The following is a 72,089-nucleotide window of genomic DNA, read 5'->3' as shown; positions in this document are numbered from 1 at the left end:
CTTGAGATTTTTGCGATCCACGCTTGCGCGTACATTGCGCGTGCGCGTGGATGAATATATCCAAATCTCTGGCTTTTTCATGTGTTCTCCATTTTGCATACTTTCCTCTTCACTCCTTTGATCCATTCCTAGCCTTTTCTACCTGAAATCACTTAACAAACAAATCAAGGCATCTAGTGGAATTAAAGATGAATAAAAATCATCAAATTAAAGGTCTAAAATCATGTTTTCACATTTAAGCACAATTCAAGGGAGAATCACAAAACCATGCTATTTCATTGAATAAATATGAGAAAAGATTGATAAAATACTCTAAATTCAACACAAGATAAATCCTAAAAATGGGGTTTATCAACCTCCCCACACTTAAACCAAGCATGTCCTCATGCTTAAACCAAGAATGAAGTAAAGGGTATGTCATTTATTCAATGCACTAAACTATGTGCAACCTAAACTATATGTAACTATCTAAATGAATCTAATTGCTTGGTCAAAATAAGTCAATTCCCAAGAAGCATACATGCACAAGGGCTAAGGACTAGCAAGTCTAATCCACAATTGAATTGAGTTATTAAATATTTTTACAAACTTGCAGGAAAAATGAAGATTGTAGGTGGGAACATGTAATTGAGCAATCGCCTCATCAGTAGTGTTTGCACTCTATTCGCTCAAGTGTTTAGGGTCGATTCACTAAATTCTCCCCTAATCATGCTTTCCAAGATTTGTTTTTCTTCTAACAATCAACATTTATTCCGTGCATGCATACAAGTATCATGAGGTCTTTTCATAGGTTGTAATGGGGCTAGGGTCAAGGTAGGATGCATATTTGGTCAAGTGAGCTTGAGATTTGAATCTTTGATAAGCTTAAACTTCCCACCTAACCTATGACATCCTATACAACTCAAAGCTAACCTAACTACCCATTCTTCTCACTTTTTCTTCACATGCTCATTGATGCCAGGGCATTTCGGCCAGTTTCACTGACCTTTTCTTTACTGTTTTAGGGTAGTTTCATGCATTTTCTTAGGAAATAAGCAAGTTTTGGGTAGAATTTCACTTACATCTTGATTCAAGCAAACATTGTGAATTTTATATGATTTTATGAGAATTATGCATGAATTTAATGACAAATTGGATGATGCATGACTCATAACTTGGATTAGAGCTTTGATGCACTTTATTTACTTGATTTCAGGACAAAAGAAGCAAGGAAAAGCCATGTTAGTAGCCATGTTAGTCTAACTAACGTGACCACTAACGTGGAATGGGAGCTAGCTTGCAACGTTAATGACAAACGTGATCGCCAATAACGTCTTCAAAGCCATCATAGCCCATGTTAATTACCACGTTAACTACATTAATGTGGTAGTTAACATGGAGGAAAAGGAAGCTCCAAGCGTTAGTGGTAAAAGTGAGTGCCACTAACGCTCCAAAAGGGCAATTGGCCACGTTAAGAGTCACGTTAACTCAGTTAATGTGAACTCTAACGTGGAAGAGGAAGATAATGCCAATGTTAGTGACACTCACCTTTGTCACTAACGTTGGACTAAGCCCATATTGGCTACGTTAAGAGCCACGTTAACTTAGTTAACGTGAACTCTAACATGGAAGGAGCAAGGAATCGCCAACGTTAGTGATACTCACCTTTGTCACTAACGTTGGACTAAGCCACTATGAGCCACGTTAGTTACCACGTTAATTACATTAACGTGGAAGCTAACGTGGAGGAAAGGGATGATGAGCCAACGTTAGTGACACTCACCTTTGTCACTAACGTTGGAGATGGCAATCAACACCACGTTAGTGGTCACGTTAATGTAATTAACGTGAGGCACTAACGTGGGAAAGGGGCGTTTTGGAGCGTTAGTGAAAAAGGTAGGTGTCACTAACACTCTCGAAGATTTGGCAAGCCTAAGTTAAAGGGCACATTAACTATACTAACGTGAACTCTAACGTAGGGAGAAAGGGGTACTCTCAACGTTATTGGGAAAGGTAAACCCCAGTAACGTTTGGGGATTGAGAGGACTGCTCTCTGTATAATTTTACTTTCTCTACAACTTCTAGTTTTACTTTTCAGAATGCATTCTCCATCTTTGTTTTCCATTCCCAGAGCCATGAACAACTAAACCCCTTTCATTGGGTTAGGGAGCTCTGTTGTAATTTGATGGATCAATAATAGTTTTCATTATTCTTCTTCTTTCTTTTCTCTTAATTTTACTAGAAAGCTTTCAATCTTCATCCAATTGGGTAGTTGTCTTGGAAAAGAAGCTATTCATACTTGGATCTCTTCAGAACCTTGGAAGAGGAATGAAGAGATCATGCTAGAAATGCTTTCTCATGTTGGACCAAATTGGGGTCTGGATGGATATAGTGACATATAATCCTACCAACACTTTGATTTGGAAATACATGTGGTATAATCAGTGACCATACTTCATCTCTTCTCATGAGCAATTGGACCAAGGAATTAGCTATTGATCAAGATTTGAGAGATTGAATTACCAAGAAATTGGAGTTCAATCACTTAAGATTGCCAAGGAGATCAATGAATGCATTGATTGAGGAAGAGATGAAAATGAACTTGATCCGGAGAATGCAACATCTCCTAAGCCCAATGAATCTCCCATTTCTGATCTTACCCGTTCTCTTTAATTTCTGCAATTTACTTTCATGCTAAATTCCCCATTCCCCATTTAAGATTCTGCAATTTACTTTCCGTCATTTATATTCAGCTCTTTATTCCCAGCATTTACATTTTCTGCTATTTACTTTCCACTATTTAATTTCCTACAACTCTCACATCAAATTCTGCTGAGCTCAACTAGAACATTCCTCTAATTAAAGTTGATTGACCAATCAATCCCTGTGGGATTCGACCTCACTCTATTGTGAGTTTTTACTTGACGACAATCCGGTATACTTGCCGAGGGAAATTTGTTGAGAGACAAGTTTTCGTGCATCACTCATGCATTTCCTTTTTCTTGATTACAACTCATATGCATTGATTTTTATTAAGCTTCGCTTTGGGACATTTTGTCCCCTTTTTATTTCTTTTCTTTTCTTTTTTTCTTTCTTTTTCTATTTTTTTCTTTTCTTTTCCATATTATATTTTTTCCTTTTCCTTTTCTTTTTCTTTTGTTTTTTCTCATTTTTCTTTCTTTGAAACTATTATACAAGAACATCAATGCATAAGGTCTGTATATTTGATTAATACATGAGTGTGCACCCAATTCACAATATTTACAATAAAAATACAAAATTACCCTTTTATTCACCCATTGTCCCAAGTTTTCCCACACTTGAATGACACACACTCACTAGCCTAAGCTAATCAAAGATCCAAATAAAGTACATTTATTATTTTTCGCTTCAAGGCCTGTAATGTGCTAAAATTAAGAACAAGTGGGTTAATCGTAGGCTCAAATTGGCTAACAATGGAAGATAAAAGGTAAGGCTAGTCGGGTAAGTGAGCTATTTGAAATGATGGCGTCAATCATATAAATGCATGAATACACAAAATAATGGACATAAAGAATTAAACAAATCAAGGATCATAATCATAGAAAGAGAATAATGCACACAAGAAGGAAAATAAGTGGTTATAAGATGTAACCACACCATTAGGCTCAAAACTCACTAGGTTGTGTGTTCTTAGCTCAAAACATGTTCCACAAAATATATATAATTCAAGCAAGCTCTATGAAAAGTTTTCACTCAAATCAATTGAGGTGCCCTATAGATAAATTTCTTGAAAAATTTCATTATTTTGACTAAGCTTATTATATATATATATATATATATATATATATATATATATATATATATATATATATATATTATATGCAAAAATAAGAAAATGCAACAAAAATTCTAAAAAACCTAAAAAATGAAATGCAAAAGTGTTGGGTTAGAAATTTGTCACCCAAAATCGCCGAACGGTCGGACGACCTCCCCACACTTAAAAGTTTGCACCGCCCTCGGTGCATTCAAAGATGAGCAAGGGGGTACGGCGACTATCCAGATTGCTACCTTCAGCTGGTAGGTCTATCGATTGCTGCGTGTTCTTTCTTCCGCTTCCATTTTTGCTTGTGGTACATTGTTCATGAAAAACAGAAAATAACACCGTAAGATGAGAAAATACAAAATCAAAGAAGCATGAATTGTTGGAGTAAGGTACTAATCACTAGAATAGAGTGAGTGAATTAGTGTGACGTTAACGAAAGATAGGTGTGTGAATTCTAAATTAGGCGCCTTTTAGAACACATACTAGCATAAAAAGCTGAGTCACAATAGAAGCATGCACGTCACACATCCTAATGTGCTCGAAATACCTTAAGTAAGCTTGTAAGTTGAAACAAACTAAAAAGAAGCACAAAAGTATCCAAGCCAAACATATATGGATGCCTATGATCAAGAAGCACAATACATTGAGGTAAATGCTCAACATCAACCATCAAGAACTTGCCTAATCGAGGGAAAGCATTCAAATCACATGGTGGCTAGCTACAACATGCAATTCACGAAGAGTTACAAGCTCGAAGGCAATTCTCATTACTTGGTATTCTCAAGATTAAGTGTGAAAAAGTCAAAACCAAGTAGCAAATTATAACCTCAATCAAGGAATCCAACAATGAATATCTAAAAAACATTCATGCTAAAATATCATGCAATTAGTAATAAGCAGCAATATATGGTAAACAAAATCCATAATCCAACACTTATAATGAAAAAGAGAAAAGAAGATGAAAATTAAACTAAAACTAACTAATCAACTAACTAGCTAACTAATTAACTAATTAACTAACTAATTAACTAACTAAAACAAATGGTTATCAATGGTGTTTGGAAGTGTTGGATGAGAGGTAGGAGAAGGGAAGAAGAAAGGAGAAGGAAAGAAATGGGAAGAGGAGGAAGAAAAAAAGTGTAGTGAAGGAAGGGTATCCACGCGTACGTGTGCAGCACGTGTGCGCATGGGTGGTGGTGCAGTGGACGCGACGCGTACACGCAAGTCACACGTACGCGTGCGTGGGAAACCAGAGAAGGGACGCGTACGCATCAGGTACGCGTACACGCGGGTTGATCTGTGCCTCAGGCACAACGTTGGCGCAGCGTGGGCACAACTCTCTGGAAAATGGCTGGGAGGTGGGATTTTGGGATTCACGCGTACGCATGCATGACGCGTGCACGTGAATTGGCGAAAATGCTTGATGCACGCGTACGCGTGAGGCACACGTACGCGTGGATAGTGCTCTGTTTTTCAAATTTTTTCTATGTTTTTGCACCAAACCAAGAATTCCAAGCCTCCAAACAGCTACCAAAATACCATAAAACCTTATTTAATATACCAAACTACCAAATAAACTCAACAAACTAATCAAATCATGAATTTAAACTAATTCTATCAATATGTACAAAAGAAAAAATAATGAAAAGATTTTACCATGGTGGGGTGTCTCCCACCTAGCACTTTTATTTTAAGTCCTTAAGTTGGACATTTGATGGGGTCCTTGCTATGGTGGCTTATGCTTGAATTCATCCTTGAATCCCCACCATTGTTTGCATCTCCAATGACCACCGGGATCCCAAATTAGGTGTATAAAGCCTTCAAGTAAACTCGAGCAAATAACAAGACCCCAAGAGTGTTGATTTTAGAATTGAATACCGGGGTCCCAAACCTTGTTCTTGCACCCATCTCGTTGTTGATTACCATCGTTAGATTCGGGTGACAAGGTTTGTGAATTCTCATTTAGGCATCCAAACATTCTCCTAGACCCATGCAATTCGGTTCCAAACCAACCATTTCTCTTGAACTTTTAGCATGCAACATTCATGAGCTTAGAATGATGTTTTCAACCACTGCACAACTCTTTCCTACTCTTAACTCCACAAAGAGCTCTAAGTTGACCATTGATGAGCGGATAATTTATACGCTTTTTGGTATTGTTTTTACATAGTTTTCAGTATGATTTAGTTAGTTTTTAGTATATTTTTATTAGTTTTTAATTAAAAATCACATTTCTAGACTTTACTATGAGTTTGCGTGTTTTTCTGTGATTTCAGGTATTTTCTGGCTGAAATTGAGGGACCTGAGCAAAAATCAGATTCAGAGGTTGAAGAAGGACTGCAGATGCTGTTGGATTCTGACCTCCCTGCACTCAAAGTAGATTTTCTGGGGCTACAAAACTCCAAATGGCACTCTCTGAAGTGTGTTAAAAAGTAGACATCCAGGGCTTTCCAGCAATATATAATAGTCCATACTTTGAATAAAGATTGACGACATAAACTGGCGTTCAACGCCAGTTCCATGCTGCATTCTGGAGTCAAACGCCAGAAATAGGTTGCAAAGTGGAGTTCAACGCCAGAAATAGGCTACAAACTGGCGTTCAACTCCAAAAAAAGTCTCTACACGTGTAAAGCTCAATGCTCAGCCCATGCACACACCAAGTGGGCCCCGGAAGTGGATTTCTGCATCATTTACTTATTTCTGTAAACCCTAGTAACTAGTTTAGTATAAATAGGACTTTTTACTACTGTATTTACATCTTTTGGACGTTTAGTTCTTAGATCATGGGGGCTAGCCATTCGGCCATGCCTGAACCTTTCACTTATGTATTTTTCAATGGTAGAGTTTCTACACACCATAGATTAAGGTGTGGAGCTCTGCTGTTCCTCAAAGATTAATGCAAAGTACTACTCTTTTTTCTATTCAATTCAACTTATTCCACTTCTAAGATATTCATTCGCACTTCAACATGAATGTGATGATCGTGACAAAGTCATCATCATTCCCCTATGAACGCGTGCCTGACAACCACTTCCGTTCTACCTTCGATTGAATGGATATCTCTTGGATATCTAATACAGGGGACCGAGTCCGAGTTATTAGCGTCTTCGTGGTATAAGTTAGAACCCATGGATGGCCATTCCTGAGATCCGGAAAGTCTAAACCTTGTCTGTGGTATTCCGAGTAGGATCTGGGAAGGGATGGCTGTGACAAACTTCAAACTCGCGAGTACTGGGCGTAGTGACAGACGCAAAAGGAGGGTGAATCCTATTCCAGTATGATCGAGAACCTCCAGATGATTAGCCATGCAGTGACAGCGCATCGGACCATTTTCACAAAGAGGATGGGAAGTAGCCATTGACAACGGTGATGCCCTATACAAAGCTTGCCATGGAAAGGAGTAGGATTGATTGGATGAAGACAGCAGGAAAGCAGAGATCAAAGGAACGAAAGCATCTCTATACGCTTATCTGAAATTCTCACCAATGAATTACATATGTACCACTATCCTATTTTATATTTTATTTATTTTCATCCACTATAATTTCTTAATACAATTTAATCCGCCTGACTGAGATTTACAAGGTGACCATAGCTTGCTTCAAGCCGACAATCTCCGTGGGATCGACCCTTACTCACGTAAGGTTTATTACTTGGACGACTCAGTGCACTTGCTGGTTAGTTGTACGAAGTTGTGAAACAGATATAAGATCATGAATGTGCGTATTGAGTTTTTAGCGCCGTTACCAAGGAATGGAATGATCACGATTTCACACACCAAGTTTTTGGTGCCGTTGCCGAGGATTGTTCGAGTTTGGACAACTGACGGTTCATCTTGTTGCTCAGATTAGGTAACTTTATTTTAATTTTAACCTTTTTGATTTTATTATTCTTATTTTCGAAAAAAATCAAAAAATATATTTTCTTCTTTTTTGTTTTTCCCAATTAATTCTCGAAAAATACAAAAAAAACTTTACAAAATCATAAAATCAAAAATATTTTTGATGTTTCTTGTTTGAGTCTAGAGTCAAGATTTAAGTTTGGTGTCAATTGCATGTTTTTAATTTTCTAAAAATTATTTTCGAAAATTTCATGCATTGCATTCTTCATGATCTTCAAGTTGTTCTTGGCCAGTCTTCTTGTTTGATCTTCATATTTTCTTGTTTTGTGTCTTTCCTTGTTTTTCATATGCATTCTTGAATTATTAATGTCTAAAGAATAAAAATTTTTAAGTTTGGTGTCTTGCATGTTTTTCTTTTCTTAAAAATTTTCAAAAATAAGTCTTGATGTTCATCTTGATCTTCAAAGTGTTCTTGGTGTTCATCTTGACATTCAAAGTGTTCTTGCATGCATCACATGTTTTGATCCAAAATTTTCATGCATTGAGTCAATTTTGTGTTTTTCTCTTTCATCATAAAAAATTCAAAAATCAAAAAAAAAATCTTTCCCTTTTTCTTCTCATCAAATTCGAAAATTTGAGTTGACTTTTTCAAAAAAATTTTAAAATCAAGTTGTTTCTTATGAGTCAAATCAAATTTTCAATTTAAAAATCTTATCTTTTTCAAATCTTTTTCAAAAATCAAATCTTTTTTATTTTTCTTTCATAATTTTTGAAAATTCCAAAATGATTTTCAAAAATCTTTTTCTTATTTTATTTCTTAATTTTCGAAAATTTTATTAGCATTTAATGTTTTGATTCAAAATTTTTCAAAGTTGTTACTTGCCTATTAAGAAAGGTTCAATCTTTAAACTCTAGAATAATATCTTTTTAGTTTCTTGTTAGTCAAGTAATCAACTTTAATTTTCAAAATCAAATCTTTTCAAATTTGATTTTCAAATGTTTTTCAAAATAAGTTTCAATCAATCATATCTTTTTGTTTCAATCATATCCCTTTTTTATTTCAATCATATCTTTTTCAAATTCAATTTCAAAATCTTTTCTAACTTCTTTCCTAACCTCTTATCTTTTTTAAAATTGATTTTCAAATCTTTTTCAATCAATCTTATCTTTTTGTTTCAATCATATCTTTTTCAAAACCACCTAACTAATTCAATCTCTCTTAAAATTTTCAAAAATACCTCCCTCTTTTTCAAAATTTCATTTTGATTAACTAATTGTTTCAATTTTAATTTAATTTCAACTTTAATTTTCGAAATCTAACTTTCAATTTTAAATTTTTATTTTTAATTAAATTTCAAAATTCTCTCTCCCATCTCCTTCTATTTATTTATTTATCTACTAACACTTCTCTTCCATCCAAAAATAATTCGAACACCACCTCCCTCTCTGTGTTCGAGTTTTTCCTCTTCTCTTCTTTACATTACATTCTTTTCTTCTTCTACTCACACAAAGAAATCTCTATACTGTGACATAGAGGATTCCATAGTTTCTTTGTTATTCCCTTCTTTGTCATATGAGCAGGAGCAAGGACAAGAACATTCTTGTTGAAGCAGATCCTGAACATGAAAGGACTCTAAAAAGGAAACTAAGAGAAGCTAAACTACAACAATCCAGAGACAACCTTACAGGAATTTTCGAACAGGAAGAGGAGATGGTAGCCGAAAATAATAATAATGCAAGGAGGATGCTTGGTGACTTCACTGCACCTAATTCCAATTTACATGGAAGAAGCATCTCAATTCCTGCCATTGGAGCAAACAACTTTGAGCTGAAACCTCAATTAGTTTCTCTGATGCAGTAGAACTGCAAGTTTCATAGACTTCCATCTGAAGATCCTTTTCAGTTCTTAACTGAATTCTTGCAGATCTGTGATACTGTTAAGACCAATGGGGTTGATCCCGAGGTCTACAGCCTTATGCTTTTCCCGTTTGCTGTAAGAGACAGAGCTAGAGTATGGTTGGACTCTCAACCCAAAGATAGCTTGAACTCTTGGGATAAGCTGGTCACAGCTTTCTTAGCCAAGTTCTTTCCTCCTCAAAAGCTGAGTAAGCATAGAGTGGATGTCCAAACCTTCAAACAGAAAGAAGGTGAATCCCTCTATGAATCTTGGGAGAGATATAAGCAACTGACCAAAAAGTGCCCTTCTGACATGCTTTCAGAATGGACCATCCTGGATATATTCTATGATGGTCTGTCTGAATTAGCTAAGATGTCATTGGATACTTCTGCAGGTGGATCCATTCACCTAAAGAAAACGCCTGCAGAAGCTCAAGAATTCATTAACATGGTTGCTAATAACCAGTTCATGTACACTTCTGAGAGGAATCCTGTGAGTAATGGGACGCCTCAGAAGAAGGGAGTTCTTGAAATTGATACTCTGAATGCCATATTGGCTCAGAATAAAATATTAACTCAGAAAGTCAATATGATTTCTCAGAGTCTGAAGGGAATGCAAGCTGTATCCAACAGTGCTCAAGAGGCATCTTCTGAGGAAGAAGCTTATGATCCTGAGAACCCTGCAATAGCAGAGGTGAATTACATGGGTGAACCCTATGGAAACACCTATAATCCCTCATGGAGAAATCACCTAAATCTCTCATGGAAGGATCAACAAAAGCCTCAACAAGGCTTTAATAATGGTGGAAGAAACAGGTTTAGCAATAGCAAGCCTTTTCCATCATCCACTCAGCAAAAGACAGAGAATTCTGAGCAGAATCTATCTAGCATGGCAAATATAGTCTCTAATCTATCTAAAGCCACTCTAAGTTTAATGAATGAAACAAGGTCCTCCATTAGAAATTTGGAAGCACAAGTGGGCCAGCTAAGTAAAAGGATCACTGAAATTCCTCCTAGTACACTCCCAAGCAATACAGAAGAAAATCCAAAAGGAGAGTGCAAGGCCATTGAAATGACCATCATGGCCGAAACCATAAAAGAGGAGGAGGACGTGAATCCCAGTGAGGAAGACCTCCTGGGACGTCCAGAGATCAAGAAGGAGTTCCTTATTGAGGACCCAAAGGAATCTAAGGCTCATATAGAGACCATAGAGATTCCATTAAACCTTCTTCTGCCATTCATGAGCTCTGAAGACTATTCTTCCTCTGAAGAGGATGAAGATGTAACTGGAGAGCAAGTTGCCCAATATCTAGGAGCTATCATGAAGCTGAATGCCAAGTTATTTGGTAATGAGACTTGGGAAGGTGAACCTCCCTTTCTCATTAGTGAACTAAATACATGGGTTCAGCAAACGTTACCTCAAAAGAAACAAGATCCTGGCAAATTCGTAATACCCTGTACCATGGGCACCATGACCTTTGAGAAAGCTCTGTGTGACCTAGGGTCAGGCATAAATCTTATGCCCCTCTCTGTAATGGAGAAACTGGGAATCTTTGAGGTGCAAGCTGCCAGAATCTCATTAGAGATGGCAGCCAACTCAAGAAAACAGGGTTATGGACTAGTAGAGGACGTGTTAGTAAAGGTTGAAGGCATTTACATCCCTGCTGATTTCATAATCCTAGACACTGGGAAGGATGTGGATGAATCCATCATCCTTGGAAGACCCTTCCTAGCCACAGCAAGAGCTGTGATTGATGTGGACAGAGGAGAGTTGGTCCTTCAACTGAATGAGGACTACCTTGTGTTTAAAACTCAAGAATCTCCTTCTGTAACCATGGAGAGGAAGCACGAAAAGCTTCTCTCAGTACAGAGTCAAACAAAGCCCCCACAATCAAACTCTAAGTTTGGTGTTGGATCCCCACATCCAAACTCTAAGTTTGGTGTTGGGAGTCTACAAAATTGACCTGATCACCTGTGTGGCTCCATGAGAGCTCACTGTCAAGCTATTGACATTAAAGAAGCGCTTGTTGGGAGGTAACCCAATGTTATTTAATCATTTTTATATTATTTTCTCTTTGCTATTTCATGTTTTATTAGGTTGATGATTATGTGGAATCATAATAACTACTGAAAAATAAAAAACAGAATGAAAAATAGCATTGAAAACAGAACACCCTGGAGGAAGGGCTTACTGGCGTTTAAACGCCAGTAAGGAGCATCTGGCTGGCGTTTAATGCCAGAACAGAGCATGAAACTGGCGTTAAACACCAGAAACAAGCAGCATTCTGGCGTTTAAATGCCAGGAATGCACCCCAAAGGAAAACTGGCGTTCAACGCCAGAAACATGCTGCAGACTGGCGTTGAACGCCCAAAACAAGCATGGAAGTGGCATTTAACGCCAGAAACATGCTGCAATCTGGCGTTAAACGCCAGGATTGCCTACAGAGGGCGTTTACACGCCTAATTGGAGCAGGGATGATTAAAGTCCTTGGCCCCACTGGATCTGTGGACCCCACAGGATCCCCACCTACTTCTTCTCTCCTCTTCACACCTTTTCATAACTCTCTTCCCCAAATACCCCTCACCAATCAACTCAATCACTCTTTTCCATCACCTCTTCACCACTCACATCCATCCTCTCTTCCCCAAAACCCCACCTACCTTTAAATTCAAAATAATTTCCCTCCCAAACCCAACCCTAAAAGGCCGAACCCTAACCCCTCCCCACTCCTGTATAAACCCCTCATTCCTTCTTCATTTTCACACAACACAACCCTCTCTTCTTCCCCTTGGCCGAATCCACCTTCTCCCTCTATCTCCTCCATTTTTCCTCTTCTTCTACTTCTTTCTCTTTTCTTTTGCTCGAGGACGAGCAACCATTTTAAGTTTGGTATGGTAAAAGCATTGCTTTTTATTTTTCCATAACCATTTATGGCACCTAAGGCCAGAGAAACCTCTAGAAAGAGGAAAGGGAAGGCAATCGCTTCCACCTCTGAGTCATAAGAGATGGAGAGATTCATCTCTAAGGTTCATCAAGACCACTTCTATGAAGTTGTGGCCAAGAAGAAAGTGATCCCTGAGGTTCCTTTCAAACTAAAAAAGAATGAGTATCCGGAGATCCGACTTGAAATCCAAAGAAGAGGTTGGGAAGTTCTAACCAACCCCATTCAACAAGTCGGGATCTTAATGGTTCAAGAGTTCTATGCAAACGCATGGGTTACCAGGAACCATGATCAAAGTGTGAACCCGAACCCAAAGAATTGGCTCACTATGGTTCGGGGGAAATACTTAGATTTCAGTCCGGAGAATGTAAGGTTGGTGTTCAACCTACCAATGATGGAAGAGAACGCACGCCCCTACACTAGAAGAGTCAACTTTAATCAAAGGTTGGACCAAGTCCTCGTGGACATATGTGTGGAAGGAGCTCAATGGAAAATTGACTCAAGGGGCAAGCCGGTTCAACTAAGAAGGCTTGACCTCAAACCAGTTGCTAGAGGATGGTTGGAGTTCATTCAACGCTCAACCATTCCTACTAGCAACCGGTTTGAAGTTACTATAGATCGGGCCATCATGATCCATAGTGATTGGGGAGGAAGTAGAAGTTCATGAGAATATACCTCAAGAACTCTACAAGGTGGCTGACAAGACCTCCACTTTGGCAAGGTTAGCCTTTCCTCACCTCATTTGCCACCTCTGCAATTCGGCTAGAATTGACATAGAGGGAGACATCCTTATTGAAGAGGATAAGCCCATCACTAAGAAAAAGATGGAGCAAACAAGAGAGCATGGACTTCAACATGAGCATGAGGAAATTCCTCACCATGAAATTCCTGAGATGCCTCAAGGGATGCACTTTCCTCCACAAAACTATTGGGAATAAATCAACACTTCCCTAGGTGAATTAAGTTCCAACATGGGACAATTAAGGGTGGAACATCAAGAGCATTCCATCATCCTCCATGAAATTAGAGAAGATCAAAGAGCTATGAGGGAGGAGCAAGAAAGACAAGGAAGAGACATAGAGGAGCTCAAAGGCACTATTGGTTCTTCAAGAAGAGGAAGACGCCACCCTCACTAAGGTGGACTCATTCCTTAATCTCCTTGTTTATTTATTTTCCTGTTTTTCGATTTTTATGCTTTATGTTTGTTTATGTTTTTGTCTTCATGATCACTAGTATTTAAGTGTCTATGCCTTAAAGTTATGAATGTCCTATGAATCCATCACCTCTCTTGAATGAAAAATGTTTTAATTACAAAAGAACAAGAAGTACATGGTTTCAAATTCATTCTTGAAACTAGTTTAATTATTTTAATGTGGTGACAATACTTTTTATTTTCTGAATGAATGCTTGAACAGTGCATATGTCTTTTGAAGTTGTTGTTTAAGAATGTTAAATATGTTGGCTCTTGAAAGAATGATGAACAGGAGAAATGTTATTTAATAATCTAAAAAATCATAAAAATGATTCTTGAAGCAAGAAAAAGCAGTGAATACAGAAAGCTTGCGAAAAAAATTAGAAAAAAAAAAAAGAAAAAAAGCAAGCAGAAAAAGCCAAAAGCTCTTAAAACCAAGAGGCAAGAGCAAAAAGCCAGTAACCCTTAAAACCAAAAGGCAAGGGTAATAAAAAGGATCCAAGGCTTTGAGCATCAGTGGATAGGAGGGCCTAAAGGAATAAAATCCTGGCCTAAGCGGCTAAACCAAGCTGTCCCTAACCATGTGCTTGTGGCGTGAAGGTGTCAAGTGAAAACTTGAGACTGAGCGGTTAAAGTCAAGGTCCAAAGCAAAAGAAGACTGTGCTTAAGAACCCTGGACACCTCTAATTGGGGACTTTAGCAAAGCTAAGTCACAATCTGAAAAGGTTCACCCAGTTATGTGTCTGTGGCATTTATGTATCCGGTGGTAATACTGGAAAACAAAGTGCTTAGGGCCACGGCCAAGACTCATAAAGTAGCTGTGTTCAAGAATCAACATACTGAACTAGGAGAATCAATAACACTATCTGAATTCTAAGTTCCTATAGATGCCAATCATTCTGAACTTCAATGGATAAAGCGAGATGCCAAAACTATTCAAGAGGCAAAAAGCTACAAGTCCCGCTCATCTGATTGGAGCTATGTTTCATTGATATTTTGGAATTTATAGTATATTCTCTTCTTTTTATCCTATTTGATTTTCAGTTGCTTGGAGACAAGCAACAATTTAAGTTTGGTGTTGTGATGAGCGGATAATTTATACGCTTTTTGGCATTGTTTTTACATAGTTTTCAGTATGATTTAGTTAGTTTTTAGTATATTTTTATTAGTTTTTAATTAAAAATTACATTTCTGGACTTTACTATGAGTTTGTGTGTTTTTCTGTGATTTCAGGTATTTTCTGGCTGAAATTGAGGGACCTGAGCAAAAATCAGATTCAGAGGTTGAAGAAGGACTGCAGATGCTGTTGGATTCTGACCTCCCTGCACTCAAAGTGAATTTTCTGGAGCTACAGAACTCCAAATGGCGCTCTCTTAAGTGCGTTGAAAAGTAGACATCCAGGGCTTTCCAGCAATATCTAATAGTTCATACTTTGAATAAAGATTGATGACGTAAACTGGCGTTCAACGCCAGTTCCATGCTGCATTCTAAAGTCAAACGCCAGAAACAGGTTGCAAAGTGGAGTTCAACGCCAGAAACAGGCTAGAAACTGGTGTTCAACTCCAAAAGAAGCCTCTACAGGTGTAAAGCTCAATGAGTCAATGCTCAGCCCAAGCACACACCAAGTGGGCCCCGGAAGTGGATTTCTGCATCATTTACTTATTTCTGTAAACCCTAGTAACTAGTTTAGTATAAATAGGACTTTTTACTACTGTATTTACATCTTTTGGATGTTTAGTTCTTAGATCATGGGGGCTGGCCATTCGGCCATGCCTGAACCTTTCACTTATGTATTTTTCAACGGTAGACTTTCTACACACCATAGATTAAGGTGTAGAGCTCTGCTGTTCCTCAAAGATTAATGCAAAGTACTACTGTTTTTCTATTCAATTCAACTTATTCCGCTTCTAAGATATTCATTCGCACTTCAACATGAATGTGATGATCGTGACAAAGTCATCATCATTCCCCTATGAACGCGTGCCTGACAACCACTTCCGTTCTAATACAGGGGACCGAGTCCGAGTTATTAGCGTCTTCGTGGTATAAGTTAGAACCCATGGATGGCCATTCCTGAGATCTGGAAAGTCTAAACCTTGTCTCTGGTATTCCGAGTAGGATCTGGGAAGGGATGGCTGTGACGAACTTCAAACTCGCGAGTACTGGACGTAGTGACAGACACAAAAGGAGGGTGAATCCAATTCCAATATGATCGAGAACCTCCAGATGATTAGCCATGCAGTTGATGACAAGTCATCTTAGCCTAGTTTCACTAGTCTTTTTCCTTTGTTTTCATTTAGTTTTATGCACTTTCTTAAGCCATAAGTAAGCCAATTGGGTTGAATTTCATGTTCCCTTCGATTCAATCAACCAGGGATAAATTGATGCATTTTCATGAGTTTTTGTGCCATAATTGCTCATGTGACAAGAAGAAGAACAACTCTCATGATTATGGCATAGCTTTGATACAATTGTTGATTGATGATAGGTGGAATAAAGCTTGAAAGAAGGTTGCAAGAATGGGCTTGAAAAGAGGGATCAACATTTGAGCTGACGTTTGCCTCAAATGTTAACTCAAACGTGAGAAGCAGCTGAAGAACACCCCTGGATGTCACCAACGTTTGCGCCAATGTTTGCCTCAAACGTTGAGGCAAACGTTGGCTGAAGAAGAAATAGGGGAAGGAGCCAACGTTTGCGCCAACGTTTGCCTCAAACGTGAGGTCAAACGTTGGCGCCAAAAAGAAGAGAAATAGCACTCCTGGGCACAGCAACGTTTGAGCCAACGTTTGCCTCAAACGTGAGGTCAAACGTTGGCTACATTTTGGCAAGAAAGAGCATGGAAGAGCACCCTTGATTGATGGGTTAGATGAGCTACGTTTGCACCAATGTTTGCCTCAAACGTTGGGCCAAACGTTGGCCAAAAAGGGAGCCTGGGAAGACCCACGTTTGAGCTCACGTTTGACCTCAAACGTTGGCTCAAACGTGGATGACAGCAAATGGGCTATCTGCATAATGCCTCACACAAGGGACGTTTGAGTCAACGTTTGCCTCAAACGTTGACTCAAACGTGAATGGTTCATGGCCCGGTTCACAAATGGATTTCTTCCCAACACCAAGAACAATCAACGGAGGCTATTATCAACCCAATTCCATCAAGACTAAAGGCCCAATTCAGGGCTTAATGATCATTTGAAGAAAGTTTATAAATAGCTTAGGATTTGAAGTTTTAGAAAGGCTTTTCTTTTTAGAGTTTTCTTTAAGAATTTTCATAGTATTCATAGTAGAGAGCTTTTGGGTTTTGAGCTGTTTGGAGATTCTGAGTCTTGGGGAAGGAGAATTGAATTCTCTTCCTCTTAGTTTTCTTGTTTTTCAATTTCATCTACACTTGTCTTGAGTCTTGGGTGTTGAAGAATTGAGGAAATTCTGTCTCAATCTCACCTTGAGATCTCTCTATTTTTCTTACTGCAGCTTCTGGAAAATTGAACTTGAATTTACATTTCTACATTGCTCTCTTCTTTAATTTGGCATTTGCTCTCTAAATTTGGATCTAAGAAGGCATTGAGATCTAGACTTAGTTATCTAGTCTCTTGGGTCCTGAGATCTATTGGTTTCCATTTTAATTTCCTTGTTTAATTACTACACCAAGTTTATTTTCCTTTTAGTTTTGAGATCCGGTTCAACTAATTACATCAACTACTCTTCATTCTGTTAAGTTTTGCTTTTCCCTGTTTAATTTCTGCAGATCCAATTCCCATTCCCCTTTTATTTTTCAAGTCATTTATATTTCTTGCACTTTAAGTTTCTGCAAGTTACATTACTTGTACTTTAAGATTCAGCTCTTTTTCTTTTTGTTCCCTTTAATTTCCTGCAAATCACCCACTCCCCTTTACATTCTATGCAATTTAATTCCTGTCAACACAATTTCACACAATCAACACTTGTTTGCTTGACTAATTCAACCACTAAACTAAAGTTGCTCAATCCTTCAATCCTTGTGGGATCGACCTCACTCCCATGAGTTTTATTACTTGATGCGACCCGGTACACTTGCCGGTGAGTTTTGTGTCGGATCGTTTTCCGCACATCAAGTTTTTGGCGCCGTTGCCGGGGATTGAATAGATTGACAATGATTAAGTGAGGTGGTAGTTTAGATCAAGCACTTTTTCTTTAATTTTGACTAACCTACTAACTGTTTGAATTTTTGCTTAAGCTAACTAAAACTTCATTCTAGCAATAGATTGAAGTATCACTGGTTGTGTGTTTCTCTTGTTTTGTTTGTATGTCAGGTACAGGGAGAGCTACTCCTATCTTATCTGAAGCTGACCAGAGGACTCTCAGGAGATTAAGAAGAGCTGAAAGAGGGAAAGGTATTGTTGGAGAGGAAGAATCTGAGGAAGAATACCACGAGATGGAAGGAGATCCATCTAATCCCAATCCACCACAGAGGAGAGTGTTGGCCTCCTACACTTTTGCAAATCCCAGACACTGTGGAAGCAGCATCTTAACTCCCAATGTCAATGCAAACAATTTTGAGCTAAAACCACAACTCATTACACTTGTCCAGAACAATTGTTCCTATGGAGGCAGCCCATTGGAAGATCCCAACCAGCATTTATCTACCTTTTTAAGGATTTGTGACACTGTCAAATCCAATGGTGTGAATCCTGAAACTTACAAGCTTCTGTTGTTCCCGTTCTCATTAGGGACAAGGCTGCACAATGGCTTGAAACTTTTCTCCAAGGAAGTATCACTAGTTGGGATGATTTGGTGACTAAATTTCTAGCCAAATTCTACCCACCCCAAAGGATCATCAGGCTGAAAACTGAGGTGCAGACTTTCACACAATTAGACGCCGAATCTTTGTATGAAGCATGGGAGAGGTACAAAGCCTTAATCAGAAAGTGTCCTCCGGAGATGTTCAATGAATGGGATGTGCTGCAGTATTTCTATGAAGGCCTAATATTGAAATCTCAAGAGGCATTAGATCACTCTGCTGGAGGTTCATTACAACTGATGAAAACTGCTGAGGAAGCCCAGAATCTTGTGGACATGGTGGCCAATAATAAATATTTCTTTGCTCATCAAAGAACCCGCCAAACATCACAGAGAAAGGGGGTACTAGAACTGGAAGGAGTAGACTCCATTTTGGCTCAAAACAAGATGATGCAACAACAAATTCAACAACAGTTTGAACAAATGGCCAAAAGGATTGACAGCCTTCAAGTAGCAGCTGTGAACACAAGCCACCCATCAACTGTATGGGTGCAGAATGAAGAAAGCCAAGAAGAGCAACAACAAGAGCAAGTGCAGTACATGCATAACCAAAACTCTGGACAGAATGAAGTTTATGATGATACCTACAATCCTTCCTGGAAGAATCACCCCAACCTTAGATGGGGAGATAATCATAACCATAACCAACAGCCATGGCAAAGAAACACAACCCAAAATAACCCAAGGAACAACCAGCAAAACAACCAAAATTCATTCAGAAAACCGCAAAGCACTTACCCCAACTCTAACCATTATCCAACCCATAACCAACCCATCAACTAAAACACCTATCATCCACCACCCACATCTCACAACCAACCACAAGCATCACTAGAATCTCAAAGAATCACTAACCTGGAAACCTTGATAGACAAAATGTGGAAACACCAAGAAATGACGGCCAAGAATCAAGAAGCTTCTATCAAGAACATGGAAAGACAAATAGGCCAGCTCTCTAAACACTTTGCAACAGAGAGACCATCAAGTTCACTACCAAGTGACACAATTCCAAATCCTAAGGAAGAGTGCAAGGCAATACAGTTAAGAAGTAGGAGAACATTGATGAGCAACAATGACACTACAAGGAAACAAGTGGAGAGCAGCAAAATGCCAACAGATACGGAGGAAGCCAATGATCAAAATATGGTGCCAAACAAGAACTCAGAGAACCCCAAAAGAAAAGAAGACCAGCCAATCAATATACATGAGAGAGAGGAAGAAGCACAGAAAAAGGAGAAAGCCTTCATTCCTCCGCTGCCATATCCACAGAGGTTCAACAAAGAACCCAAAGATCAACACTTCTGCAAATTCCTGAAGACTTTCAAGAAGCTGGAAATCAACATTCCCCTGGCTGAGGCATTGGAACAAATGCCCTTATATGCCAAGTTCTTGAAGGAACTCATTAACAAGAAAAGAAGCTGGCTGGAGAAGGAGACTGTACTTCTCACTGAAGAATGCAGTGCACTCATCAGAAAAGGACTCCCTCCCAAGTTGGAAGATCCAGGAAGTTTCTTCCTACCTTGCACCATTGGAAGTCTATTTATCAACAAGGGGATGTGCGATTTAGGAGCAAGCATAAATCTGATTCCATCCTCTTTAGTGAAAAAGCTTGGCATAGAGAAGGTGAAACCAATACAGATGTCATTGGAACTGGTGGACCAGTCAGTAGTACATCCCAAAGGAGCGATCGAAAACCTTTTAGTTAAGGTTGACAAGTTCATTTATCCTGCGGATTTTGTAATCTTGGAAACAGAAGAAGAAGGAAACAATTCGATTATCTTGGGAAGGCCATTTTTAGCTACCGCCAGAGCCATCATAGATGTAGAGCAAGGAGAACTAACTCTCAGGATGCATGAGGAAAGCATTACTCTGAAAGTGTTTTCAGAACAACAAAAGTCTGAAGAAAGAAGCCAAGTAATCAATGACTGTTTCCCAAGGCAAGCAATCAACAATTCAGTAAAGCAGAAGAATGAACATATGCAAGGAAAAGAAGATACTCAAAAAGAAACTTGGAAGATAAACAAGAAGAAAAGTGCCACAACTAAAGCTACTGTCAAAGAAGAAAGGTTAACAAGAAAAAGGAAGAAAAATAAGAAGAAGGCTAACAAAGGGTAGAGGAATAAAAGAACCCCAACTGAAGGATTCTCCGAAGGTGACAAGGTGCAATTAGTATATCAACAGCTGGGAGCAAAAGATCACTACACTGTTAACCAAGTACTCTCTCTTGAGCACGTTAAAATTGAGCACCAAGGCACACAAAGAAGGCTCACAGTGAGGGGGGATAAGCTGCGACATTTTAACCATCAACCACCCTAAGAGGATCAATGTCAAGCTAGTGACAATAAACGAGCGCTCCATGGGAGGCAACCCATGATTTAATTTTCTTGTCTTTAATATTTCAATATGAATAATAATTGTTGCACCAATATGAATTCAACTCTTTGTGGACAAAATTGACAACTATTCATGACATTGGAGAGCATAAGATCGAATTCTAAGTTTGGTGTGCCCACGGGGCACACTAAACAAATTATGGGAACAAGTCATGAAAGTCAATGGTCTTTTAAGTTTTGAATATCATGGAGGTCTAACAATGGTTATAATTGTTAGGAGGAAATTTGATAAAGCATTCCTTAAAATTATATATATATATATATATATATATATATATATATTAATTAAAGTAGGAACTTCAAAGAACAATGGTTTGAAGAAGTGATATTTTGGACCATATGACCAAACATTAAGTTTGGTGTCGTCCGTAGCCATGCATAAAGAAGTCACGGTTAATTAAGCAGAAGGAATGATAGTTTACATATATTTTTTTAGAAACTCTCTTGCCATTACTTAAACATAGTTATATTTGTTTTCTTGTGATGATGGTTAGGTGGTCAAAGGAATATTCAATGAAAGGGACAAGACAAGGAGGGGCATAGAATGAAGACAAAGATGCATCACATGCTTCAAGGGGTGACTCTGCACACTCTTGGAAAGAGAACGTTGAAAACCGTTAAGGAGGCAAGCTTTGTCCTTATTCAACTTGCATGCACACCGTTGATTTGTAAGATGTCCAATTGCATCCCAATCCTCTATTGTTCAAATAAGTTATTATAAAGCACCACCCTCAAACCATGCACATGAACGAAGAAGTCATACACTCCTTGCATTCCAACCATTCAAACTCCATTCCCTTCATCATTACTCATCATATAATCTCAAACTCACAAATCTCTTCTTCCAAAAGTATACCAAAACCCTGAACCTTCCACACACAACCTTAACCTCAAAAAGATCAAGTATGGCCTCTTCCTCAAGAACCAAACGAAGGAGAGGAAAGGAGCCCATGGTTGAAGAAAGCACCCCTGAATTTGATCAGTGGAAATTCAGAACATGGTATCATCAAACACAATGGGGATGAATGAGAGATAAAAAATTATACCCGAAAGTTCCACTTCTATTGCCGGACGATGAGTGCCAAGAAATGAAAGCCAAGATTAGGAAGAGGAGGTGGGAAGAGCTCATTTCACCAATCACCAGGATCAATGCGAACATCATATGGGAATTCTATGCTAATACCCCAAGGATCGAGATGAATCAAGCTCCAACTTACAAGAGTTATGTGCGGGGGACTGAAGTAGATTTTAGCCCAAATACTATCATGAAAGTATTGAAGCTGAGGGCAGCCCATTTTGATAAGCCAGGATACCATCAAAGGCTAAATGAAGAGCAAAACTATGATGAGATTTCCAGTGAAATTAGTGTGGTCAATACGAAGTGGGTAGGAACTACTAAAAACAAGTACAAGTACTTGAGAAGAGGAGATCTCACCCCTGAAGCAAAAGGTTGGTATGAGCTACTGAAGAGATCAATCTTAGGCACAGTAAACAACTCGGAGGTTAATAAGAAGAGAGCTATCATGTTATATTGCATAATAATGGGAGGAGAAGTGAAGGTTCATGAGATCATTGCAAGTGACATTCAAAGGATAGGAGAGAAGAATTCAGCCGAAGGGTGGCTACACTACCCAAGCACCATTATGCGTTTATGCATGAAAGCCAAAGTGACAATAGAGGAGGAAAACCCAACATGGTTGAACCCGGGCATGCCTATAACAATTGAAAGAATGATGATTGTTACTGAAGCACAGCAGAGCCAAAGACCACCAAGAAGAAGGCAAAGAAATGAACCAATGGAGGAAGAAGAGCCACAAGAGGAAGAGGAACAGCAATACATTCCACCACATAACACTCTGGATATGACTCAGATGCAGGAAGCAATTGGAAGATTATCACAACAGTACATGAGAATTCAAGAAAGGCAAGAAGAATACCATTCACAATACATGAAACACCAACAAGAGCAAGAGGAATGGCAGCTAAAAATGATGAACCAACAAAGTTAGTTTGAGTCAAAATTCTTCGTGATGCAAGAGGAGCATGCTTTTCAATCTCACGAATCATTTGGGAAGTTGGCACAAATGCAAGCTGAAAATATGAGGGCTCTCAAAGAATTCACAACCCTTCAAGATGCAAGATATGAAGTCCAAGCTGACTACAACATAAATAGTCAAATCAAATTGAACTATATTGGAGAGCATCTGCACAACATGGATCCAGAATTTCCAACTTTCGATGAATTCTTCAAAGGGAAAAGTGAGATAGAAGTAAGCAAGGCTATGAGACTTGAAGATAGAGTAGAGGAGACGATGAATAGAGCTGGGTTCTGGCGGGTCAACAAACAACAGACATGAACACAGGGAACACCAGCGCTCAAGCAAATGAAAGAAGGAAGAAAAAGCATGATAAATGAAAGGTGGACTTGCTCCTTGATCATCACTCTAAAAAAAAAAAAAAGAAGCATGCATCATTATCTGTTTAAGAAGTCTTTACATCTTTAGTGGTTGTTTTAATTAGTAATCTTTGCATTATGTTTATCTTTCTTGAAATAAGAATGCTAGTCTAAGTGTACTTGTGTGTTTACTTTCACTTAACTAATGCATGCTTTGTCCCCTAAGTCTTTTCAATTCAATAAAAGAAATGTTTGAAACATGAAGTAAGATGGTTCATTGCTAGCTAGAAGTCAAATAATAGTAAGTGGTGGCATGTATGTGTGATTGTGTGGCAACTCACTATTAGTGAATAAAAGGAATAGACTGTTCTCTTTTTAAGAAAAAAGTAGTTCAGTGTCTATGAATCTCAACAAAATAAAAGTCCTTGGGTGAAAAGAAAAACAAAAAGAGAAAAGAAAAAGCCAAAAGTGGCAACAGAACAAAAAAAAAAAAGAAACAAAGCTAGACACCAATAGCTTGAACCTTAGAATATATGCCTGTGGTGTCTTTGTACTAGGATCTGCTTGGATTATTAAGTTCTTTGGAGTGCATCAACACTTGGTAACTTGGGTTAACTAACCCGGGATTATCAACTGAAAGTCCACTATCAAGAGCAACCTGGCTACAAGACATTTAGTAACCCAAAGAGGTGCTGGGCATCAATGTTCTAAGAAGGCATGTGAGCCAAGTGTCTAAAGTGAATAATGTGTCAAGCATAAATAAAGAAAAGAGCTTGTTACACATGACACTGAACTAAAGTTTATAAAGAAAAAAAAATTCAGTAAACAAGGACAAAGGAATAATGAGAGGTCATAGCAGTGTGTTGCTTGATGCTTAGAGGAAACTTTCTAGGCCTACTTGTCAATAAGAAGTGAGTAGTTACATATCTGCATAAAACCCCATGAGCTACCAATAATACTCTGCTAACATGAGCATTCTCTTTTGTTTTCATTCTTTCTTCTTAATAATTCTGTTCTTGCTTGGGGACAAGCAAGTTTTAAGTTTGGTGTTGTGATGACAAGTCATCTTAGCCTAGTTTCACTAGTCTTTTTCCTTTGTTTTCATTTAGTTTTATGCACTTTCTTATGCCATAAGTAAGCCAATTCGGTTGAATTTCATGTTTCCTTTGATTCAATCAACCAGGGATAAATTGATGCATTTTCATGAGTTTTTGTGCCATAATTGCTCATGTGACAAGAAGAAGAACAACTCTCATGATTATGGCATAGCTTTGATACAATTGTTGATTGATGATAGGTGGAATAAAGCTTGAAAGAAGGTTGCAAGAATGGGCTTGAAAAGAGGGATCAACGTTTGAGCTGACGTTTGCCTTAAATGTTAACTCAAACGTGAGAAGCAGCTGAAGAACACCCCTGGATGTCGCCAACGTTTGCGCCAACGTTTGCCTCAAACGTTGAGGCAAACGTTGGCTGAAGAAGAAACAGGGGAAGGAGCCAACGTTTGCGCCAACGTTTGCCTCAAACGTGAGGTCAAACGTTGGCGCCAAAAAGAAGAGAAATAGCACTCCTGGGCACAGCAACGTTTGAGCCAACGTTTGCCTCAAACGTGAGGTCAAACGTTGGCTACATTTTGGCAAGAAAGAGCATGGAAGAGCACCCTTGATTGATGGGTTAGATGAGCTACGTTTGCGCCAACGTTTGCCTCAAACATTGGGCCAAACGTTGGCCAAAAAGGGAGCCTGGGAAGACCCACGTTTGAGCTCACGTTTGACCTCAAACGTTGGCTCAAACGTGGATGACAGCAAATGGGCTATCTGCATAATGCCTCACACAAGGGACGTTTGAGTCAACGTTTGCCTCAAACGTTGACTCAAACGTGAATGGTTCATGGCCCGGTTCACAAATGGATTTCTTCCCAACACCAAGAACAATCAACGGAGGCTATTATCAACCCAATTCCATCAAGACTAAAGGCCCAATTCAAGGCTTAATGATCATTTGAAGAAAGTGTATAAATAGCTTAGGATTTGAAGTTTTAGAAAGGCTTTTCTTTTTAGAGTTTTCTTTAAGAATTTTCATAGTATTCATAGTAGAGAGCTTTTGGGTTTTGAGCTGTTTGGAGATTCTGAGTCTTGGGGAAGGAGAATTGAATTCTCTTCCTCTTAGTTTTCTTGTTTTTCAATTTCATCTACACTTGTCTTGAGTCTTGGGTGTTGAAGAATTGAGGAAATTCTGTCTCAATCTCACCTTGAGATCTCTCTGTTTTTCTTACTGCAGCTTCTGGAAAATTGAACTTGAATTTACATTTCTACATTGCTCTCTTCTTTAATTTGGCATTTGCTCTCTAAATTTGGATCTAAGAAGGCATTGAGATCTAGACTTAGTTATCTAGTCTCTTGGGTCCTGAGATCTATTGGTTTCCATTTTAATTTCCTTGTTTAATTACTACACCAAGTTTATTTTCCTTTTAGTTTTGAGATCCGGTTCAACTAATTACATCAACTACTCTTCATTCTGTTAAGTTTTGCTTTTCCCTGTTTAATTCCTGCAGATCCAATTCCCATTCCCCTTTTATTTTTCAAGTCATTTATATTTCTTGCACTTTAAGTTTCTGCAATTTACATTACTTGCACTTTAATATTCAGCTCTTTTTCTTTTTGTTCCCTTTAATTTCCTGCAAATCACCCACTCCCCTTTACATTCTATGCAATTTAATTCCTGTCAACACAATTTCACACAATCAACACTTGTTTGCTTGACTAATTCAACCACTAAACTAAAGTTGCTCAATCCTTCAATCCTTGTGGGATCGACCTCACTCCCGTGAGTTTTATTACTTGATGCGACCCGGTACACTTGCCGGTGAGTTTTGTGTCGGATCATTTTCCGCACATCAGCAGTGACAGCGCATCGGACCATTTTCACAGAGAGGATGGGAAGTAGCCATTGACAACGGTGATGCCCTATACAAAGCTTGCCATGGAAAGGAGTAGGATTGATTGGATGAAGACTGCAGGAAAGCAGAGATCAGAGGAACGAAAGCATCTCTATACGCTTATCTGAAATTCTCACCAATAAATTACATAAGTACCACTATCCTATTTTATATTTTATTTATTTTCATCCACTATAATTTCTTAATACAATTTAATCCGCCTGACTGGGATTTACAAGGTGACCATAGCTTGCTTCAAGCCGACAATCTCCGTGGGATCGACCCTTACTCACGTAAGGTTTATTACTTGGACGACCCAGTACACTTGCTGGTTAGTTGTACGAAGTTGTGAAACAGATATAAGATCATGAACGTGCGTATTGTGTTTTTAGCGTCGTTACCAAGGAATGGAATGATCACGATTTCGCACACCAACCATCATTTTCAATCAAACCATATTCAAGTGAGAAAGTAAAGCTTAGGGATAATAATTTTACCCACTTGAATATCGTGTAGGATGGTGACCTAGGAAGGGGTGGTCCTAATAATCTTGCAAGCTCCACTCCTTTGTGCTCTTCCTTGACTATCTCCACCTCTTTGCAAGTTCCTTCAATTTCAACCTTTTTCCTTTGGTAGCTCTCTTCTGATTCAATCTCTTCTTCATTGCTCACCAAGAGTATGGGAGGTTGTGCACGTTCTTCTAAATTTTAACTTCATGTCCAATGGGAGAGGATTCAATTGTAGATAGAAATTCCTCCATGATTGAATCTATCTCTTGATAAACCTCTTCCAAGTCTCCAACGATGATATGCCTTGGAGGTTGCGCACCCTCCTCAACATCAATATCAAGCTTCTTGGAAGAGTGCTCTATGATGCTACATTCCCATGGGCTTTCAACATCTCCTAAATCTTCAACCACTTCTTCCTTTTCTTCAACAATTATGGCTTCCTCTAGTTGCTCCAATACAAAATAACATCCCTCATTTCCCACCGGAGTTTTCAATCTCTCCTTCATGCTATGATCTTCAATGGATTCTTCACATGTGGCTATGGAAGCACCTTGAGTATTCAAGCATTGGTAGGCTAAAGCATGTACTACCTTGGTCAAGTTAGTCACAAACTCTAAGGTGTTTCTTTGCATATCCGCTTGTCCTTGAAGTAGCAAGGTGAGAGAATCATCTATTGGGGCTTGGGGTGGATAAGATGGTTCATTATTTTGGAGAAAGTGTTCATGGTAGGAAGGTGGTTCTTCTTGGTGATGGTACGGAGATGATGTGTATTGAGGTGGTTCGTGGTAATAATCATGATAGGGTTGTGGTGGTTCTAGAGGTTCTCGCTCATAATGGTTATGAGAATATGGTATGGGTGATTGGTCATATGATGAATATGGATCATAGGAAGGTGCTTGGTGAAGAAAGGCTTGTGAAAATGGTTGAGGTTCATGTTGAGGATAGGATTCATAGGCACATGATGTTGGTAATTGAATGTCACAAAAAGTTTCACCATACACTACAAGAAAAAGTAATATTTGTAACAAAAAAAATTTTTACAAAAAATTAACATTTTGAAACAAAAGGATTTTGTAACAAAAAAAGGAGCTGTTGCAGTATGTCCCGTTACAAAAAAATTTTGTAACAAAAAATAAAACTGTTACAATTCAAGTAATATTTTGTAACAAATTAGTGATAAAAAAAACCAAAAGTCGTTACAAAAGTGATAACAAATTTTGATCTTCACAATATTTTTGGTGACAATATATTTTTTTCTATCATAAAGTTTTGTTACAAAATGTAATCTGATTTTGTAACATTTTTTTCTTTAGTTACAAAACACTATTTATTTTGTAATAATTTTTTAATACAAATTACACGCATAATTTGTCAAATTATATTATTTTTTAATTAATTAATATATTAACTAATTTACTCAACAAGTCAACATTTATATAATATATAATAACATAGATAGTTCAAATATCTTTTATTTAACTAAGATTATTTTATAAATCTTCAACATATAAACTTTAAAGTACAAACTAATAAGACACATTGAAGAACCCTAATGAACTAGATAGATACATAGGACAAGAAAAACAAAGAATTATAAATCTCCAAAATATAAACTACAAATTACAAACTCCATCATGTTCATACAACTCCTTTCTCATGGAGAAGCTTCTAATAAGTGCCACATACCTGAAAAGACCACCAACCAAAAAACAGTAGCTTAAGAAACAAGATTTATTTTTCCTTTAAAAATGCACAGGAAAAACAAAAAACTATACTCGTATTATTCAACAATGAATACAAACTCTAAAATTCTTATAAGGTTTATGTTCAAAATTGCCACTAAATACAGATTAAATAGTATTAGAGTTCATTACTTACATGTATCACCATGACAAGAATAACCTAGCAATTTTGACAATGCTCATAAGTGGAAGAGAGAGATACGGTGAAGGAAGAACTTCTAAGTTCTCTGATGGAGGTTCTTTTAAGATGTCCTCAAGCCAGTTTCTATTCCATGAACGAGCAATCATTAAGGGGGTCCATCTATCAAAAAATTGGCGCAAGAAATTAGAGACAGGTTCAACTGATTTATACTAGAAATCTTTCAATTAAAAGCAAATAGAAACACACTTGATAGCATTGTGCATTTTCAACACATGCAACATAACGGAGGGGAGTGCTCCCAGAATCTAATAGTAAGGAAACAAAAATTAATGGTGGCTGGTGCACGAAATTGTGATCATCAATGGCGCCAACAACTTGATACACACAATTGTAATCTCAACTCTTTATCACAACTCCGCACAACTAACCAGCAAGTGCACTAGGTCGTCCAAGTAATAAGCCTTACGTGAGTAAGGGTTGATCCCACGGAGACTGTCCGCTTGAAGCAAGCTATGGTCACCTTGTAAATCTCAGTCAGGCGGATTCAAATGGTTATGGAGAATTAATAATTAAAATATGAATAAAACATAAAACAAAGATAGAGATACTTATGTAATTCATTGGTAGGAATTTTAGATAAGCGTATGAAGATGCTTTGTTCCTTCTGAACCTCTGCTTTCCTATTGCCTTCTTCCAATCATGCATACTCCTTTCAATGGCAAGCTTTATGTTGGGCATCACCGTTGTCAATGGCTACTTCCCGTCCTCTCAGTGAAAATGTTCCAAATGCGCTGTCACCGTACGGCTAATCATCTGTCGGTTCTCGATCATGTTGGAATAGGATCCATTGATCATTTTGCGTCTGTCACATGCCCAACACTCGCGAGTTTGAAGCTCGTCACAGTCATCCCTTCCCAGATCCTACTCGGAATACCATAGACAAGGTTTAGACTTTCCAGATCTCAGGAATGGCCGCCAATAATTCTAGCCTATACCACGAAGGTTCTAATCTTAGATTAGAAACCCAAAAGATACACATTCAAGCTTGATTGCATGTAGAACGGAAGTGGTTGTCAGGCACACGTTCATAGGTGAGAATGGTGATGAGTGTCACGGATCATCACATTCATCATATTGAAGAATGAGTGTATATCTTAGAGAAGAAGTACGCGTGAATTGAATAGAAAAACAGTAGTACTTTGCATTAATTCATGAGGAACAGCAGAGCTCCACACCTTAATCTATGGTGTGTAGAAACTCCACCGTTGAAAATACATAAGAACAAGGTCTAGGCATGGCCGAATGGCCAGCCCTCATAAAGGTCTAAGATAGCATAAGACTAATCAAAGATCAAAAGTCTGTAAATACAAAAGCAAAAGGTCCTATTTATAGAGAACTAGTAACCTAGGGTTTACAGAAATGAGTAAATGATGCAGAATCCACTTCCGGACCCACTTGGTGTGTGCTTGGGCTGAGCATTAAAGCTTTCACATGTAGAGACTTTTCTTAGAGTTAAACGCCAGCTTTTGTGCCAGTTAGGGCGTTTAACTCCAGCTTTTATGCTAGTTCTGGCATTTTGACGCCAGAATTTCTATGCTGACTTTGAACGCCGGTTTGGGCCATCAAATCTAGGGCAAAGTATAAACCATTATATATTTCTGGAAAGCCCGAGATGTCTACTTTCCAACGCAATTGAGAGCGTGCCAATTGGTCTTTTGTAGCTCCAGAAAATCTACTTCGAGTGCAGGGAGGTCAGAATCCAACAACATCTACAGGCCTTTTTCAGCCTCTGAATCAGATTTTTGCTCAGGTCCCTCAATTTCAGCCAGAAAATACCTAAAATCACAGAAAAACCCACAAACTCATAGTAAAGTCCAGAAATGTGATTTTTATTTAAAAACTAATAAAAACATAATAAAAACTAGCTAAAATATACTAAAAACATACTAAAAACAATGCCAAAAAGCATATAAATTATCCGCTCATCACAACACCAAACTTAAATTGTTGCTTGTCCCCAAGGAAATAAAAATCAAATAGGATAAAAAGAATAGAATACACAATGAATTCCAAAAACATCTATGAAGATCAGTTTTAATTAGATGAACAGGGCTTTTAGCTTTTTTGCTTCCGAACAGTTTTGGCATCTCACTTTATCCTTCGAAGTTCAGAATGATTGGCATCTATAGGAACTCAGAATTCAGATGGTGTTATTGATTCTCCTAGTTCAGTATGTTGATTCTTGAACACAGCTACTTTATGAGTCTTGGCCGTGACCCTAAACATTTTGTTCTTCCAGTATTACCACCGGATACATAAATGCCACAAACACATAACTGGGTGAACCTTTTCAGATTGTGACTTAGCTTTGCTAGAGTCCCCAATTAGAGGTGTCCAGAGCTCTTAAGCACACTCTTTTTGCTTTGGACCACGACTTTAACCGCTCAGTCTCAAGTTTTCACTTGATACCTTCACGCCACAAGCACATGGTTAGGGACAGCTTGGTTTAGCCGCTTAGGCCAGGATTTTATTCCTGTGGGCCCTCCTATCCACTGATGCTCAAAGCCTTGTATCCTTTTTATTTTACCCTTGCCTTTGGGCTATTGGCTTTTTCTGCTTGCTTTTTCTTTTTCTTTCTTTCTCTCTTTTTTTTTTCTTTTTTTTTGCATATATATTTTTTCTGCAAGCTTTTCACTGCTTTTTCTTGCTTCAAGAATCAATTTTATGATTTTTTAGATTATAGAATAACATTTCTCCTTTTCCATCATTCTTTCAAGAGCCAACAATTTTAACATTCATGAACAACAAATTCAAAAAAATATGCACTGTTCAAGCATTCATTCAGAAAAACAAAAGTATTGCCACCACATCAAAATAATTAAACTTATTTAAAATTTGAAATTCATGTATTTCTTTTTCTTTTTCAATTAAAAACATTTTCCCTTTAAGAAAGGTGATGGATTCATTTTCATAGCTTTCAGGCATAGACACTTAGACACTAGTGATCATGTAATAAAGACACAAACATAAATAAACATAAAGCATAAAAATTCGAAGAACAGAAAATAAAGAACAAGGAAATTAAAGAACGGGTCCACCTTAGTGATGGCGGCTTGTTCTTCCTCTTGAAGATCTTATGGAGTGCTTGAGCTCTTCGATATCTCTTCTTTGCCTTTGTTGCTCCTCTCTCATAACTCTTTGGTCTTCTCTAATTTCATGGAGGAGGATAGAATGCTCGTGGTGCTCCACCCTTAGTTGTCCCATGTGGGAACTTAATTCTCCTAGGGTAGTGTTGATTTGCTCCCAATAGTTTTGTGGAGAAAAATGCATCCTTTGAGGTATCTCAGGGATTTCATAATGAGGAATTTCCTCATGCTCTTGTCCATGAGTGGGATCTCTTGTTTGCTCAATCCTTTTTTTAGTGATGGGCTTGTCCTCATCAATGAGGATGTCTTCCTCTATGTCAATTCCAGCTGAATTGCAAAGGTGACAAATAAGATGAAGGAAGGCTAACCTTGACAAAGTAGAGGACTTGTCCGCCACCTTGTAGAGTTCTAGGGATATAACCTCATGAACTTCTACTTCCTCTCCAATCATGATGCTATGGATCATGATAGCCTGGTCTATAGTAACTTTAGACCGGTTGCTAGTGGGAATGATTGAGCGTTGGATGAACTCCAACCACCCCCTAGCCACGGGCTTGAGGTCATGCCTTCTTAGTTGAACCGGCTTTCCTCTTGAATCTCTCTTTCATTGAGTGCCCTCTTCACAAATGTCTATGAGGACTTGGTCCAACCTTTGATCAAAGTTGACCCTTCTAGTATAGGGGTGTGCATCTCCTTGCATCATGGGCAAGTTGAATGCCAACCTTACATTTTCCAGACTGAAATCTAAGTATTTCCCCCGAACCATTGTAAGCCAATTCTTTGGGTCCGGGTTCACACTTTGATCATGGTTCTTGGTGATCCATGCATAGGCATAGAACTCCTGAACCATTAAGATTCCGACTTGTTGAATGGGGTTGGTGAGAACTTCCCAACCTCTTCTTCGAATCTCATGTCGGATCTCCAGATATTCACCCTTTTTGAGCTTGAAAGGGACCTCGGGGATCACTTTCTTCTTGGCCACGACTTCATAGAAGTGGTCTTGATGCACTCTTGAGATGAATCTCTCCATTTTCCATAACTCAGAGGTGGAAGCTTTTGCCTTCACTTTCCTCTTTCTAGAGATTTCTCCGGCCTTAGGTGCCATAAATAGTTATGAAACAACAAAAAGCAACGCTTTTACCACACCAAACTTAGAAGGTTTGCTCGTCCTCGAGCAAAAGAAGAATGAAGAGAGTAGAGGGAGAAGAAATAAAGGAGATGGAGGGGGGTAGTGTTTCGGCCAAGGGGGTGAAGTAGTGTTGAAGATGTGTGAAAATGAAAGGGTGAAGATGGGTTTATATAGGAGTGGAGAGAGGGTAAGGTTCGGCCATGTATGGGTGGGTTTGGGAGGAAAAGTGGTTTGAATTTGAATGGTGAGGTAGGTGGGGTTTATGATGGATGGATGTGGATTGGTGAAGGGTTTATGGAGAAGAGGGTAGGATTTGATAGGTGAGGGGTTTTTGGGGAAGAGGTATTGAGGTGATTGGTGAAGGGTATTTGGGGAAGAGTATTATGAAAAGGAGTGAAAAAGAGAGAGAGTGAGTTGAGGTTGGTGGCGATTCTGTGAGGTCCACAGATCCTGAGGTGTCAAGGATTTCTCATCCCTGCACCAATTAGGCGTGCAAAACGCCTTCTGCTGCCAATCCTGGCGTTAAACGCCAGGCTGCTGCCCATTTCTGGCGTTTAACGCCAACTTCTTGCCCTTTTCTGGCGTTAAACGCCAATAGGCTTCTCCTCCAGGGTGTGCTATTTTTCATTATATTTTTCAGTTTGTTTTTGCTTTTTCAATTGTTTTTGTGACTTCACATGATCATCAACCTATAGAAAACATAAAATAACAATGGAAAATAGAAATTTAACATAGATAAGTAAAATTGGGTTGCCTCCCAACAAGCGCTTCTTTAATGTCAGTAGCTTGACAGTGGGCTCTCATGGAGCCTCATAGATACTCAGAGCATGATGATGGCCTCTTAACACCAAACTTAGAGTTTGGTTGTGGCCTCCCAACACCAAACTTAGAGTTTTAATGTGGGAATTTTGTTTGACTCTGTATTGAGAGAAGCTTTTCATGCTTCCTCTCCATGGTTACAGAGGGAGATCCTTGAGCTTTAAACACAAGGGAGTCCTCATTCACTTGAAGGACCAATTTTTCTCTGTCAACATCAATCACAGCTCTTGCTGTGGCTAGGAAGGGTCTGCCAAGGATGATGGATTCATCCATACATTTTCCAGTATCTAGGATTATGAAATCAGTAGGGATGTAGTGGCCTTCAACCTTTACCAAGACATCCTCTACTTGTCCATAAGCCTGTTTTCTTAAATTGTCTGCCATCTCTAGTGAGATTCTTGCAACTTGTACCTCAAGGATTCCTAGCTTCTCCATTATAGAGAGAGGTATGAGGTTTATGCTTGACCCTAGGTCACACAGAGCCTTCTCAAAGGTCATGATGCCTATGGTACAAGGTATTGAAAACTTTCCAGGATTTTGTCTCTTCAGAGGTAATTTCTGCCTAGTCAAGTCATCCAGTTCTTTGGTGAGAAAGGGGGGGTTCATCCTCCCAAGTCTCATTACCAAATAGATTGGCATTTAGCTTCATGATTGCTCCAAGGTACTTAGCAACTTGTTCTTCAGTAACATCTTCATCCTCTCCAGAGGAAGAATACTCATCAGAGCTCATGAATGGCAAAAGTAAATTCAATGGAATCTCTATGGTCTCAGTGTGAGCCTCAGATTCCCATGGTTCCTCATTAGGGAACTCCTTGGAGGCCAATGGACGTCCATTGAGGTCTTCCTCAGTGGAAATCACTGCCTCTTCTTCTTTTCCAAGTTCGGCCGAGTGGGTAACGTTGATGGCCTTGCACTCTCTTTTTGGATTCTCTTCTGTATTACTTGGGAGAGTACTAGGAGGGAGTTCAGTAATTTTCTTACTCAGCTAACCTACTTGTGCCTCCAAATTTCTAATGGAGGACCTTGTTTCAGTCATGAAACTTTGAGTGGTTTTAATTAGATCAGAGACTACAGTTGCTAAGTCAGAATGGTTCTGCTTAGAATTCTCTGTTTGTTGCTGAGAAGATGATGGAAAAGGTTTGCCATTGCTAAACCTATTTCTTCTACCATTATTGTTGTTGAAGCCTTGTTGAGGCCTCTGTTGATCCTTCCATGAGAGGTTTGGATGATTTCTCCATGAAGGATTATAGGTGTTTCCATAGGGTTCTCCCATGTAATTCACCTCTTCCATTGCTGGGTTCTCAGGATCATAAGCTTCTTCTTCAGATGAAGCTTCTTTGGTACTGACTGTTGCTGCTTGCATTCCAGACAGACTCTGAGAAATCATATTGACTTGTTGAGTCAATATTTTGTTCTGAGCCAATATGGCATTCAGAGTATTAATCTCAAGAACTCCTTTCTTCTGATTTGTCCCATTATTCACAGGATTCCTTTCAGAAGTGTACATGAATTGGTTATTTGCAACCATTTCAATAAGTTTTTGAGCTTCTGTAGGCGTCTTCTTCAGATGAAGAGATCCTCCAGCAGAGCTGTCCAATGACATCTTGGACAGTTCAGATAGACCATCATAGAAGATACCGATGATGCTCCATTCTGAAAGCATGTCAGAAGGACACCTTCTGATCAATTGTTTGTATCTTTCCCAAGCTTCATAGAGGGATTCACCTTCCTTCTATCTGAAGGTTTGAACTTCCTCTCTAAGCTTGCTCAATTTTTGAGGTGGAAAGAACTTTGCCAAGAAGGCATTGAATAGCTTTTCCCAAGAGTTCAGGCTTTCTTTAGGTTTTGAATCCAACCATGTTCTAGCTCTGTCTCTTACAGCAAAGGGAAAGAGCATAAGCTTGTAGACCTCGGGATCAACCCCATTGGTCTTGACAGTGTCACAGATTTGCAAAAATTCAGCTAAGAACTGATGAGGATCTTCCAATGGAAGTCCATGAAACTTGCAATTCTATTGCATCAGAGAAACTAATTGAGGCTTAAGCTCAAAGTTGTTTGCTCCAATGGCAGGGATTGAGATGCTTCTCCCATAAAAGTTAGGAGTAGGTGCAGTAAAGTCACCAAGCACCTTCCTTGCATTGTTGGCATTGTTGTTGTTTTCGGCTGCCATGGCTTCTTCTTGTTTGAAAAGTTCTGTTAGGTCCTCTATAGAGATTTGTACTTTAGCTTCTCTTAGCTTTCTCTTCAAGGTCCTTTCAGGTTCAAGATCAGCTTCAACAAGAATGCCTTTGTCCTTGCTCCTGCTCATATGAAAAGGGAGGAGAAGAAAATATGGAATCCTCTATGTCACAGTATAGAGATTCCTTGAGGTGTCAGAGGAAAATAAAAATAGAAGGATGAGGTAGAGAAGAAAGAATTCGAACTTATCAAGAGGGATAGAGTTCGAATTGTTGATAATGGAGAGGTGCTAGTCCTTTAAATAGAAGGATGTGAGAAGAGGGGAAGAATTTTTGAAAATACAGTAAAAGATTTTGAAATAATTAAAAGAAATTTTGAAAATTTGGTAAATGATTTTTGAAAACTAAGATTGGGAGAGAAATTAAGTGATTTTTGGAAAAGATTTTGAAACTAGAAATCAAAAAGATATGATTGAAACTTAATTTTGAAAAAAATGTGATTGAAAAGACATGATTAAGAAGATATGATTGAGAATCAAATTTAAAAGAAGAAAGTTTTTAAAATTAAAGTTGATTACTTGACCAACAAGAAATTAAAAGATGTGATTCTAGAATTAAAACTTTTGATCCTTTCTTAATAGGCAAGTAACAACTTGAAAATTTTGAATTAAATCACTAATTGTAGCAAGGATTTTCGAAAATAGTAATAAATAAAAAAATTGAAAAGAAATTGATTTTGAAAAGATATGATTGAAAAGATATGATTTGAAAAAAATTTGATTTTGAAAAATTATGAAAATTTGAAAAAGATTTGAATTAAAAACAAAATCTTCCCTCTAGTGTCCTCCTGGCGTTAAACGCCCAGAATGGCATCCATTCTGGCGTTTAACGCCCAAAATGCTACCTTTTTGGGCGTTTAACGCCCAGCCAGGTACCCTGGCTGGTGTTTAAACGCCAATTTTCCTTCTTCATTGGGCGTTTTGAGTGCCCAGCTTTTTCTGTGTAATTCCTCTGCTGAATATTCTGAATCTTCAATTCTCTGTGTTATTGACTTGAAAAGACACCATTTTAAAAAAAAATTTTGAATTTCTAATGACGAGACACAATAATAAAAAGGATGCAACTAAGATCAAATAAACAATGCATGCAAGACACCAAACTTAGAAGTTTGTATACTAAGGACCATAACAAATTGAAAATGCATATGAGAAATAACAAAAGACACAAAATAAGAGAAAGATCAGAGCTATGGAATCATCAAGAACAGCTTGAAGATCAATGAAGAACATATTACATATATTCGAAAAAATGCAAGAAGAAGAAAGACATGCAATTGACACCAAACTTAAAAATTGACACTAAGATACATAAAATATTTTTTATTTTTATGATTTTATAAAATTTTTTTGTGATTTTTCAAAAATTATATGGAAAGGAAAATAAAGGGATTCAAACTTTTTAATGAGAATTATTGCAATGTTAGTCTAAAACTCCGGTCCAGGAATTAGACATGGCTTACTAGCCAGCCAAGCTTTCAGTGAAAGCTTTGGTCCAAAATACTAGACATGGCCAATGGCCAGCCAAGCTTTAGCAGATCATTACTTTCAACAGCAAAATTGATAGAAATCAACAAGCTCTTGTGATGATAAGTTGAAACCTCAGTCCAAAAGATTAGACATGGCTTCACAACCAGCCAGACTTCAACAAATCATCATGAAACTCTAGAATTCATTCTTAAAAACTCTGAAGAACAGAATAGAAAATTTTTTTTGTATTTTTGAAAATTTTTTTTTCGAAAATAAGAAGTAAAAAGCTTAAACATAAAATAAAATTACCTAATCTAAGCAACAAGATGAACCATCAGTTGTCCAAACTCGAACAATCCCCGTCAACGGCGCCAAAAACTTGGTGTTGTTGCCGGACCAAAAACTTGGCACTTTTATTGCCGGAAACAAATGCGAAATTGTTGTTCGTTCAATCTCCGACAACGACGCCAAAAACTTGGTGCACGAAATTGTGATCATCAATGGCGCCAACAACTTGGTACGCACAATTGTAATCTCAACTCTTTATCAGAACTCCGCACAACTAACCAGCAAGTGCACTGGGTCGTCCAAGTAATAAGCCTTACGTGAGAAAGGGTCGATCCAACGGAGACTGTCGGCTTGAAGCAAGCTATGGTCACCTTGTAAATCTCAGTCAGGCGGATTCAAATGGTTATGGAGAATTGATAATTAAAATATGAATAAAACATAAAATAAAGATAGAGATACTTATGTAATTCATTGGTAGGAATTTCAGATAGGCGTATAAAGATGCTTTGTTCCTTCTGAACCTCTACTTTCCTATTGCCTTCTTCCAATCATGCATACTCCTTTCCATGGCAAGCTTTATGTTGGGCATCACCGTTGTCAATGGCTACTTCCCGTCCTCTCAGTGAAAATATTCCAAATGCGCTGTCACCGCACGGCTAATCATCTGTCGGTTCTCGATCATGTTGGAATAGGATCCATTGATCCTTTTGCGTCTGTCACACGCCCAACACTCGCGAGTTTGAAACTCGTCACAGTCATCCCTTCCCAGATCCTACTCAGAATACCACAGACAAGGTTTAGACTTTTCGGATCTCAGGAATGGCCGCCAATAATTCTAGCATATACCACGAAGGTTCTAATCTTAGATTAGAAACCTAAGAGATACACATTCAAGCTTGATTGCATATAGAACGGAAGTGGTTGTCAGGCACGCGTTCATAGGTGAGAATGGTGATGAGTGTCACGAATCATCACATTCATCATATTGAAGAACAAGTGTATATCTTAGAGAAGAAGTAGGCGTGAATTGAATAGAAAAACAGTAGTACTTTGCATTAATTCATGAAGAATAGCAGAGCTCCACACCTTAATCTATGGTGTGTAGAAACTCCACCGTTGAAAATACATAAGAACAAGGTCGAGGCATGGCCGAATGGCCAGCCCTCATAAAGGTCTAAGATAGCATAAGACTAATCAAAGATCAAAAGTCTGTAAATACAATAGCAAAAGGTCCTACTTATAGAGAACTAGTAACCTAGGGTTTACAGAAATGAGTAAATGATGCAGAATCCACTTCCGGGCCCACTTGGTGTGTGTTTGGGCTGAGCATTGAAGCTTTCACGTGTAGAGACTTTTCTTAGAGTTAAACGCCAGCTTTTGTGCCAATTTGGGCGTTTAACTCCAGCTTTTATGCCAGTTCTGGCGTTTTGACGCCAGAATTTCTATGCTGACTTTGAACGCCAGTTTGGGCCATCAAATCTTGGGCAAAGTATGGACTATTATATATTTCTGGAAAGTCCAGAATGTCTACTTTCGAACACAATTGAGAGAGTGCCAATTGGGCTTCTATAGCTCCAGAAAATCCACTTCGAGTGTAGGGAGGTCAGAATCCAACAACATCTGCAGTCCTTTTTCAGCCTCTAAATCAGATTTTTGCTCAGGTCCCTCAATTTCAGCCAGAAAATACCTAAAATCACAGAAAAACACACAAACTCATAGTAAAGTCCAGAAATGTGATTTTTATTTAAAAACTAATAAAAACATAATAAAAACTAGCTTAAATATACTAAAAACATACTAAAAACAATGCCAAAAAGCGTATAAATTATCCGCTCATCAGTGGCAAAGCCAATATATCATACAACTTTCTAAACATCTTTTAGGCTACATTACTATAGCACAATTAGGAATATCAAGGTTAACCTGATTGAATTTTAGAAACAAAGATGAGTGACGCAGGAATATAGAAACAATCAACAAAGAGTAGTACTAGTAAATTTAATCCACTATTCTGAGTTGCTGACTTTCCGAAGCAAAGATTTGAAATCACTTTATCACATTAATTCGAAAACTTAAAACAATTACCAATTAAGTCAATCGTAGTTCTATCTTCCATGGTAACCTCAGAGACAGAAGGTCCCAATTCTAAGAGCGCACATTTTAAACATGCCCATTCAATGCTGCCATATGCAGACAAAAAAGGCAGGTACCTGTAATCAAATTCTAATGTCAACTTACAATCGTCTGACTTCAATAATTTTCAAGTGTCAGAGATGCTTGGTATATAATCCGCAAGGAGGAGGCGAATGCATCTGGTATGACCATTCAAGGCAGCCAAGTGGAGTGTGGTACCTCCGATTAGATAGTCTGCTTTATAAATCTGTAGTCCAATTTAATAACCATTTTCTCACATATGAATTCAACTTAAGTAAATATGGACTAGATTGAATTGTGATTTTTCATGTACCTGACAGCGATAGTTCCTAAGACTGATATCAACTCCAGACTCAAGCAAGAAATATACTATCTACATTAATGCAGAAAAAATCAGTGCATGCTTCCTTACCCTTCTATAACCCCACCTCAAACACACAAACCAAGTAGATATGGAGTTAGAGGATAACCCTTCTATAACCCCTCTACATTACAAATCACACACATAATTTCACTTTCATCCAAATTTGGTAACAATTAGCATTCTATATCCTTTAGTTCTTACACTATTCACACCTAGTAACATTTTGAAAATAAACATTATGAATTGGCTAAATAGTTCTCCTCTTCATATTACCATCTCTAAGTTTTTCCTATTTCAATTACATTATGAAAATAAACAGCTTTATTTTTAGTGATAAACCACAGATCAATAATCAAAATTTATAATCAGTACAATTTAACAATTCATAGTATTTTTTCTTTGAAAATCTCTTTACAGGAATATTCACATTTTTTTTACATGTATATTCTTCTTGCTATCAATTCAGCTACATAACTTGGATGCAAATGGCTTTAAATATTAGTATTTACACATCATCTCATCAATTTTAATTCCATATATATAATAAATCAATATATCATTCCATCCATCAGATTAACCATCATCTAAGTCTGGTCTAGGAAATGACTTAACATTTTTTTATATATATGAAAGGGGGGTTTGAATGATTGACACTAATAGGAACTCAGGAAGAACAAAATCAATCAATATTCTAAAGCCTTAATCAAAACATTAACAGGAACTCAGGAAGAACAAACTCAGAACCATTCACTAACAGAAAGAAAAGAGAGCAAATTTCAAATTTACCTAATCTGAACTTCTAATAACCATATCCCAAATTTCAGAAGAGAAGCAATCTTGATCAGAAATTTCAAATTTCCAATAATCAAAATCCTAAATCCCTAATCATAAATTCTAATATTCAAATCCCTAATCAGAAATTCTAATAACCAAATCCCTAATTAGAAATTCAAAACATATAATTTACCTGAACTCAACTTGAGCAGGGGTTAAAGAAGAGAAGAAGATCAGAGGCAGAAGCAGTCGTTGTCGCCGTCGTCGTTCAGGACTTGAGGGTCAGAGAAGCTTCGTCGCTGTTTGCAGTTGTCGTCGTCGAGAGAGACGTCGTTACTGGGAGCCGAGAAGCAATGCACCACCATCGTGACTCCGAGGATAGGGAGCGGTGACTGGCACCATCATGGTGCTGTTGAGAGACAGAGAGAGGGGTGAGAGAGAAAGAGTGCTACGGTTGGTGAGAGGCACAAAGAGGGATGCGCCGGACAGACTGATGGTGCCGTCGTCAGGGCCTGCGGGGAAGGGATGAGAGGAGACTGAGCTCTGAGGGTGGGATTGTGGCAGGGTCATGGAGAAGGCTTGTGAGGCACAGAGGGTCAGCGGCAATGAGGCACTGAGGCATGCCGCATGTGTATTTCGTGAACTGAATGCGTGCCCTAGGCTAGCATGAAAAGTTCACATAATGATGCTCACCGGGCCAGGCCGGGCCGGGCGACCCGAGCTATGGCCCGGTCCCGGTTTCATGCTTCCTTTTAGTTTCATTATTTTTTTTTGGATTGGTCTCGGACCACTTTGAGTCCGGGCAAATATGCCTCAAAATCCTTCAAGTCGGGGCCAAATCTTCAGATCAGACTGGGCCATATACACCCCTACCTAAAATGAGGCCGTTTCGGGTTTTTCAAAAAATAAATTTATTATTTGAGAATTTTAATAAAATTAGGGTATAGAGTAAGTATTTTTAATAAAATTAGGAGTAATCAAATTATTAAAGTTTTAAATTCTAAGTGAAAAATATCTAAATATTTATAAAATTTATATGAGTTATAATTAATTTTAAACTCAAAATCTCATAACTTTATTTTAATTACCTTTTTATTTATGTTTAATAATTAATTTTTTTAATTTAAAAGTTTAATTTTTAATCAAAATTTAAGACTTAATTATTAGTAAAATTATATATTAATTTTATAAAAAAATATAAAATAATATATACCATTTTTAAAAATAAATCATTTAATCTTTAATTTTTTTTATAAAAATAATTAATTAACACAAATAATATTTTAAAAAATAAAATTTTTAAAATAAAATAAAATTATCTTAAAGATTTTAACATTTTAAAATAATTTTTTTTAGTTACAAAAATTCTTGTATTTTGTAACAAACAAATAACTTGTTAGAAACAATATTGAATTTTGTAACAAATTAATTTTTTGTTACAAAATAATTGGAATTTTAGAAACAAATGGATATTTTGTTACAAAAATATTTTAAACTTTTGCAACAACTTCATCTTTTGTTACAAAATATTTTAAAATTTTGCAACAAAACACTGGTTCGTTACAAAAACCAATATAATTTGTAACAAAAAAATCAAGTCGTTACAAAATATCAAACGTTTTGTAACAAATTGTATTGTTATTACAAAACATTATTATTATGTAACAATTACTAATTTTTGTTACAAAAAAATAATTTTTTGTAACAATTTTAAATTTGTTACAAAGTTTTTGTTACAAATATTCTATTTTCTTGTAGTGATAGCCATTGAATTGACATGCATTAGGATGGTGATTATACCTATGAGTATCCGAAGGTTGTTGCTAATAGGAGTGATCAATTTCTTGAGGCTCCTCCCATCTTGAAGTGTTCCATCCTTGATACATGTTGTGATTAAAGTCCACATTTTCTACAACATAGTGAGAACCAAACTCATAGCCAAAGTGAGAATTCATAGTGGAAAAGCAAAATAAAACTAATCAAAAACTAGAAAACAAGCAAAAGACAAACCTATTCACAATATTCACATATATACAATAACCAATAACATAACGCCATTGCAATTCCCCGGCAACGGTGCCATTTTGATGATTGGATTTTTGATGGTTTAGAATTTCACTATTGAATTCTCGTTGCAAGTATAGTTTCTAAACCAACAAATAATCCTTTCATACAAAAGATTGTTTGTCACAAGTAACAAACCTCTAAATTTATAAACCGAAGTATTCAAACCTCGGGTCGTTCTCCCTAGGAATTACAATAAAGTGTTCTTGTTATTGGTTGAGATATGTTTTGGGGTTTTGAATGAGACACAAGAAAAGTAAATGACAATGAAAATAAACTAACAACTAATAAAGCTCTTGACAAGGTATGAGAACTAGAAGTCCTATCCTAGTTATCTTCCTCAATTGTGACAACAATTATCCATTACTCTCCCACTTAGTTAACCTCTAACCATGGAAGAAAGTCAAGTGGATGAATCAATTTGATTTCTCAAGTCCTAATCAACTCCTAAAGGAAAGACTAGCTTTAGAGGCATTCAAATCAATTAGCAACTTCTAATTATCAATCAACAAAGGAGTTGGATAACTCAAGAGTCACTAATTACTCTACCAAAGGCAAGAGGAGAAAAATCTATACTAAAATCCAACCAAGCATTTTATTAAACACTTAGAAGGCATAAAAGGAAAACATAGTAAATTGACAACAAGAATAGAATCTAACAACAATTATTACAAAGGATTAACAACAACAATCAAAAGGAACACAATTATTATAAATTACCTCAAATTGAATTGGAAGAAAATAGAAGGAACAATAGTAGATCTACAACAAAGCATAGAAACAACATAAAGGAAATTACAATAAAAGAATAGAAGAATGATGATTGCAACAACAAAGAATTGAGAGGTAGAAGAAGATGAAAGCATGATCAAAACCTAGATCTAAGATTATGGACCTAAACCTAATCCTAATTCTAATCCTAGAGAGAAGTGAGAGCTTCTCTCTCTAAAACTAACTAATCCTAATCCTAATGTGTAAAAATGAGCAAAAAATGATGCAAGGTTCCCATTCCCTTCAATCCTTGGTCTTTTTATGCATTTTAGCGCCAAAGTTGGTTGCAAACTGGGCCCCACAGTTCCTCAGAATTCGTTGGGCATGTTTTCTATTTAAAAATCACGTGCGGCCACCGACGCATACGCGTACAGCACGCATGCGCGTCCCTTGAGATTTTCGCGATCCACGCTTGCGCATACATTGCGCGTGCGCATGGATAAATATATCCAAATCTTTGGCTTTTTCATGTGTTCTCCATTTCGCATGCTTTCCTCTTCACTCCTTTGATCCATTCCTAGCCCTTTCTACCTGAAATCACTTAACAAACAAATCAAGGCATCTAGTGGAATCAAAGGTGAATAAAAATCATCAAATTAAAGATCTAAAAGCATGTTTTCACATTTAAGCAAAATTCAAGGGAGAATCACAAAACCATGCTATTTCATTGAATAAATATGAGAAAAGGTTGATAAAATATTCTAAATTCAACACAAGATAAACCCTAAAAATGGGGTTTATCTGTATTCATACGAACCCAAGAAGAACATGGGTGGTTGTCAGGCACGCGGTCTTAGTATGAAGAACGGAGCTGATTGTCACGGATCATCCCATTCATCAAGTTGAAGAGCGAATATACATCTTAGAATTGAATCAAACACGGATTGAAAAGAAACAGTAATACTTTTATTAAGTCATAGAACTCAGCAGGGCTTCTCCCCTCAACCTAAGAGGTTTAGAAACTCATACTGATAGAAAATATAGTGGTAAACGAAAATATGGCATAAAGGTCTTGTATGAGTATGTAAAATATCCCTTAAATACTAAACTAATGACTAAGGATTACATAAGAAAGGGTAAAACAGTCTTTTAGTGCTAAAATCCACTTTTGGGGCCCACTTGGTGAGTGTTTGGGCTAAGCTTTGATGAGATCCACATGCTAGGAGGCCTCTTGGGCGTTGAACGCTAGCTAGGGGGTCCTCTCTGGGCATTTGGACGCTGGTCTCCTCCTTGGGGGCGCTGGACGCCTGGAATGGGGCAAGAGGCTAGTGTTGGACGCCAGTTTTAGGCCTTCTAATCTGAAGCAAAGTATGTACTATTATACATTTCTGGAAAGCTCTGAAGTCAGCTTTCCACTATTGTTGAGAACGCCCAATTGAGACTTCTGTAGCTCCAAAAAAGGTCTTCTGAGTGCAAGGAGGTCAGATTCGGACAGCATCTGCAGTGTTTTCTTTGTCTCTGAATCAGTCTTTTGCTAACTTTTGCTCCAGCTGCTCAATTTCAGCTAGAAAATACCTGAAATTGCACAAAAACACACAAAATCAAAGTAGAATCTAAAAATATGAATTTTACACTAAAACCTATGAAAATATAATAAAAACTAAACAAAACATGCTAAAAATTATATGAAAATGATGCCAAAAAGCGTATAAAATATCCGCTCATCACAACACCAAACTTAAACTGTTGCTTGTCCCCAAGCAACTAAAACACAGGAGGATAAAAAGAAGAGTAAGATATAATAAATATCAGAGTTTTCAATGAAGCTCAGTTTCAATTAGATGAGCGGGACTTAATAGCTTTTTGCTTCTGAATAGTTTTGGCATCTCACTATCCATTGAAACTCAGAAATGTTGGTCTCTTTAGAAACTTAGAATCCAAATCGTATTATTGACTCTCCTAGTTCAGTTCTTTTTTATTCTTGAACACAGCTTTTAGAGTCTTGGCCATGACCCTAACAACTTTGTTTTCCAGTATTACCACCGGATACATAAATGCCACAGACACTTTAACTGGGTGAACCCTTTCAGATTATGATTAAGCATTGCTAGAATCCCCAGATAGAGGTGTTTAGAGTTCTTAAGCACACTCTTAGGATATTTGGATCCTTTTACCCTTGCCTTTTGGTTTAAAGAGCTATTGGCTTTTTCTACTTTTTATTTATTATTGTTCTTTTTCGCTATATATTTTTTTTCGCATGCATATATATATTATTTTTTTTTCTTTTGCAACATGCTTTTCTTTTTCTTTTTGCTGATTTTTCTTGCTTTAAGAATCAATTTTTGGATTTTTTTAGATTACCAATAATACTTTTCCTTTTTCATCATTCTTTCAAGAGCCAACATTCTAAAATTCCAACTTCAAATATGCACTGTTTATTCATACATTCAGAAAACAAAAGAAACGCCACCACATTAAAATAATTGAACTATTCTTATTATATAACTTGAAATTTATGTATCTCTCAATTCTTTTCAATTAAAATTTTCTTTTAAACAAGGTGAGACACATATGGAACATTTTATAACTTTAAGACATAGATGGAAATGATCATGCAATAAGAACAAGAGAACAGAAAATACAATGTAACACCCAATTTTCAGTATGCCTAGATCATACCAGAAACTGAGCGCTACCAACTTGTCCTCCTAATTGTTACCTATTATTTATTATATGAGCCTGATTCATTGTTAAAAGCGTGGTTATTTTGCGAGGTACTTTTTTTTTGAAAACGTTTGGATTAATAATCAGAATCATTCATAATCAATTCACAAATAATAACAGATAAAATAGTTATAAACAACTACATTTATATACATCTCAAACAGTTAACAACATTCAGTTATCCAGCCTTTATTAGAGAAAAGATCTTTAGTTAGAACACCCCTAGATATTGCTAGATAATAACTATATACATATATATATACATACAACATCCTAGGCCCTGACCTATTCAAGAAGTCCCTAAGCTGGCACCCAGGCTAGCCTAGACTCTATAGTCACCTAGTCCCTCTAAACTACTAAAAAGAGGGAAGGTACATTCTAGGTCTTCAAAACTCGAGTCAGGTCGAATGTCATCAAAAGGTGGACGGTCGTCTACTACTCCTCTGCACAATCTTACATTGCAACATGACGTCCCACTGGTACTCCATCAAGTAGCCACATAACAGGAGTCTCGTACACAGGATTTAGGCTAAAGTGCGCATATGAACGGGGTGCAGACGTTGGCTGGTTTTACAGTATATACATATAAAAAGAGAACGAGATTCACCCTAGACTCAGAAGACTACCTAGAGCAAAATCCTCTTTGCGAAACGGTCATCAGTAGATTACGGAAGGGTACTCCAGCTTCCATCTGAAGGGGGAAGGGAGAGAGAAGGGGTAAGAACTGGGGAGTTCTTAGTAGGGCCGGGGTTATTAGTTTAGTTCATTAATTCTGTGTTGTTTAGCAAATAAATAGCAGAATACAGAGAAGCAGTAAATAGAAGATACAGAAAAATATTGAAAATAGATAAAACAGAAAGTAGAACACAAATAAAAGAATACAAGAAAATAAACACAAATACAAAGAATAGAATACAAATAGAGAAAACATACATTCATACAACAGTCACAACATAGGAAATGCACAATCAAGTATGATGCATGTCTAGCCCTAATGCAGGTAATGAGCTCATTTGTCGGTTACATACCTGCTCCCAACGTTACCCGGAGTCTTTTGACCAGGTAAGGCTTCCCTGTTGGCAATACCCATCACAAGAGTCCTTTGACTTGGAGGGCGGAGCTGGTCTGTCCAACATACTCACTGTAAGAGTCCTTTGACTTACAGAAACATATGCTAGTTAAGTGATTTCTCGATACCTATCTAAGAGTCTTCTAACTTATAGAATAGTATTATAGCTAAGTATCCTAGGAAAGCGCTCTCAATGGGGACACCACCATCTATCCGACTACCTCAATGCAGCAGATGAACACACAAATTTCTCTGGAATTGCCTTAATGCAACAAATGACCCTTTCAACAAGCCCTCTATTTGTTCTCTATTCTCCTTATTATCATATTACTCTTTTCTCTTTGTCTTTTTACTCTGCTGTGATTACTCTTTTCTCTGTATCCCTTTTTTCTGCTCTGGTTACTCTTTTTTCTGTTTAACGTATGTATTTAAAGTTTATGTAAATTTCAGTATGAATAGTTAGCCTGTCCCAAGTATAGGTTCATTAAGTCTATACTGAAACAGTTTAACTTTCATATTATACCTAACCCTAGGCGCAACTCAAGAACTAACTATGTTGCTCCTAGTTTGTTCACTAATCTCTGTTTGTTTCTGTCATTAAAACTTTACAGACTTTTTCTTCGATTTTTATCTTTTCTTCAACCTTTTATCTTTCCTTTGTCTTTGCCTCACTAATATGTTATTACCACTTCCTAAGTATTTTATGAAGGTAATTATGAGATTTTGAATTTAAAATTGTCTTTCTAAAGATTTTACAAAAAACTGCCTTTTCCGCATTATTTTTTATTTTTTAATTAAATAATATTATTTAATATTTTATTATTTTTTATTATTATATTATTAAATTTTCTAAAATTACCTTACCTTTACCTTTTAACCTTTAAAATTTACTTTTTACCACCCATAACTTTTAATATTTCTACTTTAACCACCCTAACTTTTAGAAATTACAAAATAACCCCCCAAACACCAAAATATTTACAACCTTGCCCTTTTTGAGATCTAAAAGGTGTTCTTCAATGTTCTTCATCACACTCAAAGTGTTCTTCGTGTTCTTCATAAATTTTTCAGATTCTTTCTTTGTTTTCACCAGTTTTTCAATCTTTTCAGCAACCGATTTTTACCATAATTCAAAATAAAATTGCAGCCGCTAAAGCCCCATATTTTCCCCTTCATTACAACACAAATTTAACCCTAATTTAAGGTCTAGGGTTTGTTTTTCCAGCTGCACTCAAGAACATGTTTCATAGCTTGAATATCATCAAATTTCATCAAAATTTCAACAAGAATCACTCATATAAAAAATCAATTTCAACCATAACCAAACCATATCATAATCACACAACTCAAACACAATTAATCAATATTAATTTTACCAAACCCTAACTTGATTTGCTGCTCCAAATTTGGTTATGCTCTTAGGTGGTCTTTAAGCACTTTTTCCTCCTAAAACACATCAAGAACAACTTTGAATCCATAAAACCTCAACTGACCAAACCTTAATCAACATGTTGGGAAGGGTTTTCTCACCTTAAACGTGCTGGAAATTGAAGATATTTGGCCCACAAGTCAAGCTAAGCAAGAGATCTAAGAAAGAACATCAAGAAAACACATGTTCATGCATGTTTCCTTAAAAACCGAATTCAAAGGGGAAAGGAACAGCCATCTCACCTTATTTCCAGCCTTGATAAGTTACATGATTATGTAAAGGAATAAGAGAGGATCATTTTGGTGTAATCGGAGTTTTGATTTGAGTTTTAGTTCAAAAGAAATTAAGCTTTGAAGATTTGGAACTAAGAACTTTTCTCTCTTTTTCTCTCTGACTATTTTCGGCCACAACGAGAAAATGAGATAGCCTTGGAGGTCTTGGGGGTGTAAGGTGAGTTGTGATTGGTTGGCTTGGAGGCGGATTAAAATAATATGAAAATATCTCAGGTGTATAACTACTAAAACTAGATGTATCGGAACACTCGTAAAAACATCTCTAAAAATTCTTTTTTGAGCTACTAGGATAAATGACACTAGTAATATTTTAATATGAGAATAGAAGGTATATGATGAGGCATTAGCGTTGCTAAAGTCATCAGAGAGTGCTAGTGCTAAGCTGCACTACTAAACTGTGAACCCGATTAAACCGATCTCCTGTTTTTAACTCAAACAGGCCAGGTAACATTATAATATCATTCAAGCAACTTTTAATACTAATATAATGATAATATTATACTATTATCTCTATTCTCTCATGAATCGAGTCCGGTTCATCAAACAGAGACTATTTACAGAAACGATAATCAAAACTCCTAACCATTACGGTTTAAAAACTAGGTCCTACATGATTGCATTGTCGAGCATGCCTAAAATGAGGTCCTGACTTAAAGATGACATAATAACAATGAGGATCGAGATACTTGTTGATATAGAAGAGGTGTTCCCTTTACTGATCTTCTAGAAAAATCCGTGCCTTCAGAAAAGATCTCGCGTACTCGAAAAATCGGGTTGTTACATTATACCCTCCTAAAAGAAAATTTTGCCCTCAAAATTTCAGCCACATGCAGAATCCATCTTCAAGCGATCTATTTCCTTCAAGCCATCCTGACGAAGAGATCAGTCCGTTCCTTATAGCATCCAAATCTCACATAGTCATAGCCATGGAGATCATAACAGCTATAAGGGAAGCTGTGTCTCGCATCGATTTGTCATTTGAAACTCGATTAAACTATGCCTATTCACAGTCATTGAGGTCTTATCTGCACCAAACAATCAATATTAAGGTGATCAATCTTAATATCTCAAGTTAGGCACGAACATTCCCAAAATCAGCACTCATAGACATTCATGCCAAATGTATCTTAAAGATACCCTAACAGCATGAGACACACAAGCAGAGTATGCAATGAAGCATAGTCAGTCCACTCCCCAGGCTCTACCAGGAACGAACTGCTCTGATACCAAATTGTAACGATACAATTTTCAGTATGTCTAGATCATACCGAAAACTGAGCGCTACCAACTTATCCTCCTAATTGTTACCTATTAGTTATTATATGAGCCTGATTCATTGTTAAAAGCATAGTTATTTTGCGAAGTACTTTTTTTTTGAAAATGTTTGGATTAATAAACAGAATCATTCATAATCAGTTCACAAATAATAACAGATAAAACAGTTATAAACAACCACACTTATATACATCTCAAACAGTTAACAGCATTCAGTTATCCAGCCTGTATTAGAGTAAAGATCTTTAGTTAGAACACCCCTAGATATAGCTAGATAATAACTATATACATATATATACGTACAACATCCCAGGCCATGACCTATTCAAGAAGTCCCTAAGCTGGCGCCCAGGCTAGCCTAGACTCTATACTCACCTAGTCCCTCTAAACTACTAAAAAGAGGGAAGGTACGTTCTAGGTCTTCAAAACTCGAGTCAGGTCGAATGTTATCAAAAGGTGGAAGGTCGTCTACTACTCCTCTGCATGATCTTACATTGCAACATGACGTCCCACTGGTACTCCATCAAGTAGCCACATAACAGGAGTCTCGTACACAGGATTTAGGCTAAAGTGTACATACGAATGGGGTGCAGACGTTGGCTGGTTTCACAGTATATACATATAAAAAGAGAACGAGATTCACCCTAGACTCAGAAGACTACCTAGAGCAGAATCCTCTTTGTGAAACGGTCATCAGTAGATTACGGAAGGGTACTCCTGCTTCCATCTAAAAGGGGAAGGGAGAGAGAAAGGGTTAGAACTGGGGAGTTCTTAGTAGGGCCAGGGTTATTAGTTAAGTTCATTAATTCTGTGTTGTTTAGCCAATAAATAGCAGAGTACAGAGAAGCAGTAAATAGAGGATACAGATAAATAGAGAAAATAGGGAAAACAGAAAGAAGAACACAAACAAAAGAATACAAGAAAATAAAACGTAAAGACAAAGAATATAATAAGAACAGAGAAAACATCATTCATACAACAGTCATAACAGAGAAAATGCACAACTAAGTATGATGCATGTCTAGCTCTAATGTAGGTAATGAGCTCATTTGTCGGTTACATGCCCGCTCCTGACGTTACCCGGAGTCTTTTGACCAGGTAAGGCTTCCGTGTTGGCAATACCCATTGCAAGAGTCCTTTGACTTGCGGGGCAAATCACTGCAAGAGTCCTTTGACTTGCAGAGCGGTACTAGCAACCCACTACAAGAGTCCTTTGACTTGCAGGGCGGAGCTAGTCTGCCCAACACACTCACTGTAAAAGTCCTTTGACTTATAGGAGCATATGCTAGTTATGTGTTTTCTCGATACCTCTGTAAGAGTCTTCTAACTTACAGAATAGCATTATAGCTAAGTATTCCAGGAAAGCGGTCTCAATGGTCACACCACCTCTATCCGACTGCCTCAATGCAGCAAATGAACACACAAATATCTCTAGAGTTGCCTTAATGCAACAAATGACCCTTTTAACAAGCCCTCTATTTGTTCTCTATTCTCTTTATCATATTACTCTTTTCTCTTTGTCTTTTTACTCTGCTCTGATTACTCTTTTCTCTATATCCCTTTTTTCTGCTCTAGTTACTCTTTTTTCTGTTTAACGTATGTATTTAAAGCTTATGTAAATTTCGGTATGAATAGTTAGCCTATCCTAAGTATAAGTTCATTAAGTCTATACTGAAACAGTTTAACTTTTCATATTATACCTAACCCTAGGCGCAACTCAAGAACTAACTATGTTGCTCCTAGTTTTTTCACTAATATCTATTTGTTTCTGTGATTAAAACTTTACAGACTTTTTCTTCGATTTTTATCTTTTCTTCAACCTTTTATCTTTCCTTTGTCTTTGCCTCACTAATATGTTATTACCACTCCCTAAGTGTTTTATGAAGGTAATTATGAGATTCTGAATTTAAAGTTGTCTTTCTAAAACTTTTACGAAAAACTGCTTTTTTCCACATTATTTTATTTTTTTATTAAAATATTATTTTTTTTAATTAAATAATATTAGTTAATATTTTATTATTTTTTATTATTATATTATTGAATTTTCGAAAATTACCTTACCTTTACCTTTTAACCTTTAAAATTCACTTTTTACCACCTGTAACTTTTAATATTTTTACTTTAACCACCCTAACTTTTGAAAATTACAAAATAACCCCCCAAACACCAAAATATTTACAACCTTATCCTTTTTAATATCTAAAAGGTGTTCTTCAATATTTTTCATCACACTCAAAGTGTTCTTCGTGTTCTTCATAAATTTTTCAGATTCTTTCTTTGTTTTCACCTGTTTTTCAATCTTTTCAACAACCGATTTTTACCATAATTCAAAATAAAATTGCAGCCACTAAAGCCCCATATTTTCCCCTTGATTACAACACAAATTCAACCCCAATTTGAGGTCTAGGCTTCGTTTTTCTAGATGCACTCAAGAACATGTTTCATAGCTTGAATATCATCAAATTTCATAAAAATTTCAACAAAATTTCAACAAGAATCACTCTTACAAACAATCAATTTCAAGCATAACCAAACCATATCATAATCACACAACTCAAACACAATTAATCAAGATTAATTTTACCAAACCTTACGTTGATTTGCTGCTCCAAATTCGGTTATGCTCTTATGTGGTCTTTAAGCACTTTTTCCTCCTAAAATACATCAAGAACAACTTTGAATCCATAAAACCTCAACTGATAAAACCTTAATCAACATGTTAGAAAGGGATTCCCCACCTTAAACTTGCTGGAAATTGAAGATATTTGGCCCACAAGTCAAGCTAAGCAAGAGATATAAGGAAGAACATCAAGAAAACACATGTTCATGCATGTTTCCTTGAAAATCGAATTCAAAGGGGAAAGGAACAGCCATCTCACCTTATTTCCAGCCTTGATAAGTTATATGGTTATGTATAGGAAGAAGAGAGGATCATTTTGGTGTAATCGGAGTTTTGATTTCAGTTTTAGTTCAGAAAAAATCAAGCTTTGAAGAGTTGGAACTAAGAACTTTTCTCTCCTTTTCTCTTTGACTATTTTCGGCCACAAGGAGCAAATGAGACAGCCTTGGAGGTCTTGGGGGTGTAAGGTGAGTTGTGATTGGTTGGCTTGGAGGTGGATTAAAATAATATTAAAATATCTCAGGTGTATAACTACTAAAACTAGATGTATCGAAACACTCATAAAAACATCTCTAAAAATTCTTTTTTGAGCTACTAGCATAAATGACACTAGTAACATATTTAATATGAGAATAGAAGATATATGATGAGGCATTAGTGTTGCTAAAATCATCAGAGAGTGCTGGCGCTAAGCTGCACCAGTAAACTCTGAACCCGGTTAAACCGATCTCCTGTTTTTAATTCAAACAGGCCAGAGAACATTATAATATCATTCAAGTAGCTTCTAATACTAATATAATGATAATATTATACTATTATCTCTCTTCTCTCAAGAATCAAGTCAGGTTCGTCAAACAGAGACTATTTACGGAAACCAGAATCAAAACTACTAACCGTTACAGTTTAAAAACTAGGTCCTTCGTGACTGCGTTGTCGAGCATGCCTAAAATGAGGTCCTGGCTTGAAGATGACATAATAATAATGAGGGTCGAGATACTTGTTGATATAGAAGAGGTGTTCCCTTTACTGATCTTCCAGAGAAATCCGTGCCTTCAGAAAGATCTCGCGTACTCGAAAAACCAGGTTGTTACATACAACATAACAGAAAACAGAAAAATAACAAAAGAAAAGGAGATGAAGAGAATGAATCCACCTTTAATGGTGGCGGCTAGTACTCCTCCTTGAGGATCCAATGTGGTGCTTGATCTCTTCTATGTCACTCATTTGCCTTTGTTGTTCTTCCCTCATAGCCCTTTGGTCTTCTCTAATTTCATTGAGGATGGTGGAATGCTCTTGATGCTCCATCCTTAACTAATTCATGTTAGAGCTCAATTCTCCCATGGAAGTATGCTATTGATCCCAATAGCTTTGAGGAGGAAAATACATCCCTCGAGGCATCTCAGGGATTTCATGCTGAGGCGGCTGCACAGGCTCTTGTGCATGCTCTCTAGTTTGCTCCATCCTCTTCTTAGTGATGGGCTTGTCTTCCCCAAGGATGTCTCCTTCTATGACAATTCCAGCTGAAGTGCATAGATGACAGATGAGGTGTGGGAATGCCAACCTTGCTTTGGTGGACGGCTTCTCAGCTATCTTGTATAATTCTTGAGGAATCACCTCATGTACTTCCACCTCACTTCCAATCATGATGCAATGGATCATGATGGCTCTTTCAATAGTCACTTCTGACTGATTGCTAGTAGGGATGATAGAGCGTAGGATGAATACCAACCATCCTATAGCTATGGGCTTTAGGTCAAGCCTTCTTAGTTGAATGGGCTTGCCTTCAGAATCCCTCTTCCACTGTGCTCCTTCCACACAGATGTCTAAGAGCAATTGATCCAGTGTCTGATCAAAATTAACTCTCCTAGTGCAAGGATGTGGATCTCCTTACATCAAGGGCAAGTTGAACGCCAACCTCACACTTTTCGGGCTAAAATCTAAGATTCTCCCTCGAACTATGGTGCTCTAATTCTTGGGATTTGGGTTCACACTAATGTCATGGTTTTTCGTGACCCATGCATTAGCATAGAACTCTTGCACCATTAAGATCCCAACCTCTTGGATGGGATTGGTTAGGACTTTCCAACCTCTTCTCTGGATCTCTCTTCGGATTTCCGGATACTCATTCTTTTTGAGCCTGAAAGAGACCTTAGGGATCACCTTCTTCTCTGCCACTACTTCATAGAAGTGGTCTTGGTTGGTGATGAATCTCTCCATCTCCCAAGATTCAGAGGTCGCGGCTACTGCTTTTTCTTTCCTATTTCTAAAGGATTCTCCAACCTTGGGTGCCATAAGTGGTAATGGAAAGCAAATGGCAACGCTTTTCCCACACTAAACTTAAACGCTTTGCTCGTCCACGAGAAAAAATTAAAAAAAAAAGAGAAGAATGGAGTAGAAGAAGAAGAAAATAGAAGGAGATAGAGGGAGAGAGAGGGCTCGGCCGAATGGGGCTTGTGAGTGTATAAAGTGTGTGTATGAAGGCTTAGAAGGAGGGGTATTTATAGGAGGGGTCAGGGTTGGGTACGGCCATGGGTGGGTAATTGGGAGAGAAATTTGATTTTGAAGTGGGTGGGGGTTGATGGGATTTATGATGATTTTGGGGAAGTGATATGGATGTAATTGGGTTAGGGTTTATAGGGAAGAGTGTATAGGGAAGTGTGAAAGTAAGAAGGAAGAAGTGGGGTAGGTAAAGATGCTGTGAGACCCACTGGTCCTGAGAGGCTAGGGAATTCAGATTTCCTGTCCTCTGCACTAGCGTTTGAATGCCCAGGGTTTGCTCCCTGGCTGGCGTTCAACGCCAGCTATGCTGCCTATTGGGGGTGTTGAACGCTCAAGTTCTGCTTCCTGACTGGCGTTCAACGCCAGCAACACTCCATCCAGAGTGTTCTGTTTTCACTGCTGAACATTTCTGTCTCTGTTATGACTGCTGCACATGATCATGAACCTAAAAAAAATAACTTAAAGAAAAACAAAATGAAAGAAAATAAAAATAATTAATTAAGGCTGGGTTGCCTCCCAACAAGCGCTTCTTTAACATCATTAGCTTGACGGTTACCTCCTTATGGAGGTGAGTATGGGCTCAGAATTTCGCTCTTTACAGTGAATTTTCTTCCTGTCTTTTCATGAATGAGCTCCACATGCTCTAAAGACAGGATACGACTCATTGTATGTGGTGTGACTGGCTTCTTAGTGAAGAAAACTCTCATGCCAGGTGAGAGGCCTTCAGTTGGTACTTTCTTATCCCTCCAGCCTTTAGGTACTTTCTTCTGAGTACTTTTGTTTTCAGTGCTTGTTAATGGCTGCCGAACACCAAATGTAGAATTGATGTTTGGGGGCTCAGTAAAGCTCTGCACAAAAAGAGAGGGTTGGAACACTAGGTGTTGCACCATGATCTCTTTCTTTTCAGAGGGAGAATTGGGATTGGACATCTTGAACAAGATGTAGTCCTCTCCTAGTTGGAAAACCATTTTCCCTTTGCCACATTAATCATGGCATTTGCAGTAGTTAGGAAAGGTCTTCCTAAGATGATAGAATCATCCTCATCTTCTCTTATATCCAAGACTACGAAATTTGTAGGAATGTAGTGGTCTTCAACTTTTACCAAGACATCCTCTACTAAGCTATATGGCTTTTTCATTGAATATATATAATATTTAAATATCTAAACAATTAATTAGTTAATATAACTAATTTACTGTAATAGATTATATTCAATAAATTAAAAAAATAAATTAAAAAATATTTTCAAAAATATGTTTCATTAGTTCTATTATTAAAAATAAAAAATTAATTTTTATATAATAGAATAAATGTCTAAAAATATCACATTTAGGACAAGTATAGATTTATAAAGTACCAGCACATATGAATTTGGGGCGTTAAATAAAATATATGCAGATAATGAAATATGTAACTAATATTTAAAGAGCTCGGACTTCTTTTAAAAATCTTAATAAGGATTGTTTTTATAGATTATTAAATCGGATAATTTGCAATTTAATATTGTAAAATAAGGGTATAGAAAGATGAAATAGTCAAGAGGCACATTTTATAATTATTGTTATTCTATCAAAATTAAGTTTAATTTTGGGTTGATTTGAAAATTTGTTAAAAGTTTTGGATACATCTCTATATGAAATTAATTAATGCGCTATATGAGTGCTATATCTCTCGAAGACAATTCGATCACCAAAAGTAGCATATTGAATGAAAATATAAGAAGGTTAAGCGTTTAGACTACAGAAATGCTCCTTATATGATTGATCACAATATTAGTGGTTTTCAATTCCTAATTAATAAAACCAAAGTTTTTCTTCCTGCTACGAATCCGAACCTCAACCTCAACGGTCCTACGATGATCCAGCCCAAAAACCTGAATCATCCTTTATAGGGCCAAAATTTCAATACCTATCAAATTGACATATTACTAACTAATTTTAGATTTAAATATCGGCCACATCCAAACTAATCAAAAGATAAAATAAGATGGCCAAATGCCCAAATTAATATAAAGGGGGAGTCGCAAGCTCTCCCTAGTACGTTACACACATATTTCTAAGAACCTTACGTCTAAGATTTATTTTGATTTGAGCGTCGAAATATTTTTACAGGTCATCTTCCACCATCCACCAGACTAGATCGGAAACTGTGGAGCCTGTTGATGACTGGAATTCACACCCCATTTAAAATTGGTGAATTAGTCCTTTTGGCAAGCGCACCAAAATTATCGTCAAGTAATAATCCACAGTGGAGTGGGATCGTATCCACAGAGATTAGCAAATTCGAGCAGTTTTAATCGATTGATGAATTAGTCAAGCGGATCAATAAGATTGTAGAGTGCAGAATTGTAAATGACATAAATGTAAATGACTAGAATATAAAGAAAAGCAATAAAGTGCAGAAATATAAATGGTAGAAAGTAAAGTGCAGAATCATAAATGACTTGAATGTAAATGGGAATGGGGAATTGCTGAATGTAAAATTAAGCTATAAAGAAATGGATAGATAAGAATGGAAAAATTCATTGAGATTGGGAGATGTTGTCTCTTTGGATCAAGTCTAGCTTATATCCTCTTCAATCATGCAACTCATTAACCTCTTGGCAATCATGATTGATTGAGCCCCAATCCCTTGGTGACTCAATCTTTCAGATCTTGATCAATAGCCAATTTCTTGGTCTAATTGCTCATGAAGAGAGATATGCTTGGTCCCGGATTATACCACACACATCATAGGTCCAAGTAGAGGGAGGATTATATGTCACATATCCAAACACCAAAACCCAGATTCTACTCTAGTGTGAGAAGGGATTTCAAGCATGGTTTCATGTTTCCTTTCCCAAGGTTCCCATGAAACCCAATTGCATTCAATCTCTTTCCCAAGATAATTGAACACTAAGCATTAAGAACGAAATTCCTTCTAGAAAATCAAAGAGAAAATGAAGAGAAGAAGGATTTCACTATCATTCATCCATCAAGTACAACAGAGCTCCCTCTCTCAATGAGAGGGAAGTTAGCTACTCATAGCTCAAAAGGTACTCAAAAGTGATGTGTAAAAATGGATCTAAAACTGACTGTTTAACCCCCTTCTTCAATACTCCTTAGGGGTATTTATACTACTCCTAGTAAAATAAAAGAATTACAAAAGTGATAAAGGAAAATTACATTTTGGAAGGAAAAGAAAACACTCAATAAGCATGACTTCTCAGCTGGCGTGTGGTTGGCATGCCTCTGGCGTGTCACGTGCTCTTCACTTCCAGATCCTTCAAGTGGCACGCTCGTCCCTCTTTCAACCTTGGCGTGCCACGCCTTTGAGCTCAAGTGGCACGCCATAGTGGATTTCTTGTGTTGGCGTGCCACGCCTTCGAACTCAAGTGGCACGCCCCTTGCCTTTCTCACTTTTCTTTGCCTCTGGAAACTTGTACTGGCGTGCCACGCCCAAGGTCTGGCGTGCCACGCCCTTGCTTTATGCTTGGCTAGGTTTCTCTGGAAAGTTGAACTAGCATGGCACGCCCAGGGTCTGGCGTGCCACGCCCCTCTTGTGAGTGAGTGGTTGCTCTGTTTGGCGTGCCACGCCACGAACTCAAGTAGCACGCCCCTACGCTTTTCTCTTGAATGACACTGGTGTGCAACGTCTGGTTGCTCAAGTGGCACGCCTAAATGAAAAATAGTAAATAGCGTGTCGATACCAAGTGGCACGCCCCATGTAATTGACCTCCTTCATCCTCTCTGGAAACTTATACCAGCGTGCCACGCCTAAAGGCTGGCGTGCCACGCCCATGATCTTGTCTTGGTTCTAGTGGTTGGCGTGCCACACCTCAGTCTTCAAGTGGCACGCCATAGTGAAATACCAAGGTTGGCGTGCCACGCCTTCGATACCAAGTGGCACACCCAGTCCTTGCTTTTGGTCCTTTGTGCATTGGCGTGCCACGCCTGGTTGCTCAAGTGGCACGCCCAGTCTTCAATTGCCTTTAGCCCCTTCTCTGGATTGTTGTACCTGCGTGCCATGCCATGCTGCTCAAGTGGCACGCCCATAGATTTGTGAACTCTTCAAGCTTGGCGTGCCACGCCTGGGTTCTCAAGTGGCACGCCCAAGTGACATCCTTGGGCTGGCGTGCCACGCCTTCGATACCAAGTGGCACACCATAGTGAAGATTCTTCTTGGGATGGAGAGTTGGCATGCCACGCCCCTTTGCTCAAGTGGCACGCCCATAGTGGTTGATGAGTCAGGCGTGCCACGCCCAGCTTGGCGTGCCACGCCCCTTTTGTGTCCTCCATTGTAGCTCTCTGGAATTTTGTATCAGCGTGCCACGCCCAGTCTCTGGCGTGCCATGCCCATATGCATGCTTTGAATCTCTTCTCTGGTCTTTAGTACTGGCGTGCCATGCCCAGCTCCTGGCGTGCCACGCCAGTGCGTTTTTGTGGCGTTTGCTTCAAGTGTCACGCCAGTTTCACATGCCCAGCTTCTTGTTTGTCTTCTACCCCATTTTTGATGCTTTTTTCACCCGAAATTCAGCACAACTCATCTCAAAGTAGTGTACCATAATATTCATCAAATAATGCATGAATTGTACTGATCAAATGAGATTTATGCTCTTTTGTGGTCTTCTTTATGCAAGAAAGAAGGGTAGATGATGTAAGTCATCACAACACCAAACTTAAGTTTTGCTTGTCCCAAGCAAATCAATGTGAGTAAACCTTTATAACTTGAGGCCTTGGCTTTGAGTGATTGCAATACAACTAAGAGTAATGCTAAGTGTTCAACACATGCATGAATGTTTTAATGTCATGAAAAACTCTTGGATCCTTGAGGGTTCTTTCATGTATAGGCTTTAGGGGTCCTTTCTATTGATTATCACCTTGAGGTAGTAAGGGTTGTTTTGCTTTCTTGACCACGACTCTAGGTGTTTTGTCTCAAGACAACCCTTTAATTAAGCTTTCAATTAGCACTCTCAAACCAGTTGGTTTTAGGGTACTAAGTGTTGAGACACCCCTAAGAATTTACTTGCCCAGCTCTCTTCTTGACACATCTTCACCACAAGCATCTACTAAGATTTTTTTTATTCTTTTTTGAGCTTTTTAATGTTTCTTTTTTTTCTATCTCAGTAGTTGATGCTCAGAGCCTTGGGTCTTTATTGCCTACTACCTCTTGGTTCTATGGATATTCAAGGAACACCCCTTAGCCTTCCCCTAGTTATACCTTCTAGGACTAGTTGCTTTTCCATGACTCATTTTTATTTTTTTTATTCATTCAAGGTCTTACACTTGGTCACTTATATCTTAGTTTGTTTCATGATCCATCTTGGCCTTGGTCTTTTTCATTGTTTTTGCACAACTCACAGTGACTCTTATGAAGACAAACTCTACTTTTATTTTTGTTGGAATGAAGACTTGAAATACATGGCATTTTCTTTCTTGAAAAGAAGAACTCATAAAGACTTCAAACAAGAATTAAAAACTATGCATAAAACATAAACTATCATTGAATGATTATTTATTCAAAAAGTAAATAAAGCAAAAACTTAAACAAGAATTCAGAAATTGGAAAGTGTCAATCATCGGACTTAACAACCTTGAGCAGCTTCATCTTTAGTTCATTGGCCCCTTCCCTTTGTCCTTCTTCTTAGAGGGGGAAGAACCACCTTCATCTGGTTTGGAGGAACTTTCTTGTGCTTTGATGTCCTTGGGTTTCCAAAATCCTGCCCTCCTCATGTAATTCCTTTCATCCTCCTTATGTTTGGCTAGGATTTCTTCTTGTCTTGCACTTAGTTCTTCCATTCCTTGCATGAAGGTTGGGTATCCTGGGTTCAGAGCGGCCACGGTGTTACACAAGTAATTCAGCTTCGCTTGTGTGTTAATGTCATACTGCCTCCTGGATATGGTTCTGGCATCAAAGAGATGTCTGAATTCAGCCAGGTTCCTCTGTTGCCATTTGCCTTGCTCCACTATTTTGTCTAGTGCACTTCGCACCTCTCCCCAGTCAAATTGTTCTTGCTGCTCCCTCCTCATATGCTCCCAATTCCCTTGGAGTTGTTGGATGTTGTGGTTAAGTTGGCTCCATTATTGTTGTTGAGTTTTCTTGAGTTGATTGACATCTTCCCTCAAGTGGTGTAGATCTCCCTTCATTTGGTGTACATCTCCTTGCAGTTGCTCCTAGTTGAATCCCTTTGGAAATTGTTGATATTGATATTCTGGTAGTGGTTGTAGTGCCAGGAATTGAGGTTGCTCTTCTGCCTCCTCTTCTTCTTGTTGTTGTTGTTGTTCATGGGCCTGAGCTCTTTGTTCTCTGGCCCTGTGGAGTGGGTGCACAACTACCACCTTGGCCATCATTTTGGAAGTTATGAACTTGTCTTGCTTCACAAGCACTTCATCAATAATCTTTTCAACTCCAACCTCATCACATAGCCTCTGTATAATGCTGGGGAATGCCAACCTTGTGTTGTCACTGGTGCTCTTCAGCACTTTGTTGATGTTGTTGGCAATCATCTCCCCCACATTGATGTTCTCTCCTTTCATGATGCTGTAAATGAGTACAGCTCTCTCCTTGGTCACCTCTGAAGTGTTGGATGTGGGAATTAGGGACCTCCTCACAAATTCTAGCCACCCTCTAGCTTGGGGGCTCAAATCTCTTCTCCTCAATTGATTAGGTACCCCATCCTTGTCATTGATCCAACGTACATGCATCACACAAATCTCATTTAGGATCTCATCAAACCCAGGGTCTTGCTGCTTCATTCTTTCTTCATAGCTCCGAGTGGAGCTTGTCCTCTTCACCATTAGCATCCTTTCTATGCTAGAGGGACTGTAGTCAATGGACTTCCCCCTTACATAGCTAATGTAGTCATAGTGTTGCCCTGGTTGAGGCACAGCGTTGGCATAGAATTTCCTCACCAAGCTCTCTACCACTTTCCTTGGTGGGTTGCATAGAAGTGACCAACCTCTATTATTGATCTCAATGTTGATTTCAATGTGCTCGTTCCTCCCTAATTGGAACCTAACTTCTGGAATGATCTCCCTCTCACTCACCCAACCATAGAATTGGTTTTGGTTGAATACGGAGAGGAACTTATAGTCATTGAAGGAGCTTGAGGACCCAGAGGTTGGTTCCTTGACTTTTCTTTTCTTTGAGGCTGAGCTTTTTGGTAGTGCCATGAGTTTGAGAGAGTGTGTTTGAAAGTGAAATGGAGTTGCAAGAAAGAACAAGCAAAATAAGGTTTTGCTCTAACACCAAACTTAGGACTTGATTGTCCCAATCAAGAAGAAAAAGAAAGAAAGAAAGTAGGGAAAGAGATGGTAAAAGATGAAAAGACGAAGGAAGGTGAGGGCCGTATGCTCTTCGTGTGTGAATGGGGTTGTTTGAAGTGGAATAGGAGATGGTGAAGTGAGGTTTTTATAATGGGTGAATGTTGTGGTGGGAAGGGTGGGAAATGAAAAGGGTAAATGTTTTCCCACTTAGGAAGTGGCGCCTAGCGTGGGAAGAGGCGCCAACTCTTTTCTTACTGTGTCTTCTGCGTGTGTTGAGTTCCAAAGTGTAAGTACACTTTGACTTCCTTGCTTTGTGAGTTGTTTACCATGTGGACCCCATCTTCTCTCCTGAAATGAAACTAACCCCATTAGTAATGACAAAAGAACCCTTTCACATTCCTTCTCATCAAGAATAAATTGGATTGCAACTGATGGGTGTCCCCTGGGACACCAAACTTAATTTTTTGGTATCTCAATAAATTGGTTTTATCATTGTGTATTTAATATGTTCATAAGAGTGGAATAACATAAATCTTTTCATTCTCTTTTGATTCCAATTCCTCTGAATTCATTAAACCACATTCATGTTTTTACCCAAAGCATTAAGTGCTTTCAAATTGGGTGATTTGAGCTGCTAGATGATTCTTGGTGGTGGCCACACCAAACTTAATCTTTGGACTTACTCTTCAAATCAAGATATAAATTGTCTGTAAGCCTAGATTAAGTTTGTGAGAGGCCACACCAAACTTAGCACTTTAGCTAGTCCTCAGCCCAATCACTCATCATGATGAATGCCTTCATCAAGTTGCAATTCCGAAATAGAAAAAAATGTAAAGAAAATCTAGCTACCAAAGCTAAAATCAACATTCTAATCTGCAATTGTAAACTAATCCTAATATTGGTAATGTAAGATAAATGAGAGACTAAAAATTAAACTACCTAGTGCAACGAATTTTTAAACTACTTCTAAGAAAAGTAACTAAATAAAAAAGGATAAAGTGTTGGGGTGCCTCCCAACTAGCGCTTCTTTATTGTCATTAGCTTGACATTCCTTCATTTTTAGCTGAGCTTGTAGCTCACTCCCTACTCCTCTAAGGAGCCTCCCAAGTAGTGTTTGAGTCTATGGCCATTGATAGTAAAAGTTCTCTGATTCTTGTCCTCCATGAGCTCCACATGACCATAGGGAAACACCTTGAGTATGGTGAAAGATCCTGACCATCTAGACTTTAGTTTTCCAGGGAAGAACTTGAGTCTTGAGTTGTAGAGTAACACTTTCTGTCCTTCAGTGAACTCCCTTTTTGCTATCTTTCGGTCATGCCACCTTTTTGTGTTCTCTTTGTAGATTTTTGCATTCTCATATGCTTGATTCCTAAACTCCTCCAGTTCATTGAGTTACATTAATCTCTTTTCTCCAGCAGCTTGCTCATCATAGTTTAACATCTTTAGAGCCCAAAAGGCTCTATGTTCATGTTCAACTGGCAAGTGACAAGCCTTGCCATATACCAGTTGGTATGGAGACATCCCAATGGGAGTCTTATAGGCTGTCCTATAGGCCCATAGTGTATCATCCAGCTTCTTAGACCAATCCTTTCTTGAGCTTCCAACAGTTTTTTCAAGGATTCTTTTTAGCTCTCTGTTGGAGATTTCAGCTTGCCCATTGGTCTGTGGGTGGTATGGAGTTGTAACTTTGTGCTTCACTCCATATCTAAGAAGGAGTGCTTCGAGTTGTTTGTTGCAGAAGTGTATCCCTCCATCACTAATGAGAGCTCTGGGGACTCCAAATCTACTGAAAATGTTCCTTCTCAAGAAGCTTATCACAACCTTGTTGTCATTTGTTGCAGTGGCTATCGCTTCCACCCATCTTGAGACATAATCAACAGCCACCAATATGTAGCTATTAGAGTAGGAGGTTGGGAAGGGTCCCATGAAATCCATCCCCCATACATCAAACAGCTCCAACTCTAGTATGAATTGCTGTGGCATCTCATTTCTCTTGGTTTGATTACCAGCTCTTTGGCATTCATCACATCTTGACACCATTTCCTTAGCATCCTTAAACATTGTTGGCCAGTAAAATCCAGATTGAAGCACTTTTGCTGCTGTCCTTTCTCCACTAAAGTGACCTCCATATGCAGATCCATGGCACTGCCATAATACTTCCTGCCCTTCCTCATGGGGTATACACCTTCTTAGGATTCCATCAGCACACTTTTTGAACAAATAAGGATCATCCCAGATGTAGTGTTTGGCATCCTTGATTAGCTTCCTCCTCATGTGCCTATTGATGTTAGTTGGTAGCTTCCCAATAGCCTTGAAGTTGGCTATGTCTGCAAACCAAGGAGCTACTCGAATCATTATCAATTGTTCATCAAGAAAGCTTTCATTGACTGCTACCTGCTGCATCTTCTCTTCTTGTGGGATCCTTGAGAGGTGGTCAGCTACTTTTTTCTCTGCTCCGCTCCTATCTTTAATCTCAATATCAAATTCTTGGAGCAACAAGATCCACCTTATTAGTCTGGGCTTAGACTTGTTTGGTAAGCAAGTATTTGAGTGCTGCATGATCAGTGAACACAATTACTTTTGAGCCAACAAGATATGATCTAAACTTGTCAAAAGCAAAAACTATAGCTAAAAGTTCTTTTTCCGTGGTGGTATAGTTCCTTTGATTCTCATTGAGAACCTTGCTAGCATAGTAAACAACATGTACTAGCTTGTCTTTCCTCTATCCTAGAACAGCACTAACAGCAAAATCAGATGCATCACACATTAGTTCAAAGGAAAGATCCCAGCTTGGTGGTGCTATAATAGGTGCAGAGGAGAGTTTCTTCTTAAGTTCATCAAAGGTTATCATGCATTCTCTATCAAAAACAAAGGGAGTATTTGAGACAAGTAGGTTACTAAGGAGTTTTGCAATTGTTGAAAAATCTTTGATAAATCTCCTGTAGTACCCAGCGTGTCCCAAAAAGCTTCTGATTGCTTTGACATTGCAAGGTGGAGGTAATTTTTCAATTACTTCCACTTTTGCCTTGTCCACTTCTATACCATCTTTTGAAATCTTGTGACCAAGAACCACCCCTTCAGTCACCATAAAATAGCACTTCTCCCAGTTTAAAACTAGGTTGGTTTCTTGACACCTTTTTAGCACAAGAGCAAGATGGTATAGGCAATCAGAATATGAGTTCCCGAATACAGAGAAGTCATCCATGAATACTTCTATGAACTTCTCAATTATGTCTGAAAAATGGAGAGCATGCACCTTTGGAATGTTGCAGGTGCATTGCACAATCCAAAGGGCATTCTCCTATAGGCAAAAACACCATATGGACAAGTAAATGAAGTTTTTTTCTGGTCCTTGGGGTCTACAATAATTTAGTTGTAGCCCGAATACCCATCAAGGAAGCAATAGTACTCATGTCCTGCCAATCTTTCAAGCATCTGGTCCATGAAAGGTAAGGGAAAGTGGTCCTTCCAGGTGGCTTCATTAAGTTTCCGGTAGTCAATGCACATACGCCATCCGGTCATTGTTCTTGTGGGTATCAATTCATTCTTCCCATTTGCCACAATAGTGATCCCTCCCTTCTTAGGGACTACTTGCACCGGGCTTACCCAAGGGCTATCTGAGATAGGGTATATCACCCCTGCTTGCCATAGTTTCAACACTTCTTTCTGAACCACTTCATTCATAGTTGGGTTCAGCCTCCTTTGTTGTTGTCTTGAAGGTTTGGCATCTTCTTCAAGAAAGATCTTATGAATACATATTGAAGGACTGATCCCTTTTAAATCTGCAAGTGTCCAGCCTATGGCATCCTTGTGTTGTCTCAGCACTTGGATGAGCTCCTCTTCTTGTTCCTTACACAGACTTGAATTTATGATCACTGGTTGGGTGTTGTTAGCATCCAGATATGCATACTTCAAGTTGGGTGATAGTGCTTTCAGTTCTAGTTTTGGTGGCTCTGCATCTTTGTTGCTTGTAATGGTTGGCATGATTGAGTTTCTCATGGTTGCTTGTGGTGATTCTCCATCTGGTGCTTGTTCCAGCTCAATGGTTTCTCCACATTGTTCTTCTTCCAAGACTTCTTGAACTATTTGTTCCATGGTGTCTACCAGCATGCATTCTCCTATGGATTCCTTAGGGTAACTCATTGCTTGAAGACATTGAAGACCATTTTCTCTTCATACAACCTCAAGACTAGTTTCCCTTTTTGCACATGGATGATGGCTCCAACAGTAGATAGGAATGGTCTTCCTAGGATAATCTAGGTGTTGACCTCTTCTTCCATGTCCAGCACAACAAAATCAGCAGGAAAGATGAACTCTCCTACTTTCACTAGCAAGTCTTCCACCACTCCATGTGGAAACTTAAATGTTCTGTCAGCCAATTGGAGTGCCATTCTTGTTGGCTTGGTGACGTGGCGGAAATTGGTGAGTCAAGAATTGTTATAAGATATGCGTTGCAAGTATAGTTCTTAACCAACCAGAATTCCACTTATCAATTTAGAAGGTTGTCACAAGAATTAAAATTAAAATACTGGGAGTATGAATCCCAGGTCGTCTCCCAACGAGTTGCAGAAAGGTGTGCTATTTTATTAATCAGATATTTTCAAAAAGAGTTTGAGTTGAATAAACAGGAAATTAAATTGGAGAAATTAAGTAATTTAAATAAAAGCCTTGACTGGGAGTAGATTAGTTGGAAGCCCTATTCTTGTTGCAGTACTCTCAAGATTAATTGATAATTGAAGGTTGTTCTGTTTAGTTATCCCTTACTAGGTAAGGGAAAGTCAAACAAGTTGGAATGCTGTTTCTATTCACAAGTCCCAATCCGCTCAATTAAAAAGGATTAGTGTCAGTGACTAGAGAACATTCCAACAATAAACCCAATTACAATTTTTCTTTTAAGCACCCCAACTCAAGGGTTCCTTTCAATCAACTCCCCATCAAGTTAGGGAACTACTCGCTCATTGTGAATGTAGAATTCATAACATATGAAAGGGAATTAAAGAAAGACATGATAAATAAAACTCAAAGGAATTAATTAAAAATAAAAGTAACTCTTGTATTAATAAATTCTAAAATAATCCAATAGTAAAATTGAGTAAATTAAAGAACATGGAAGAGTAAAGCCAAGTAAATAAAACGAACTAGAATGACGAAGTCTTGATGAAGTAATAACTCTTCTCAATATCCCAATGCAAAGAGCAATAGAAATAAAATCCTATGAACTATGAATGTGTAGAGAGAAAACCTAGAGGAGGAGTAAAACTAGATCTAAAAACTAAAATTGTGTAGAATGAATGTCGTTGTTGGTTTCTACATGTTCTCTGGCTCTAGTCTACTTTTCTGGGCCGAAAACTGGGTCAAAACAGGGCCTAAAATCTCCCCCAGCGAATTCTGCAGATTATGCAGATCGCGCACGTCACACGATCGCGTCATTCATGCGGACGCGTCATTCGGCGTTTTGCTTTGCCACGCGGGCGCGTCGTCCACGCCTCCGCGTCACTTGTGCTATTCCAATCCGCACGGTTGCGTGAGCCATGCGGCCGCGTCACTGCGATTTCCTCTCTTTCGCGCGGTCGCGTGAGCCATGCGGCCGCGTCACTTCTCGCTGGTCATCTCCTCAATTTCTTGTGTTCCTTCCATTTTTTGCAAGCTTCCTTCCCAATCTCCAATTCATTCATGCCCTATAAATCCTGAAACACTTAACACACAGATCACGGCATCGAATGGAATAAAGGAGAATTAAAATACATAATTAAAAGTCTCTAGGAAGCAAGTTTTCAATCATGTAATAATTTTAGGAAGGAAATATAAATACATGCTAATTATATGAATAAGTGGGTAAAGATCATGATAAAACCACACAATTAAACACATTATAAACTATAAAATAGTGGTTTATCACTTGGCTTCCTCAATCTTCATCCTTCTCATCATGGTTATGGACATAAGATTTATGCTAGCTCCCAAATCACACAAAGCCTTCTCAATGGTGATATCTCCTATGATGCAGGGAATTTGGAAACTCCCTGGGTCCTTCAGCTTTTGAGGCAGCTTCTTCTGTATGATGGCGCTGTATTCTTCAGTCAATATTATGGTTTCTTTTGCTTCCCAGTTCCTCTTTTTGGTTATAAGCTCCTTCAAAAATTTAGCATAGAATGGCATTTGTTCTAATGCCTCAGCAAATGGTATGTTGATTTGGAGCCTCTTGAAGATCTCTAAAAACTTATAAAACTAGCCATCCTTCCCATCTTTTCCCAGTCTTTGTGGGTATGGTGCCTTTGGCACATAAGGCTTCAAGACTGGTTTTGGTGGAGGTGGAGCAGGGATTTCTTCTTCATCTTTGTTCCCATGCTTTGCTGCAACTTCTTCATGCTTGTCTTTGCTTGGGGTTCCTTCTTCTACAACCTTTCCACTTCTTAGAGTAATGGCTTTGCATTCCGCTCTTGGGTTGGCCATAGTATCACTAGGAAATGTGTGTGGGAAGTGGGATTTGCTTCGATAAAATCCCCACTTGTGCTTCCAACTTTGAGATTGCTGCGCCTTGATTTTTCAGATTTGACATGTATTCCTCTTGATTAGCATCTATCCTTCTGTCAGTTTGTGCTTGTCTGTCCATGAGGGTGGAGACTGCTCCTGTAATTTGTGAGGACAGTTGTGCTATTGCAACTTCCATTCTCTCAAAGTTGCTCTTGATCTCACATGGTTGCATAGTTGAGGATGGTGCATCTTGATTAAGGTTTTTGTGTGTGGGTTGGTTACTATGGTATGATGTGTTTTGTGAGTTGTGGTAGGGTCTATGGTTCCCTGTTTGATAGTTGGGGTTGTGGTTGAAATGCTTATTTGATGAATAAGGCTTGTTGTGGTCCTGGTTGTGGTTCTGTTGATTTTTCCACCCAAAGTTTGGGTGGTTCTTCCAACCTGGGTTGTATGTCTTAGAGTGTGGGTTATATGGAGGTCTAGATGAATTGTTCACATAATTAGCTTGTTTCCAGTCACCTTCAGATCCTGGTGCATTCCCTTCTTGTTGAGGAGTTTGGTCCTGAATTGCTGAGGCTTGGTTGGCCTCCATCCTTTTTGTTAGAGCTGCTATTTGAGCTGCAATTGCTTTGTTCTGAGCTAACAAAGTGTCTACAGAGTTGAGCTCTAGCACTCCCTTTTTCTGAGTCCTTTCTGAAGCATAGAAATACTCATTTTCAGCTACAGTTTCAATGACATCTATGGCCTCTTCAATGGTTTTCTTCTTGTTGAGTGAGCCTCCTGAAGAATGATCCACAGCCTTTTTTGCTTCATAGGATAGTCCCTCATAAAAGATGTGTAGTTGTACCCATTCATTGAACATTTCTGGTGGGCATCTTCTTGTCAGATCTTTGAATCTCTCCCAGGCCTCATTGAGTGTTTCTCCATCTTGTTGTTTGAAAGTTTGTACCTCAGCTTTCAGCCTAATGATTCTTTGTGGAGGGTAAAAACTTGCAAGGAATCTATTCACTACCTCCTCCCATGTAGTTAGGCTATCCTTGGGGAATGATTCCAACCACTTTGCTGCCTTATCTCTGAGTGAGAAAGGGAACAAGAGTAGTTTGTAGATGTCGGGGTGTACCCCGTTGGACTTTACAGTATCACATATCTTCAAGAATGTGCTGAGATGTTGATTAGGGTCTTCTTGGGCACTTCCTCCATATGAGCAATTGTTCTGAACAAGTGTGATGAGTTGAGGTTTCAGCTCAAAATTATTGGCATGAATTGTTGGCTTTAGGATGCTGCTGCCATAATTTTCTGGGCTTGGGTTGATGTAGGAGCCTAAGACTCTCCTCTCTTGCCCTTCATGATTTACTAGACCTTCTCTGGCATGGTTGTGAGCTTCTTCTTCATGATAGTTCTCCAAGTTCTCCTCCATGTTTGTTTCAAAATACTCTTCCTCTTCCTCAGCACCAACAACTCTTTTCCCTCTTGCTTCCCTCCTTAATCTAAGGAAGGTCCTCTCAGGTTCAGAATCAAAGGAAGAAAAAGCACTGCTTCTTCTACCTGTCATACAACCAACAAGGCAAAAAGCAAGAAAGAAAAAGAATGAAGAAATTACTCTTGTTAAAGTGGATGTTAGTGTGAGTGGTGTAATTAATCAAACAGTTAGAAGAGTGGAAGTATGTATAAAAAAAAATACTCAAAGAAGAAAGAAATAGAACTCAAAATAAAAGAAAATAAAAGGTGCTAAATAAAATAAAATAACAAGAAATTTAAATTGCTTAATCTAGCTCTCTAATTAATTTTATCACTGTCAAATTTAAGCCAATCCCCGGTAACGGCGCCATAAAACTTGATGACAAAAAATTCACACCCCATTCAAAATTGGTGAATTAGTCCTTTTGGCAAGTGCACCAAAATTATCGTCAAGTAATAACCCACAGTGGAGCGGGATCATATCCACAGAGATTGGCAAATTCGAGTAGTTTTAATCGATTGATGAATTAGTCAAGCAGATCAATAGGATTGTAGAGTGCAGAATTGTAAATGACATAAATATAAATGACTAGAATATAAAGAAAAGCAATAAAGTGCAGAAATATAAATGGCAGAAAGTAAAGTGCAGAATCATAAATGACTTGAATGTAAATGGGAATGGGAAATTGCTGAATGTAAAATTAAGCTATAAAGAAATGGATAGATAAGAATGGGGAAATTCATTGAGATTGGGAGATATTGTCTCTTTGGATCAAGTCTAGCTTATATCCTCTTCAATCATGCAACTCATTGACCTCTTGGCAATCATGATTAATTGAGCCCCAATCCCTTGGTGACTCAATCTCTCAGATCTTGATCAATAGCCAATTCCTTGGTCTAATTGCTCATGAAGAGAGATATGCTTGGTCCCTGATTATACCACACACCATCATAGGTCCAAGTAGAGGGAGGATTATATGTCACATATCCAAACACCAAAACCCAGATTCTACTCTAGTGTGAGAAGGGATTTCAAGCAAGGTTTTATGTTTCCTTTCCCAAGGTTCCCATGAAACCCAATTACATTCAATCTCTTTCCCAAGATAATTGAACACTCAGCATTAAGAACGAAATTCCTTCTAGCAAATCAAAGAGAAGATGAAGAGAAGAAGAATTTCACTATCATTCATCCATCAAGTACAACAGAGCTCCCTCTCTCAATGAGAGGGAAGTTAGCTACTCATAGCTCAAAAGGTACTCAAAAGTGAAGTGTAAAAGTGGATCTAAAACTGACTGCTTAACCCCCTT

The 72,089-nt window shown here is 38.1% G+C and overlaps 1 non-coding gene across 1 annotated transcript; it reads left to right on the top strand.

Moving 5' to 3' along the window:
• The first annotated feature begins 35,295 nt into the window (after positions 1–35,295).
• Positions 35,296–35,403, top strand: LOC112753493 (small nucleolar RNA R71). The gene has a single exon (XR_003177878.1). It is a non-coding gene; the product is annotated as a small nucleolar RNA R71 (small nucleolar RNA).
• Positions 35,404–72,089: the final 36,686 nt, after the last annotated feature.

The sequence above is a fragment of the Arachis hypogaea genome, chromosome 15, assembly GCF_003086295.3.
Source record: "Arachis hypogaea cultivar Tifrunner chromosome 15, arahy.Tifrunner.gnm2.J5K5, whole genome shotgun sequence".
NCBI classification, from domain to species: domain Eukaryota; kingdom Viridiplantae; phylum Streptophyta; class Magnoliopsida; order Fabales; family Fabaceae; genus Arachis; species Arachis hypogaea.
Note: the sequence above shows the minus strand (reverse complement) of the source record. Positions and strands in the feature narration are given on the sequence as shown.